This window comes from Manihot esculenta, chromosome 2 (genome assembly GCF_001659605.2).
Source record: "Manihot esculenta cultivar AM560-2 chromosome 2, M.esculenta_v8, whole genome shotgun sequence".
NCBI lineage: Eukaryota > Viridiplantae > Streptophyta > Magnoliopsida > Malpighiales > Euphorbiaceae > Manihot > Manihot esculenta.
In genome coordinates this window covers 13,647,594-13,716,249 of record NC_035162.2, presented here as the reverse complement: position 1 = coordinate 13,716,249, position 68,656 = coordinate 13,647,594, and the positions used below count along the sequence as shown (strand labels likewise).

Genomic DNA, 68,656 nt, shown 5'->3' with positions numbered 1-68,656 from the left:
AAAGTTCCTCCAGAGCCGAAAGTCAGGTAGGTTCGGCGGCACCTTCGGCGGCCGAAACTCCCAGACAGAGACGAAACTCATGCATGTTCGGCGGCACCTTCGGCGGCCGAAAGTCCCAGACAGAGACGAAAGTCTCCTTTCGGGGGCAACTTCGGCAGCCGAAAGGCCTGCCTCACCAGCCATGTTCGGCGGCCGAAAGTGCCTTCGGCTGCCGAACCTGGTTTCTGCCAAAGGGCAGAAACTTGGCTCCTTTGTGCATTTTTGCCTCCAAACTCACCAATCATGCATAAACTAGTTCTAAAACATGCATACAAGCTCCTAGGGGCCTCAAACAAACATATACCCCAACTACAACACTTCAAACATACTCAAACATGCCACATTGCTCAAAAATCCCATAAAACCTAACATAGCTCAACTAACTTAAACATGCATTTCTACCCCATAAAACTTCATAAAACTTATTTAAAACATACATGGGGCTTAAGATCGGCCCTTACCTCTTGAAGATCGAGAGAGAGACGACCTAAACTCGGAGATCCAAGCAAAAGAGCTCCTGAGTTCCTAAAGCTCCAAAACTTGTTTCAAAAGTTCAAAATCTTCAATGCAAGCTTAAAACTCAAGAAAATGGTGGGGATTTGAAGGAAAAACACTAGATCTGGGGGGAGGGAGGTCGGAAGCTAGCTGTGGCCGAAAATGGGAGAAAGCTCGCCCATTTCGGCTAAGTGACCCTTTTATAGGTGGCTGGCCAGGCCACGTTCGGGGGCCGAATGTGCCTCCGCATGCATGCCATGTTCGGCAGCCGAACTTGGGTTTCGGCGGCCGAACCTGGGCTTCCCTCACTCATGCTTTCGGGGGCCTAACGTGCCTCCAAAACGCATGCATGTTCGGCGGCCGAACTTGACTTTCGGCGGCCGAACCTGGGTTTTCCTCCAAAGACTTCTCATGCAAAAACTCATTTAGTTTTCATACTTAAAACCATGAAATACCTTAAAACATTTTATGAAAACATGTTTCTACCCTACTAGAGGCTTCCGACATCTGAGATTCCACCGGACGGTAGGAATTCCGATACCGGAGTCTAGCCGGGTATTACATTCTCCCCCCCTTAAGAACATTCGTCCCCGAATGTACCTCAACTAGCACACATAGCATGGCATAACACATAACATACATACATAGCACATAAACACAAAGAGATCTAACCTTAAAAGAGATGAGGGTACTGCTGGAGCATAGACTCCCGTGTCTCCCAAGTGCATTCTTCCAAGTTGTGGTGGTTCCACAGGACTTTCACCATCGGGATTTCCTTGTTTCTTAACTTTCTGATCTGGGTGTCTATGATCCGCACTGGCTGTTCAACATAGGTGAGATCCTCTTGGACCTCCACATCAGGCTCACTAAGAACCTTGCTCGGATCTGACACAAACTTCCTCAACATTGAAACATGGAAAACCGGATGGATTCTTTCCATTGAAGCAGGTAAATCCAGCTTGTACGACACATTCCCAATCTTTTGCAAGATTTCGAAGGGTCCGATGTATCGTGGGGCTAGTTTACCTTTCTTCCCGAAGCGAACCACTCCTTTCATTGGAGACACCTTGAGCAATACCAGATCCCCCTCCTGAAACTCTAACTGTCTCCTGCGGATGTCTGCATAGCTTTTCTGTCTGCTTGCAGCAGTCTTGATTCTCTCTCTGATTATGGGTACCACCCTGCTGGTGATCTCTACTAGCTCAGGCCCTGCCAAGGCCTTTTCTCCAATTTCCTCCCAGCAAACAGGTGATCTGCACTTCCTTCCGTACAAAGCTTCATATGGAGCCATCCCGATGCTAGCATGATGGCTGTTATTGTAGGCAAACTCTACCAAAGGCAGATGCTGCCTCCAAGAACCGCCAAAGTCCAGCACACACATTCTATAATTAACCCTCTCTTACAGTATAAAAGTGAATGATTACAGAGACTAATATACACTATTATCTTATACAACTACTTTTGAGTTTTAAGCATTATAATTATTTTGCATTTCTCTTCAACTTACTGTCTTGAGCGTTAAAGTGATTGCCGTAAGTATTAACCACCTCACTTTCTCTTTCTTGCAAGATTGGCCAATTACAACACAATTTTATTTGGTGGACCAATTACAGCATAACTTTATTTTTCGGTTACATTAATATTATCTTTGTTGTCCCTTGAAGCAACCCAAGAGGGGGGGTGAATTGGGTTTATAAAAAATTTAAAGGGAAAAGCACAAATTAGGAGGCAATAAAGAAGAAGATAATCAACACAAGAATTTATAGAGGTTCAGCTATCCTAAGCCTACGTCCTCTCCTCAAGGTCCACCTTGAGAGTTCAACTCCACCATCAACTCTTCTTTGGGTGAAGAATAAAACCCTTACAATCTTAGAGCAAGCCTTTGCTCTTTACAAATCTCTTTTTCACTCAAGAGCAATTCTTTGCTCAATGCCACACTCACAACAACAGAATCTCTCAACAACCTTTACTCACTCTGAAAAGCCAACCAATTACAACTCAAAACAAGCTTTCAAGAAATCAATGCTTTGGCTCAAGGTTTTGAGAGAGAGAGAATGAAAAATGCTGTGATCTCAATAAATATTTGCTTAGATGGTTGTTGTAACCTCTTCACATCAAAAACTCATTGTATTTATAGTTCAGTCATAAATATGGCCGTTGGGGATGCATTAAATGCAAATAGAGCCGTTCATGTTCAGAAATAACGGTTATATCGTTCTCAGAAAAAATTCAGGTTCGGCGGCCTAAGCTAAAGTTCGGCGGCCGAACCTCTTGAGGTGAAGAACATCTTCCTTTGAAAAAGGACTTTCGGCGGCCTAAAGTCTAAGTTCGGCGGCCGAACATGTGGGACTTTCGTCTCTGTCCCTCTCTTTCGGAAGCCGAACTTTAGGCTTCGGAGGCTGACTTAAAAGCACACTTTCGGCGGCCGAAAGTAATGTTCGGCGGCCGAACATAGGTGACTTTAGCCTCTGTCCTTTACTTTCGGACGCCAAACATTTTGCTTAGGGAGCAAACCACTTTCGGCGGCCGAAAGCCAATGTTCGGCGGCCGAACATACAGGACTTTCATCTCTGTTCCTCACTTTCAGAAGCCGAAGGATGCATTTTAGGGGGCAAGCTGAAAACACACTTTCGGCGGCCGAAAGTCAATGTTCAGCGGCCGAACATGTGAGACTTTCGTCTCTGTCCCTGACTTTCGGAAGCCGAAGGTTGGCTTTAGGGGGCAAAAAAATATTTCATTAAATTCTTTGAAAAATCATAACTTAGGCTATAAAAATCCATTTTTCAATCCGTTTGAATTTTTGTAACCCATATTTTTAGATCTTTGATTTTGATAAAAAATGATTTCAAAATCATTACTTTTAGAAAATATCATTTTAGTCCCTAAAAGACAATTTCTTAAAATTTGGCCATATCTAAAAAACTTTTAGAGATGAAAGCAACCTTGAGCCATCACAATTAATTAATTGAAATTCACAATGAATAGAATTAAACAAAGTATAAATAAAAATACTTTCTTATCCCTTTCTTGTGGTATGCTTCCAAAATAGGCACTTTTCTCTTTTGAGATAGAAGCAATTTCATTCTTGTTGGTAAGGGACCTACAAGCTCAACACAAACACCTTTGAAGATAATTAGTAGTATACCAATTGTTTATTAATCATCAAAACAAGGATTAGAACATTTAGGTTCAACAATCTCCCCCTTTTTGATGATGACAAATAATTGGTAAACAATAAAATAATAATCATAAGTGTAGTGTGTGCATTTTAAAAATTTCTCCCCCTTAATGTGCTCCCCCTGTCAAAAATAATTTATGCCATATTTAAAATGAGAGAAGGCACATAAGGGAGGTTTTGACTCAATGCAATGAGATGCAATGGATCCTATATGAATGAATGAGTGCTAACAAGGAATGCATCTCAAGAAGAGCTATAATTAAGCACAATAATCATGAGTCAAATAGATCCATAAAACCAAAAGAATAGATCCATAAAACCAAAAGAATAGATCCATAAAACCAAAAGAGTTAAACTAATATAGCCAATATCCAAAACATCAAATATATACATATATGATACCATTATACCATTCTCCCCCTTTTGACATCATCAAAAACAAAAAATATTGCAATACCAAAAGAGAGAGAAAAAAAAAGTAACTAAATAAACAAAAAATCACTGAGGAGGCTGAGGAGGTGGCACTCCAGATGACTGCTGAAGAAGGTGCAAAATCTGGCTCTGCTGCTCGATCAGGCTCTGCTGCTGGTCTGTAAGTTGTGCTAACTGCTGCTCCATCTGAGTCTGGCGATCAGATATCTGAGTCTGGTGATCAGACATCTGAGCAACCTTCAGCTCCAGACGACCCATGGCATCATACAGATCAGATGCAGTCCGTGAAGATGTACCCTGCTCGGTGGACCGCCCGGTACTAGCATCGCCTCGGGGAGCTCGCTCTGTCTCAAGATCAGCAGGAGAAGCATCATCTGACTCCTCATCAGAACCATCATGTGCCTGTGCTGCTGCATGTGCTGCTCTGCGGGCTGCAAAATCTCTCCTAGAATTATAAAATTCATTGCCTCTCCTAGTCAGACCCATGTGGTGGAGGGTAGCCTCAGTATAGGGGGTGTACTCACTAGACAAAGGTAAGGCCGACTCGGTACCTGGGTCAACCCCTAGGGCTCGAAGAAGAAGAGTGAGATGACGGCCAAAGGGGAGACAACCTCGACTCAGCCTAAGGGAGTCTGCTATAGAGTGAATCATAATATGTGGCAGGTTAAGGGCTCGACCCTCTAGCAGACAAGATACTACAAACATGTCAGAGTAGGAGAGTGCAGTCCTATGACCAGATCTAGGGAGAATCTCATAGGTGACTATGTGGTGAACAACTTTAGGGAGAGTGTTGAGGTCACAGGCCTTAAGCCTAGAGGGCTCCTCACGATCTACGTCTCCTGAAATAATCCTAGTCTGGTGAAGGGAAGAGACCTCACCAGTGATCCACTTATGAGTGGTAGAGACAACAGCCCCAGAGTTGGAGACACCTAGATGCCGAGCAATGATGTCAGGAGTGAGGAAAACTCTCTGACCATTTACAAAACTGACCAGGTGGGGGGGTGTGTGACGGGTAAAGGTGTGTAGGTTTGCATAGAACTCCCTAACAATCCTAGGATGGGTGTCTGATGGAGTGATAAGAAGGTGCTCTCAACCCTGGACTCTGAAGGGCTGAAGGAATCCCTGAGAGCGAAAGAGCTGAACACTATTAGCATGAACTGTTCTCCCAGGATGAACAAACCTGAGAGAAAAAGGCTCAAAAGCTGGATCCTCCTCTCTAACTACAGGAAACTCAAAGGGGGGAGAGGCAGGAGGGTCTGGGGAGGGGGACCTAGGAGCCTCAGACTGTCTACTGGATTGACCTCTAAAATATGGATGTCTACGAGCAGTGGTTTTTCTACCCATTTTTACACAGACAAACTACAGCTAAAGAGGCAATGATATAAACAAACAGACAATGAAATACCAACCCATAAGCAATTACATTATCACAAAACTCAACCCATAAAGCACAGAACCACAAACCAGTCAAATAACTGTTATTGCACCATACACATATTCAAGATAAAAAATAAACCTGAGTTTGATTTGCATCATAATTTTTTTAAACAAATAAAGCTAAACCAGCCAAATAAAGTAACCTAGCTAATCAACATGTATTAACCCAGCTAATCAGTTATTGCACCAAGCCCATATTCAAAACCAATAAGTACCACAAACTCACATAACAACTAAACATTCATCATTGCACCATATGTAATATAAAGAGAGCGAACAAAACAAAAAAAAAAAAAAGGCAGTTTTTACATATACCCAGCTATCCAGTTATTGCATCATGCCCATTTCAAAAACAGAGCAAAAAAAAAAAATCTGAGTGCTTCATAATATGCAACAACACAAACAAATCAACCCAGCTACCAAAAAGCATTATAAAGGGAGCCAAAAAAAATTTTTATACATAAACATAGCGGTCAATAAAATAACCCAGCTAACAAAGAGCAACAATAAAAAAAAATCCAGCAGATTTTACATACCCATATCAACAAAATCCAATAAAAAAAATAATCTTAATCATATTAGGAGCTGAAAACAGGATAAAATCAACAGAAAATAAATAAAAAACGTATAAAAAAAGAGAGAAAACAGAAAACTTACCCAAATGAAAAAAGCTCGAAATGGGTTCTATGTGGAGAAAAGAAACTGTTTTTGTGCTTTTAAGGGAAGAGAAGGAAGAAAAATGGAGGTTTTGGGGGGAAAAGAGGCTCAAAAATGCAGATTTTTGAGAGGGAGACGAAGGGAGCTTCGGGGAGAGAGAGAAAGCTTCGGGGAGAGAGAATGTTGCGCGAGGAAGACGATGAGCTGTCGCGGGGGGTTTTTAAGGGACGCGCATTTTCGGCGGCCGAACTAATCTTCGGCGGCCGAAGCTGGGCAAGTTTAGGAGGCCGAATTTAAACTTCGGCGGCCGAACTTCACAATGTTCGGCGGCCGAATAGAATGTTAGGCGGCCGAAAATGATAAAAGAAAAAAAAGACAGAAAGTTTCCCGCTTTTCATATTGCCCTTGAAATTGAAGGTTAGGGGGCCGAAAGTGCCTCCGAACCTGGAATTTTTGGGCTTCCCCCTACCTTTTTTTTTTAAAAAAAAAAGAATTAAAATTAAATCAAACAATTTTGACATGCTTTCAAAAGGACACTTAAAGAAAAATATACACTCAACAAGCAACACCATCTAGCATTCCCAATTCCCTTTTAATGAAGTTAAATCTTTCTTCATTTAAAGGTTTAGTGAAAATATCAGCTAGTTGGTTGTTTGAATCCACAAATTCAAGAACAACATCACCATTTAACACATGATCACGAATGAAATGATGTCTAATGTCAATATGCTTAGTTCTAGAATATTGAATGGGGTTCTTGGTTAGATTGATTGCACTTGTATTATCACATTTAATAGGAATGTGATCAAAAGACACTTCAAAGTCTCTTAATTGTTGCTTAATCCAAAGGATTTGACTACAACAAAGACCCGCCGCCACATATTCGGCTTCGGCGGTTGAAAGTGCAACCGAATTTTGTTTCTTGCTACACCAAGAAACAAGAGATTGTCCTAGAAGTTGACAAGTACCCGAGGTACTTTTCCTATCAAGAATACTTCCGGCAAAGTCGGCATCCGAGTAGGAACATAAACTAAAGGATGTACTTCTAGGATACCATAACCCCAAATGCAATGAACCATTTAAATATCTAAGAATGCGTTTAACGGCATGCAAATGAGACTCTTTAGGACATGATTGAAAACGTGCACATAAGCATACGGAAAACATGATATCCGGTCTAGATGCGGTGAGATATAAAAGGCTTCTGATCATACCTCTATAGAGCTTTTCATCAATTGGCTTACCCTTTTCATCCTTGTCAAGCTTGGTGTTTGTGCTCATTGGAGTTCTACTTGGCTTGCTATTCTCCATTCCAAACCTTTTGATTAGCTTCTTTGTGTATTTGGCTTGGTTGATGAAGATGCCATCCTTAGCTTGTTTGATTTGAAGCCCAAGGAAGAATTTGAGTTCTCCCATCATGCTCATCTCAAACTCACTTTTCATAACTTTTGAGAACTCTTCACACAAACACACATTAGTAGCACCAAATATAATATCATCAACATATATTTGTACTACAAGGATGTCATTTTCATGATTTTTTACAAAGAGTGTTGTATCCACTTTGCCTTTTGAAAAACCATTTTGCAAAAGAAAATTGCTTAGTCTTTCATACCAAGCTCTTGGAGCTTGTTTTAAACCATATAAAGCTTTAGACAACTTAAAAACAAGATTTGGAAGGTCGTGATTTTCAAACCCCGGAGGTTGCTCAACATAAACCTCCTCCTCAATAAAACCATTTAAAAAAGCACTTTTCACATCCATTTGAAAGAGATTAAAATTCATGTATGATGCATATGTAAGCAAGATTCTAATGGCTTCTAATCTAGCTACGGGGGCAAATGTTTCATCATAGTCTATGCCCTCCTCTTGGTTATAGCCTTTAGCTACCAACCTAGCTTTGTTTCTAATGATATTGCCATCTTCATCAAGCTTATTTCTAAACACCCATTTGGTGCCTATGGTGGGGTGATGTTTTGGTCTAGAAACTAAGGTCCAAACCTTGTTTCTTTCAAATTGGTTGAGTTCTTCTTGCATAGCAAGAACCCAACTCTCATCACTAATAGCCTCATCTATAGATTTAGGTTCTATATGAGATATGAATGCAATATTATTACATACATGTTTAATAGAAGATCTAGTAGTTACCCCTTGTGATGTATCACCAATTATTTGATCCTTGGGATGATCCTTCTTGTAGGTCCAATCCTTTGGCAGGTCATGTTGGACTCCTTGACTTTGTGTAATTTGTATTTGTTGCTCTTGAAGTCCAACTTCATCTTCCTTTGCCTCTATTGAATCCTCCTTGGGTTGACTTTGATCTCCATGAGGTTGAGGATCTTCAAAGGTCAACTCATCAAGGTTACCTACAAGATCATCATCACAAGATACCTCCTTTCTAGGAGCAAAGGGATTAGATTCATCAAAAACAACATGCATTGACTCTTCAACTATCAAGGTTCTTTTATTGAATACTATATATGATTTACTAGAGATAGAGTATCCTAAGAAGATACCTTCATCGGTTTTGGAGTCAAATTTGCCTAGATTATCCTTGTTGTTTAATATGAAGCATTTATAACCAAAAACTCTAAAATAACTAACTCTAGGTTTCCTTCCATTCCAAAGCTCATAAGGAGTCTTATTTAAGAGAGGTCTAATTAAAACTCTATTGGAAACATAACAAGCCGTATTTATGGCTTCCGCCCAAAAATAAGTAGGTAAATTATACTCTCTTAACATAGTCCTCCCCATATCTAAAAGAGTTCTATTTTTTCTTTCAACAACACCATTTTGTTGGGGAGTCCTAGGAGATGAAAAATTATGAGTGATCCCTAACTTATTACAAAAGACTTCAAATTTTTCATTTTCAAATTCTCTACCATGATCACTCCTTATTGAAGAAATTTGAAAACCCTTTTCATTTTGAACTTTCTTTGTAAAACTTTTAAAAGCATCAAAACAATCATCCTTATGAGCAAGGAACACAACCCAAGTATACCTAGAGTAGTCATCAACTATAACAAAACCATAATGCATGCCACCAAGACTAGCTACTCTAGTTGGACCAAATAAATCCATATGCAAGAGTTGCAAAGGTCTAGAAGAGATTACCTTATTAATAGCTTTAAAGGAACTCTTAACTTGCTTACCCATTTGACATGCATCACATACTTTGTCCTTTTCATATTTGATCTTTGGAAGGCCATCAACTAGCTCATCTTTGCTTAAATTTTTGAGGAGATCCATGCTAGCATGAGAGAGCCTTCTATGCCAAATCCAAGAGTTATCACTAATAGACACAAAGCACTTCATATCTTGGTTAGTCATAGCTTGTAAGTCAATAAGATAAATATTTTCAACTCTTTCACCTACAAACAATATTTTGTTAGCCGACATTCTAGAAACAAAACATGATTTTGGTTCAAAGATAACTCTACAACCTTTATCACATAATTGACTTACACTTAATAAATTATGCTTCAAACCATCAACTAATAGAACTTTATCAAGAATAGGAGAGTTTTCCTTACCGACTTTACCTATGCCAACAATTTTACCTTTTCCATTGTCTCCAAAAGTTACTTGTCCACTTCCGTCTTTCTTTTCAAGAGAGATGAAGTGGCTTGAATTTTCGGTCATATGCCTTGAACATCCACTATCTAGATACCATTTGCTTTCAATTTTTGAGGATTTCAAGCACACCTAGAAAAAGGAATTCAAACACTTTTAGGCACCCAAATGTACTTGGGTCCTTGGGGGTTAGTCATTCCACTATCCAATCTCCATATGCTACCATATCCAAGATGCAATTTTCTAATAGTGCACTTATAATTAGTATGACCAAACTTGCCACAATAGTGACAATGACCATTGAACCTTCTTATTCTTGGTCCATAGGTAAGTGAGTGTGTTTGAGTTCTCATGTGGCCATTTATCCTTTGTTTATTAAAAGCATGTGAGCAAGAGATATGATTAGAGTGGTGATTTTGTGAACTAGAAGTGTGTGTTCTATAATGATCATTTCTCTTATATGCAAATTGCTTAGGTGTGTGTCTTATATGAGTGTTGTAACTAGTGGATTGGTGTACATGTGCATTTCTCATAGACATATTACTAGTAGAGGCTTTAGGCACATTTGCATTTGAGCTAGAAACTTTAGGTTCATGTGAGTTAGTAGGTTTAACAAAAACGGTTTTAGAAAAGTTTGCTTGAGTTGATTTATCATAGCCAAGGCCATACTTGATGCTAGGAGACCTTTGAGAGTCTAAAATTTCATCAAGTTTGTCTTTGCCTTTTAAAAATTTTGAAAGAGAATTTTTCAACTCAAGGACTTCATTTTTCAACTTTTTATTTTCTAATGAGAGCTCATCTAAGGATTTTTGTAAAGGATCATTTAAGGGTAAAGGTTCCTTAGGTGAGTTCTCACTTTCCTTTTTCAAGCTAGCTAACTCACATTTCAAAAACTTGTTTTTCTTATGACTCTTTTCAAGCTCATCATTCATCAATTTTAAAGCACCTACAAGTTCATCATATGAAAACTCAACAACATCATCACATAAAGTAGAGTCATCAAGTATAGTTACCTCATCGGAGCTTTCCTCTAGAGCCATGAAGCACATGTTGGCAATTTCATCACCAACTTCCTCCTCTTCGGTATCACTTGACTCATCCCATGTTGCTTTGAAGGCCTTCTTCTTGAACTTCTTGATAGGCTTCTTTAACTTGGGACAATCCACTTTGTAGTGACCCAGCTTATTACACTCATAGCAAATGACAACTTCCTTTTTGCTTGATTCACCCTTTTCCTTTCTAAAATTCTTCCTTGGGATGAACTTTTTATTTTGAAGAAGCAACTTCCTTATTCTCCTAATTACCAAGGCTAGTTCTTCCTCACTTATCTCTTCTTCTTCCTCACTAGTATCTTCGGAGGCTACCCTTAGAGCAATGTTCTTTTTTATCTTGCTAGGTTCCTCCACTTGCTCTCTCTTTAGAGTCATCTCATAGTCAATGAGATTTCCCAAGAGTTCATCCAATTGCACTTTGCTCAAGTCTTTGGCATCCTTTAAAGAAGTTACCTTTGGTAGCCATTCTTTAGGTAGACATCTAAGGATTTTCTTCACCAACTCTTCATTTGTGAATGTCTTCCCAAGAGATTTCATCCCTCCAATGATCTCAATGAATCTATCATACATTTGACTAATAGTTTCATCGGATTTCATCTTGAACAACTCATATTGATAGATGAGGGATTCCATCTTGTTTTCCTTGACTTGATTGGTGCCTTCATGAGTGACAACCAAAGCATCCCAAATTTTCTTGGCGGTGGATTTCATGCATACTTTGTTGTACTCACTTCTACTAAGAGCACAAAACAAGATGTAAATGGCTTTGTCATTGAGGGCTACTCTTCTCTTCTCTAGCTCACTCCATTCACTCTTAGGTTTTTGCTCTTGGTTTCCATCTATCACTCTTGTGGGAAAGAAGGGGCCATTCTCCACAATGTCCCACAAATCAACTCTGTAACGACCTGAAAATCGGACCGCTACCGGCGCTAGGATCCGGGTCGACTTAAGGCCGCCGGGACCCGTAGCAAGCCTGACATGTAACCTGTAAACCTGTTTAATCCCATATATGATCCACAATCATACATAAAAATTTTAAAACTTTTCTTTCATTCATTTCTCATACACCAACTCAACCTGAACATACATGTACATAGACATGATCATAATCATGATCCCTCTGTGGGATCTCATCAATGCCCCAACGGGCGATATAACATGAGATGAGTTGGTTTAAACATAAACATTATAAAACATTTCTATAGATCACGCATCAAAGGGATTACAATACTCATAGGGTCAAGCACATCTATAACCTCAAAATATATATATCATTACATAACATACTGTAATCTCTTACATTACATCATAATACATTTGTCATGTCCACAATCTAACTATTACATAGATAAGACATACTTCAAACTCTGGCCAACCTCCTGGTCTACCCTGTACCTGCACATCTGGGGTTAGGGGAGAGGGGTGAGCTACAAAGCCCAGTGAGCAGAATAGTGAAATCATATATTAAAATTTCATGCCATTATGTAATGCAACACAACACAACTAATCACATCTCGGATGGTATTGTCACCAATAGTCCTCTACATGGTCCAACTGTGCCGGGACGTAGAATGGGTACAACCGGTCTTTCCCTTAACATAACATATCATACAGTCCAACTGTGCCAGGGACGTAGAATGGGTACAACCTGGACTTTCTCTTACATCGTGCCAGGGACGTAGAATGGGTACAACCTGGACTTCCATATCATATCATGCTGTAGCATCATCATATCATATGAGGACTAAAGGATCATCCAATAACCAATCCACATCAACATCATAAATGCAATGCAACATATTCGTGAATACTAATGCAACAACCTACTATAACTCATGGCATTCGTGATGCATGGATCATGCTCAAGATTCATATTTCATTTAATTTAAAACTTAAAGTTTATTCCACTCACCTCTGGCTAGCCCTGACAACTCTGTAGCAGCTGGCTCACTGCTGGGGTCCTCGGTTCCTCGGGTCCGAACCTACACAGGTGGACTCCAATGAGGGACCAAACATACATAAACATAACTCTAATATACTCCCCAAAAACCCCCTAAAACATCATGAAAACATCACATAAAAAAAACATGCAAGAAATGTCTGAACAGGGCACTTTCGGCGGCAGGTTCGGCGGCCGAAAGTCCCTCCAGAGCCGAAAGTCAGGCAGGTTCGGCGGCACCTTCGACGGCCGAAACTCCCAGACAGAGACGAAACTCATGCATGTTCGGCGGCACCTTCGGCGGCCGAAAGTCCCAGACAGAGACGAAAGTCTCCTTTCGGGGGCAACTTCGGCAGCCGAAAGGCCTGCCTCCACAAGGGGGTTCGGCGGCCGAAAGTCCCTTCGGCGGCCGAACCTGAGTTTCTCCCGAATGACAGAAACTCAGCTCCCCTAAGCACACTTCGCCTCCCAAGCTCAAATCATGCCTAAACTAGTTCTAAAACATGCATACATACCATACATTACACCTAGGGGTCTCAAACTAGCATATACCCCAACTACAACACTTCAAACACACAACATCAACACACATTGCTCAAAAATCCCATAAAACCTAACATAGCTCAACTAACTTAAACATGCATTTCTACCCCATAAAACTTCATAAAACTTGTTTAAAACATATAAGGAGCTTAAGATCGGCCCTTACCTCTTGAAGATCGAGAGGAAGACGACCTAAACTTGGAGATCCACGAAAATGAGCTCCTGAGTTCCCAAAGCTCCAAAACTTGTTTCAAAAGTTCAAAATCTTCAATGCAAGCTTAAAACTCAAGAAAAATGGTGGGGATTTGAAGGAAAAACACTAGATCTGGGGAGAGGGAGGTCGGAAGCTAGCTATGGCCGAAAATGGGAGAAAGCTCCCACATTTCGGCTAAGTGACCCTTTTATAGTGGCTGGCCAGGCCACGTTCGGGGGCCGAATGTGCCTCCGCATGCATGCCATGTTCGGCGGCCGAACTTGACTTTCGGCGGCCGAACCTGGTCTGCCCTCACTCATGCTTTCGGGGGCCTAACGTGCCTCCAAAACGCATGCATGTTCGGCGGCCGAACTTGACTTTCGGCGGCCGAACCTGGGTTCTCCTCCAAAGACTTTTCATGCAAAACTCATTAAATTTTCATACTTAAAACCATGAAATACCTTAAAACATTTTATGAAAACATGATTCTACCCTACTAGAGGCTTCCGACATCCGAGATTCCACCGGACGGTAGGAATTCCGATACCGGAGTCTAGCCGGGTATTACAAACTCCTTCCGATTTAAGGAAATAATACATTCTATTTTTCCAATATAGAAAGTCATTTCCATCAAAGAAAGGTGGTCTCACAACCGATTGACCTTCTTGAGAATTGAGGGTTGCCATTCGATCTTTACTCCAAGATAGTTATATCTTCAAGATGGGGAGACTTAGCTCTGATACCACTTGTTGTCCCTTGAAGCAACCCAAGAGGGGGGGTGAATTGGGTTTATAAAAAATTTAAAGGGAAAAGCACAAATTAGAAGGCAATAAAGAAGAAGATAATCAACACAAGAATTTATAGAGGTTCAGCTATCCCAAGCCTACGTCCTCTCCTCAAGGTCCACCTTGAGAGTTCAACTCCACTATCAACTCTTCTTTGGGTGAAGAATAAAACCCTTACAATCTTAGAGCAAGCCTTTGCTCTTTACAAATCTCTTTTTCACTCAAGAGCAATTCTTTGCTCAATGCCACACTCACAACAACAGAATCTCTCAACAACCTTTACTCACTCTAAAAAGCCAACCAATTACAACTCAAAACAAACTTTCAAGAAATCAATGCTTTGGCTCAAGGTTTTGAGAGAGAGAGAATGAAAAATGCTGTGATCTCAATAAATATTTGCTTAGATAGTTGTTGTAACCTCTTCACATCAAAAACTCATTGTATTTATAGTTCAGTCATAAATATGGCCGTTGGGGATGCATTAAATGCAAATAGAGCCGTTCATGTTTAGAAATAACGGTTATATCGTTCTCAGAAAAAATTCAGGTTCGGCGGCCTAAGCTAAAGTTCGCGGCCGAACCTCTTGAGGTGAAGAACATCTTCCTTTGAAAAAGGACTTTCGGCGGCCTAAAGTCTAAGTTCGGCGGCCGAATGTGGGACTTTCGTCTCTGTCCCTCTCTTTCGGAAGCCAAACTTTAGGCTTCGGAGGCTGACTTAAAAGCACACTTTCGGCGGCCGAAAGTAATGTTCGGCGGCCGAACATAGGTGACTTTAGCCTCTGTCCTTCACTTTCGGAAGCCAAACATTTTGCTTAGGGAGCAAACCACCTTCGGCGGCCGAAAGCCAATGTTCGGCGGCCGAACATGTGAGACTTTCGTCTCTGTCCCTGACTTTCGGAAGCCGAAGGTTGGCTTTAGGGGGCAAAAAAATATTTCATTAAATTCTTTGAAAAATCATAACTTAGGCTATAAAAATCCATTTTTCAATCCGTTTGAATTTTTGTAACCCATATTTTTAGATCTTTGATTTTGATAAAAAATGATTTCAAAATCATTACTTTTGGAAAATATCATTTTAGTCCCTAAAAGACAATTTCTTAAAATTTGGCCATATCTAAAAAACTTTTAGAGATGAAAGCAACCTTGAGCCATCACAATTAATTAATTGAAATTCACAATGAATAGAATTAAACAAAGTATAAATAAAAATACTTTCTTATCCCTTTCTTGTGGTCTGCTTCCAAAATAGGCACTTTTCTCTTTTGAGATAGAAGCAATTTCATTCTTGTTGGTAAGGGACCTACAAGCTCAACACAAACACCTTTGAAGATAATTAGTAGCATACCAATTGTTTATTAATCATCAAAATAAGGATTAGAACATTTAGGTTCAACAATCTTATTGCCAAGGTGTATGTATAATAGACGCATACAAAAAATTTCCTTAATTAACTCATGCCGTGGCCCATGGACTGTCGCTGTGCTCTCGGATGCGGAATGTGATGCGGGAGGATGGAGTCTTCTCCTTCCATAAGCCCAATTATCCCATCGGTAACAGAACGACCGGCGCGCTCGTCTCGAACCCCCGGCATGCTGAGCCCCCAACTTTCGTTCTTGATTAATGAAAACATCCTTGGCAAATATACTGAAGAATATAGGGACAGACTTATATTGAATAAAGTGATTTGCTGCACAACTCAATGATTCTGGTATTTATAACATTAAAAATAAAATAAAATCTTAAATTAGATAAAATAATGATCTTATTTTAAAAATTAAAATACAAGAATTTAAAAAAATATATATATAAAATCTTGCAGATATTCTGAAAGACCAAATAAACTTGTTTGAATTAAGTTTCAACATTCACTCCCTTAATTCAAACATGGTTTCATTATTTCATCTCACAAATTTATGGAATGAAGCATTTCTCTCCGACAAACAATTTTATGTGTTGGAGTACTTTTCTAAATAATAAGTATTAGAATTTCTCTCTAACTAACAATTTTGGTGTATTCTTATGTTGTTGAGATACTTCTTACCACTTATCTCCAAATTATCAATATTTTAATATTATTTTTTTTATTGGAGCACTCCTCCACACACTTAAAAAGAAAACTCTTCTTCTTATGCAACATTTACTTCTACATTTTTAACCTTGTAATCTTTTTTTAAATGCTCAAATTTTTTATAATTAAAATATTTTGATTTACTTTTATGCCAATAAATTTTTTTTTTTTATGATTGAACTTTTTGTAAATACCATATTAGCTAGATAAGATAATGGCTTTATTTTAAAATTTGAAATAAAAAAATTTTGAAAAAAAAATCTAAAACCTTGAAGACATTTGAAAGCCAAATCAACCTGTTCGGATTAAGTTCCAACTATTTCTTTATTCTCTGCTCTATATCTCTTTCTTTCTTTTTTTTTTTTGTTCTCATTATCATTAGTTAAGAAACAGACAAAATCATCTAACTTTGCTTTGAAATTCCTCAAGCCTGACAGTAGCATTCAATCCAAAAATGATATAATTAAGGCTCGTTAAAATTAACTTATATTTAAAAAATATTTTTTTATAAAATAATTTATTTTTAATATTTAATTTTAATTTAAAAAATAAAATTATTTATAAAAGTCTTAAAAAGATTTAGTGATACGTAAAATATTATGGGTGATAAAAATGAACAGAATTTAGTGACTTCGAGTTCTTCATCTATGAGAAAGGAGGTTTCATGAAGGATATTTAAGAAAAATATTAATTTTTTTTAGAACAAATATTATGAAAACTAAGAGATGCAAATATTAATTGTGGTAAAATAAAAAAATAAAAAATCTAACAAAGATCTTTCATACAAAATCCCACTAGCAATATTGGATGTGGGGTTTTACGAGATGGAACATGCATGTTTTGACTTTTGATAAAAGAAAAGAAAAGAAAATTTATGATTTTTACTGTGGCTGGTGGTTGTTTGAATTTTCAATGTACATAACAACATTTTCTCTTTGGTCATTAGAGCTTATCCTTTTGAGCAGAACTGTGAAGTAAAGCATCTAATAATAAATCATTTACTATAGGGTTGAATTTGAAAATTGGAAGCTTCATATATAAGAAAATACAGAAAGATTTCTTCATTTCAAAGTTGTACAAAATTGTTTGATTGTGAAAGGATATGCAAGTTGCCTCCAATTCAATGATGTGCAAGTTGTCTTGAATTTGGTTCACACATCTCAAATTTATACAATTACATAAACCCCACAAAAAAAATTTATATGGTTCGACTATAAAATATATATTAACAGAGAAATCAGATAAAATTTTACTATAACGAAAAGAATAAAATTTATACGTAATTATCTGAGTTAGATGTTTTTAAAATTTCTTTCGATCTATAGAAAAAAGAAAGCAATATTTATATTATTAACTCCTACCTCTACCAAACTTCAAAAATATTTCTCCAGGTTATAACTTGAAACTTTCTAATTGGTTCACAATTCGGTTCGGGTAGATGGAAAACATATCTAAATCAAAGTCACATAAATAATAAATAAATAAGTGAGACTTTCCTTTTGATTTTACAAGCTTTCCTTTTCATAATTTCTCCAGTTAGCCGAATTCCAGTGGTATTGGATCCTGAAAACTTTTGATTAGTTAATCCCTAGGGACAATTCTCTCCAATGTTAAAATCAAAAACAGGTGCTCAAAAAACAACTGTAAATTTGGTCCAAATGTTGTCTATGGACTAGGAAGCATAACTTGTGACAACAGTCCTGTCATAAATCTTGACAGTTCAACTTTGCTTTCGTTACCTGCATCAGGATGAAAAAACCGCAAATTTTCCCCATGTTGGTTAGAATGAAAATGAATTAGAAGCATGAACATGATAGTTTCAATTCATTTCAACCTTAAGATTGAACTATATAGAATCCCGGAGTGCATGGCAAAGAGTCTCAATCATATCTGATACATCCAGCCGCCATGGCTGGCCCAGCTACCCCATCTGTCAATTCTCTGTAAGTGTCCTTCATTTAAGTTGCTGTTGCTTCATGATCATGAGTGAAGATCTGAAAGTTTCCTTCATTTAAGCCTCTACCGATCTCCTTCCAATTCTATTCATTTCCTCTCTTCTGTGTGGCAATGCCATATTGGTGGACAAGGACAAGAAACTCTCCAAGAGTCCAACGAGATAATAAACAACACAACCATGAGAAGAAGAAAGAACAGGAAGATAAATATAGAAAGAAGCCAAAGAGTTTTGACGAAACTATACTTTTCACTAACAACTCTTCAAGGAGCAGCATGGACTTGAAAGCATCTTCACTTTCCATCAGTGGGTCTTCGGAGTTTTCAGGTTTTGATTCTGATATTGGAATTGAGGTTGCAGAGAAGAAAGCTTACCCTTTGCCAAAACCTGCATGTTCTCCTGAGCAATTGATAAATTTCGATAAAAGACTTGACTCTGAAGCGGCTTTGCTTTCAAACTCCAGTTTGTCTTTATCTTTTTCCTCTTCTATCTCTTCTAACGATGAAGGTGTTGATGCTACTGTTGATGATCATGGAGATTTTGGTTCTTTCAGGTCAGTTTCTTCATTATACCTCATCTGTTTCTGCTACGAATTGGCAATTTCTGGGTCATATTTATAAGGTTCGTAGATTTTTGGCCAAAAACAGAGTTCACCTTTTGGTTCTTCTTGGTAAATCAATAGATTGTTTGGATTATGTTCATCAATGTTCAATCGTGCCCAGTTTAAGAAAAATTTTCACAGAAAGATGTTTATTATGGTAATTGCAGGGCAGTCGAAGAGACCAATCACAACTCATGGTTAAGGACATCGTCTCCTGGATTAAAAGCTTCCACTGCACAGACGTCATCTCCAACTCCATTGCTGTTGGAGTCCCCATCGGAAAAGCAAGACAACCGGAGGCATCCTTGTCATCCACTACCCCTTCCTCCTGCTTCTCCTAATAAATCTTCACAGGATATGCAGTCAAATTGGAAGAAGGGAAAGCTTATAGGGAGAGGGACATTTGGCCATGTTTATGCTGGATTTAACAGGTAAACTTTACTGCTAATTTGCAATCGTTTACTGGAAAGGAACAAGGAAGAAGGATGTTGTGTGTTCATAGCGATCTAATGCTGTAATTTCTGTCTAAAGTGAAAATGGACAAATGTGTGCAATAAAGGAAGTGAGGATTATTTCTGATGATCAGAATTCAACTGAATGTCTCAAGCAACTGAATCAGGTTTCCCCTCTCTCTCTCACACACTCGCACACTGAATTTTAAGCATCAGTGAACTGGAGAATTGACTATTTCCTTTGCTTTCTTACTGAATAGGAAATTGCATTGCTTAGTGAACTGTGTCATCCAAACATTGTTCAATACTATGGAAGCAAAATGGTAAGGGCTCCCTTGCTGTTTCAAAAACCACCAAGATAACGTTAGGTTTATGCATAGCTTGAATTTAAACCAGCAACTTATTGCAGGTAGACAATAAACTCTCAGTTTACTTGGAGTATGTTTCTGGGGGTTCAATCCAAAGATTGCTAAACGAATATGGTCCATTTGCGGAACCCGTTATTCGAAGTTACACGAAGCAGATTCTTTCTGGTTTAGCATATTTACACAAAAGAAATACAGTGCACAGGTATTTGACTGGGACAGCAATTTTTAATTCTTCATCAGGAATCAATCTTCCTCCATCTACTTCAATTGACTGGAGATATTCTATTTTTAACTTGCAGGGATATTAAAGGAGCAAACATACTAGTAGATCCTAATGGTGAAATTAAGCTTGCTGACTTTGGCATGGCAAAACATGCAAGTTTCTGTAACTTCATATGATCAATTCCCTTTTTCAAATGGCTGAAAATTCTGTTTACAATTTCTGATATTCTCTATCTTAAAATCCAGATGAAATCGAATTCTTCAATACTTTCGTTTAAGGGGAGTCCTTATTGGATGGCACCAGAGGTACCCATCCATCATGTTCATACTTTGTTTCTCATTCAGGATTATTATTAGTACTTCTGCATTCCAGAAAGTTTTTATATCTTGACAATGGTCGACTTGTCTGCAACACTTGCAGGTTATAATGAACAATAGAAGCTATAATCTGGCTGTTGACATATGGAGCTTAGGGTGCACCATTCTTGAGATGGCAACATCAAAACCCCCATGGAGCCAGTATGAAGGGGTATGATATTGCATACATGTTCTGCTGTTGATACGTTGGCTTTCACCGAGAAATGATAGAAACTTTTAGGTACTGTCTTATATTTTCCTGTTTTAACCAGGTGGCTGCAATATTTAAGATAGCAAATAGCGCTGAGAATCCTGAGGTTCCCACTTACTTGTCAGAAGATGCCCAGAATTTTGTAAAAATTTGCTTGCATAGAGATCCATCTGCACGTCCCACTGCCATGCAACTGTTAAATCATCCCTTCATCCAAAATCAGAGAAATTGCTAATTCTATTCATGAAGCCTTCTCTGTTCATGGAAGACTTCCTACGGTATTGTTAGAGATTATCAGATCTCTTCTAAAGTTCTTTTTCTTCATAGTTAATTCAAAGTATTATCATATCTGCAGGGATGAAGTATCAATCCTGCAACAGCTGCCTTCTCTCTTCCTGTTACTCCTCTTGAATGTCCAGCAGGAAACATGGTATCAAGCTCGCTCACCAACTGGACAATTCTGTCAAGACTACAGAGGATAAAACCAGTGTGAACCTTGCCAATGAACTAGAATGCTGAGAGGTTTCACCTAAGCACTTCATGTATTGAACTTGGCATGAATGCCCCACTGGATTTGTAACTCATGATGAGATAACTGCCTTGTTGGTGGCCACAGCTCTAAGTTCAACAGGGTAAACAATGTTTTTCCACCTAAAATTTTGAATAAGCTTGACAAGGTTTGACAAAGGGGAATGAAAGAATTCCGACATGGACAAACTGTTATGAATAGACAGATGGAGAAAGACCTCGTGTTTGAATGCTTTTTGCATGACAGATTGTACGAAAAATAAAAAATGTACATAATTTTCATGTATATTGCTGTATAGATGGAGAAAGTTCTTGGGCTCTGGCAGCTGCAGAGCACCCTGGATCATCAAAGAGAGTATCACATATTCTCAGAAGCAATCAACAAATACCGAAGTAGCAGTTTAGATATCACTAGGGCATAACAATCAGATTAACATCCCAGCCCCCAAGGAGCTCCGACCATTGTCAAATTCCGAACCGTTGCCCCTTAAACCCTAATCGGACCATATGGGACGAGTAGATTTTTTCAATTTGATAAAAATTAAAACAATTTAACCTTTTTTTTATATAGATATGGACCCAATTACAGTCGAATCCGATTCAAGGTTCGAAGAAGAGACTGAGACTGGTCCGTAAGGGTCCCAATTCTAGGCCTATTCAGAACCGTGGACCAGTATCCAGTGTCAGATCTGAATCTGACCGGTCTGGGCCTGGTCCTGAATCGGACCAGTATTAAATCTGCCCTCAAGCACTACATCAAGTTCTGAGAAAATTCAACTACAGCCATAATCACCTCAATTTATGATCTTCATTGAAGAGGTTCGGCGCTTCGTTGGTGTAACGTCTCGACATGACGCCGCGTTATCAATTTTTCCTCCTCTTTTTTCCCAAACCCCGTTTACTGTATTTTGTTGCTAGAAATCGCCTGATCAACTACAAACACACGCAAGGACATAAAGGGGGAGGGTTTAAAGGGTACGGAAGGAGGAAGGCGAGGTGGGGATTTCAATTTTCAATCAGAACCATCCCCCCCTACTTTCCCCGTGGAGTGCAAAAAAAAATGCATTAGGCAAAGCCAACTGAAAAAAATAATAATTATTATAGAACTCAGATGTGCTTTCTGTAGACCAACTACATAACAAGATCCCTGTTTGCAACTTCCACAAGCTAGTTGATTACGGCATAGAACATGGACAAAAATGTATAAGGCGATGCCAATCTACACACGATGATCAAATTTACCTCAGTCCCACCTCAAAATGAGTAATCTTTTAAATCTGCTCTAGAGTCATCCAAGTCCACATCTGCTAAGCATTCTTCCTTAGTGAGAGGTGGGAGTTGCTTGCTCTTGCGCTTCAGGTTATGCCTGTGCCACTCACTCTTAAAGTGATCCCTGTACTGTTTGGCATCCCCAACAAATACATTGCATGTGTTGCACTTGTGTTGCTTTACCTCCTCCTCAGTATTCTTTTCAGTAGAGACTGCCTGCTTTTGCAATTTCTCGCTCAGTTGGGCCACAGAATCAGTAGACTCCTTTGGTAGGCTTGGCTGCACATCTTCATGGTCATCATAATCATCTACACTGGTGTCCCCTTCAAAGTGCACAGACATTGCAAGAATTTCCAGCCTGCCCTGCAGATTCCTCACCATGACATCACACTCCCGAAAGAAACCTGGATCTAATTCACAAATCTGCACAATGTTTAAATGTAAGTGGAGCCCAGAAGAAAAGCAGACTCATGGTACATCTGAGATGACATCAACCACCGAGACTATGTAACCCTTGAGAAAAGGGGGAAAAGAGGGAAAAAGGTTTAGAATGTGAAAAATGTCCATTTTGAGCATGGTATGAAAAACAAATGCCTTGTAATCTAGAAGAAAAAGAATAGAACAAAGAGTGCTGGCCAACTCAAATTTAGTTAGACACTATTGCTTTTGGTACATCAAGCAATTAATAGTCAAATAAAAAAGCAACAATGTATAACAATTACAGACTTTGGAGGTTTTGGCAATTTTCATACTTCTACCCTGTCCACATCAAATTGCGCTAGGAAATGAAAAAAATACGTGTACAGATGTTCTTTCTATTATTATTACTACTATTATTATTTTTTGAGATAAGGGTGAGAACTCAAAATGTATTCTCTCCATCCTAAGAAAGATAGTTTTAATCCCAAAACACAGCATGAATCTCAATCCAACCTTTATCAGCTTCACGACATGCAACAGAAACCAGCCAAAGAAGTATAAACAGCAAACTCCCTTGAAAGCTAACTTAATCAGAAGTTTATTACTAATATGATCAATATATTTAAGAGGAGAAAGGAAAAATCATGAATTACTCAGAATAATCCTTATTGTATGTACATTCATTCCAAACACAACTTGCATGTTTAAGATATCTAAAAATGCATGGCTTCATACTTACACATTTGAATGAGCATATCAGCGTTTGGGGATAAGGAAAAATATATAGATCACATGATAAGTGAAAGCAGAACGTATAATAGAGACACAAAGCAGACTGAAACTTACAACTGAGATCTGACTTCCAGATTCATCCTTTGAAACAATGTTAGCATTCCAGGCATTTAACTTTTCCAGAAGAGTAAAGAGATTTGGTTCGGCAATAATAAGTCGCAATCTCATTGGAGACCGCTTCACTGGGAAGTGCTTTTGAAGCTCACGAATAACTTCTAATGCCTGCACAAGATACACAGCTCAGTTTTGGATTTTCCTTTCCTCATCAAACATAAGATAAGAACGGGTTCAGGATTTACAACAAAGTTAAACCCCAGCAACAATAGATTAATAACATAGCATCAAATAATAACTTAATACATGCAAAATCATAAAATAAACACGTTAGTAAAATAGGTGCATTCCAAATCTACTAAACTACAGTGAAAATTTTGGTAGCAGTTTGGAAATGGAGGGTGCCAACAATATGAAACTTTATTACAGAAGGTTATCAATTCACAAATATTTAAGATGGCTAATTTAAAAAAAATTGAAAGTTCATAAAACTTTTAGTGGGTTAGGCTACGACCTGCTTCTTGGAGCTGCTATGTGGATCAACAGCAAAGTGAATTTCATGCATGAGTCGCTCAATCATACTAATAGTGTAAGGGCGTTGAGTTTCAGAATTGATTGTTTTCTGCATAACAATGGTTGCTATATCCCGAAACTGACTTGATAACTGAGACTCCCTCTCCTTGCCAGCAACTTGAAGCTCCCCTTTCTCCAATATCTACCCATCATCACCACCGGGTGATTAAAAGAGGCATTTCAATCATAGATGAAAAATTGTAAAATGGATTGGCTGAAAATGGACTACCTCAAGACATATTTTGGTCTGATCATCAGTTTTAAAGGCTAACATTAAATCCTTGGACTTGGCAAGAATTCCTTTGGAAACATTTGAATAAACAGTATGTGACTGCAAAACTTCATCCAAATCTTTCTCTCTGTTTCCAGACAAAATTGGCAAGGTAAAAGGCTGTTTGCAATTTTAATAATAAAGGAAGAAAGATATAAAAAGCACTCACACGCCAGACCGCCAAGAGAGGACCTTGTTCTTGTAGCAAGCAATCTCGAACCGAATACCATGCTTCTTTAATCGAACCACCGCCACGTTCGTTAGCCTCTTTTGCCCGATTGGCTGCTGCAGGACTTTTGACATCTCTATTCGTTGTCTTTCTTTTGGTTGATTGGTTGGTTGGTGGATTCTCCGATCTTCTCTTTCTTTAGCTTCACTGCACCGCTGCACCGCCTCACCGGAGAGTCCTCTCTCCCCTTTTTTGCCTGGTATTGCGGACCGGTTCCAGTATGTTAGCCAATTTTAATGGCGTTAGGGCTGGGTCACTCTCTGCTAGGCCCAGCCGATCTCAAACCCGCTCAAAGGCCATCCTAATTTGACCCTTACACGCATAATACGCTCCGTTTGCAGGCTGTTGTTTGAGAAGGAAAAGAAAATTTTTATAACCTAATAAAATATATTTGAGTAATTATAATCAGAACGAATTCAAATTTAAAAAATAATATCCGTTACGAGTTTGAATCGAACTCGAATTTTATATATAGAGTAATAACTACTCGTACCTGTTAATATAAATAATTAATTTAATATAAAAAATATATTTTATAATAATATTTATAAATTTTTATATTATTTTTTATTTAAAAATTAAAATTTAAATATTTTTTAAAAATATTGAATTTTTTAAATAAAAATTATTAATAAAAAATATTTTTTATATAAATTATTAATTAACATATATAAGATGAAACGAAATCTGGTTTTATTGAAATAATAATAATCGAATTTAAGATAAATTCGACTGGTTTAGATTAATTTTTAATAGGGTTTGAAGCGGATTCGAAATAATAATAATCGAATTTAAGATGAATTCGATTGATTTAAATTAATTTTTAATAGAGTTTAAAACGGATTCAGAAGTTCAAGTATTTTAATTTTTACAGATACCTATCAGTCTACCTCCCTACTCTCGATAAAAGGAGAAATGAGAATGAGTAATACAGATTTATCTAAGAAGTATAAGAGATGTTATTAGTATTATGCCTGACATTTTCTTAAGGATTTCTCTTACTAAAATGGTGTTCTTCCCAGGACTGGAGAACAGAATCAAGGAGTTGATAATGTTAAGTAATCTATCAGGCTTAATTTGCACAATACTAGGAAGTGTTTACTTTTGTCTAATAACAACATACATTAGCATGCATCTTGATCCCGCAAAAAAACACAAGTACACAGATTAAACAAAAGTTGGAGTTCTGCTAAATGCTGCTGCTGTAACCATATGTTTCTCCTCACCTCCATGCTGAACAAACAATCAAGCTTTTGTCTTCCCACCCGAAAAGCAATGCACCCATTTCTTCCTTCAGCGTGTATCTATCACAGTACTGCTTTATGAGCTTCCGAATTGTTTCCACCACGTTAGGACTTATTGAACATGAAGTGAAGCCAGCCATCATCATTCTCGCTCTCCATTTGCCTGCAACTTCATATCGTTCAATCCTTTCATCTCCCTCGCATGCTACTATGTTTACTATGTCCCGTGCTAGGCACTGCTTTTCGACATTCATCCTATCCTGACTTTCCCTTTGGAGGGTTGCATCAAGAGAGTCGAACACTGCAGAGTAGTAATTGTAAGCTTCGACAAATCTTGGAAAAAAGGGGGCAGTATTTGTGTTCACATCTTGTTCAACTACAGTAACAAGCTTTGGATTTAGGCTCTTCACCATTCGAAGAAGCTGGTCTCTCTCATTTACTGTTGATACACTCTCATCAGGCATGTGGTGGAGTTGGAAAGCAAAATTAACTACAAGGGCCTCTCCAGGCTTGCAGTTCAACATTGATGGACTAACAAGTGAAATCTTAGATGCAACTGCATGAAATTCAAATGGCACCTTAAATGCTTCAGCTAGCTTCTCAAGCCTTTGACCAATGATTTTCAGGCCGCCAATAGGACGTTGTACTGACTCAGGATAATCAACCCCAGTTAACCTCAAGTATGGTGGCCTACCTGGCTGATTGGCAAGTGTTTGTATCAGTGTTATGTACTGGTTCCCTTGGTTTATGTCGAAATCTATAATATGAACTCTCTTTTCACCTTCAAATGCCTCAATTATGGCCCCATTTGCTGACATAAATCCAAATTTGAAACAAGGGCAAACCTCAAAGAGGATTTGCATAGCTGCAAGCCTATCAGAAGATGGGGGCTCCTTGCATTTCAGAGCTTTATAGAGATATTTGCCAGAGGAAGCCATACGAGCTGCTAGACCTTCTACCATGTAGGCTGCAATCCTCTGAGGAGGATCTCCTTGAATTGAAACCATCTGGCGGAGATCATTTATTAAAGCATCAGCTACCCCAAATTTTCCTTCTGCAATTGCATTAGCACAGTTCAAAAGCAATCTTTTGGGAGCCAGAGGAGATAATTGTGACACTTTGTTACTGCTAATGCTACTTAAGTTAGAATCTGATGACGAAGACTCCTTTGGTGAGTCATAGAGCGTCACATTCTGGATTGGTTCAGATAATTCGCCGATTTCCATGCCTTGACTATTTCCAAACATATCATCATCTCCATTATCATCTAGTAGTGCTCTTTCAAGTTCCTGAAGCTTTGACCTCATCTCATCTGCTTCAAAGTCCACTGTATCTGGGCTTTGAATTTCCAAGAAATCTGATTCAGAAGGGAACTGATAGGCACCACAATATCTCACTGATGCAGATGTGTTGGATAGATCTTGAGAGGTCACGGAGGATCCTGAACCACTTCTTGGTTGGAAAGAAGGCACATCTTGTAGGTGAAATGAATTCCCAGAAATACTAGAGCTAGATGGCTGTATCAGTTCTTCTGTTGGGGAGTCATTATAGCACTTCTCACAAGTCTCACTAGAGTAGGAATCATGCATATACATGGTCTTTTGCTCATCAGAGCCAAATATTTGGTTGGACAAGCCAGAGTTCTCATTGCTCCCATTCAACGAGTAAGGCTTATGATTTTGGTAGGGCGTGGCAGAAAGCTCGGCAGGTCTAACTAACGACATGATTTCTCTGAATGAACTCAGCCTTGGAGAGTGATATGATCATATATTGCAAGGCCTGTATCAGTCATACAGATTTATTTGACAGGAAAGTGATCAATATTTTCAAACATGAAAACCAAAAAACAGCATATACTTAACTCTCTTTAATTGAAAATTAAAAAAAACAAAAGAAAAAAAAGCAGTTGGACTTCGTAATCTGGTGTCGAAATCCCTCTACTTTTTTGTAGGATGCCTATATTCATAGAAAGCAATACAAGAGAGATATCCAAGATATAGACAGAATTGAGAATGTGACTTTCCAGAAATTTACATACAAGAAAGATATGAGAGTTATCTGGGTTGCCTTATGGAAGAAAACCATTTTATATGCACACATCCAGATCAATTCTTGAAAATGTTCGGAAGGGAAGAAATCAAATTTTAAAAGCTCTCTGATAAGCCAGAAAATTTGGATGCTTAATTCAAGGAATATTGCAATTCCAGTGCTTCAGCCAAGTGATGGGATCACTGAATTTCATGTATTTAATCAAGGCCTATCATCTTGACCATAGGCCTAATCCTTTGAATTGATTTAATTGTTGGCTAGAAATTCCTTACAGGCAAGACTTCATATTGAAGAGAAACAAAGTTCTACTAAAAGCTTATGGAGATCACATTCACTGAAATGTTAATTTTGTTCCATCAGTTTAGAAATAAATTCTGTAACTCCATGAAGGAACAAGCATGAACTATTATATCATAAAAAGAAATCCCAATTCATGCTAAAGTCACACAGTTATTCCAAACATATTCTGCTTGTTCATATATTCATAAGAAGAAGAAGAAGAAGCAGCAGCAGCTTGAAACAGATTCTGCTCTTCAACCATGTAATGAGTATGCAATTTAACAAGGATATCTTCAACACACTTCCCCTTTTGATTCAGTTAATTTTTAGTGCAGAGAAAGATCAGAACTTTATACACAATTCAATAAAAACAAGCAGCACAAGGATAACAGCTTGAAATCAGAAAACACATGACAGAGATCCCAAAAATGAACTTATTGAGGTTGCAGTTCAACATAAACAAAAGTATATTCTTAAAAGAGACATCCATGAAAAATCTAGACAAAAACAATAAACTAGAAATGGTATAAACAAAAACAAAGACAGCCAAGTTAATAAGCACATGAATTAGGAGAAGGACCTGAAGATTATCAACGGATTATCCAACAATTTCAGGAGATAATCAGATAGGCATAAACCTCATGATTAGCTTTGAAGTAAAGGGAGAAAAACAGGCTTTTGAGCCTTTGACTATAAAGGGAACAGTACCTAAAGAGAAGCCACAGGCAACATGCCTCTTTAATCTATCTTCAAAATAAAATAAATAAAATAAGTAAAATTAAAAATTGGATTATGAGGTTAGGTTAATTCAAGTACAACAAATCATATAAAAAATCAAAATAATGAAACCAGAAAAAACCAACCTTTGAAAATATTTAAACAAACGACTAAAATAAATGACACAGACCCAGATAAGAGAAACAAATCATTAAAAAAAGGGCAATTGTCAAAATTTTAGCTACCCAAATTTCAAGAATCTGGGAAAAAGAAAAAGAAGAAACTCCCTCATCAGACCACATGCAAAGAAAACATAACATTGTGGAATCCGAAAAAGAAAATGGGAGAGGTATTGAGAAACTGACCCAACATTTTCTTTGAGGAGAAGAGAAATTGGTTGCTGTTCTTCTGTTATTAGTTCTTGCTTTCTTTCAATTCAAAATCTCTGCAGCTTCTTTTACTTTATCTTTGGGCTAAACTGTTGTCTTCTGCTTTTTCTGCATGCTTATACCAACCGCGTCTGACTAAGTTCATATCCTCTATGGCACGGCCCAATGCACCCGTGTGGTTTCCATTTCCATCACTTAATCCTGACCCTTCGTTTCTGGTTCTTACTGTACATGTTTTTGTAAGTTTTGACTTGTTAATCAGATAATTATTGACTTCTCTGTCATAATTAAAACGATTTTGTAAATTTTTCTTTTACTAAATATACTATATTTTGATTTAAAAAAATCTTTAACTAAATAATAATAATAAATTAAATAATAATAATAAATAAATTTATATATTTTATTAATTATATAAATAATTTTAAGTGTCGATCAAACCCTAGCCCTCCCTCAAATTATGTCAACTATCCCTAACAGTGCCTTAAATTACGGATGAGATGATTTTATATTGAATTCACGGCTGATGATGAAAGCCTGATAGATATGTATTTTATAGCCACGTCAGCCGTGAGGTCATCTAGCTGGCCTCTCATGCAAGTGGTCGTCTATGGAAATATTAAACGTCATGTCGTTTTCATTTTGTGTTGTAAGCTAACTTCTGGTTTGGTTGCGTTCATCACCATTATCCTGAAAATAAAAGACTTCCATCTCACAAGAGGTGTACTTTTAAATACCATCCACGTAGACGACTAGAAAAAAGGGAAAAAAAAAAGGAATACTTAATTTAAAATTGAATTAAAAAATTACTATTTTAATGGGTGTCGGTTGTTGTTGATGTACACTAATTTTTTTAGATTTAAAAGAAATTCAATAAAAATAATTGATAAATAATATATAATATCAACAAACTAATTTATTTTAGAACAGTAACCTTTTTATAAGAAAAGACTGTTTCTGAAGAATGGGAACAATTAATTAATTAATTTAATGTTGGAAAATTGAAAATAAGAATCGAAAGAGAATAGCCAATTGATTTTTCTTGGGAAATAAAGGGAAAATCAAAACTCAATAGAACAAATAATGGGTTGGCTCATTCAAAGCCCAACTCATGGCAACCAAAGCTGCTAGCCATTCAAACAAACCCACAAGTACAAAAGAACAGAAGCAATGATCCAATCAAGACCTAAACAACTTAAGGAGGCAAATCATAATTTAGCAATACAATCTTGAAATCGAGGCCTTAGGGGTTTTGGCTTGCCACCTTTATGTTTTTTTTTTTTTTTTTCAATATAATTGATTTTGATTGAAATTCGAATATACCTCTGTAAATAATTTTAATATCAATAAATTAAAATTTATTGACGCAACCTTTATGTTTTTATATTTCACAATCTAAATATTATTGAAATTAAAAATGCCATTAAAATTAGAGGATGATAATGGTAAAATGCTTGAGAAAGTCGTATCTCACAGCCTTTAATGAAAAATTTATTTTTTTATTTTTTTAAATTTAAATTTTAACATAATAACTTTCTAAGTGATAAAATTGAAATTTAAAAATTTTAATAAACTTGGATAAAACATTAAAAATGTTGGATAAATGTGAATTGGTAGGTAAAATGTCACACTTGTAGTGTATGATACCCGTCTTAAATAAACTTGCTCACATATAGAATTTAAACAAAGGAAGATAACTACATCTGCCAAGCACCACAATACTCATCTGAATGGCGGCTAATACTACAAACCTTCACCTACTTTGATTTTGAATGCTAAAATGCTGACATTTCTTTTTTCTTGCAGTCTCTTACAATTAAGCTCTCTCAATTTTCCAATTGCTTATTTTGGCTTCATTAAATGTAAAATAAATAATAAATAATAATTTTAAAATAATATGAAAATTAAAAAGATCGATAAAAATTATAAAACGAAGAAAATATTAAATTTATAGATTTCTACCTCTGGATAAAGCAGACCATGCACAGGTTTGCAGTTTGAAGAAAGTTGATAGGAAGAGTCCATAACTAATTTCCTATATTATCAAAATTTAACTATAATTAATTAAGGTAAATATATGTATATTAAGCAAAATAAATCAGTAAAAAAATTTAAACTGGTGATGATCTTGTGATCAATTGAAGAAGGAATTAGCAAAGGAGAGGTAGCTAAAGTGTTATAATCAAAGAGCACTAAAAATACTTAATCATGATAAATTTATAACAGAGAGTGGAGATGTCGTTGTTTTGCTGCCGCCTGAAACCTGAGACCATATCATTTTTCTATAATTCAAAAGAAAAACCTACTAACCGTTTAATTCTTCAGCATATTTTAATTAGTGAGGGTAAAATGCAAGAAATCTCTTTATACAACGAATTCTTATAAGTAATGCCAAGTTAAAGAAGAGTAAGCAACCAAGCATTGTGAAAGCTAGGTTTTATAACACAGGAGCAAAGAACAGGGATAGAGAGAGACACAAGAAATGGAAAGAGTCAAAGTAGCTTGCTGAGGTTTCTCGAGACTTCTTTTTGATGTTAAAATATAAGGGTGTGACCATCTGCGAGAGATATAATAAAACTTGAAAGAGTATTTTATCTTTTAATAAATCTGTTCGTCGTAAATTTAAATTAATTAAATATTATATACGAAAAAATATATATATTTTTTGGAGTGTGGTTGAGGAAAGATAAGGTATTGTGGGGTTGCTTACATGAGTTTCCTTGGGAAGGTGAGGGAGAAAAAAAAGGTACATGATGGTTTTCATACAAGGACATTTGAAGAAAAAATGGATGTTTGGGTGTGTAAGTAACTGAAATGCTTTGCATTTACCATTTGAAAGCTATCCCAAACCCTTCTATTTATGCTTCCTTAGCTTGAATTCACATACAAACAAAACAAAACAAATCAAATCCCAAATCTAATGGAGATGGAGAGATTTTAACGGTTTATTCTATGTCAAGTTTATATAATTAAATTCAGTCAAAATTAAGAAATTGGTTTATGAATATATAAATATACAATTTAAAGTAATTTATATACGTATTTATTTAGTTAGTTTTAAATGAATTTGAAGCAATATAGTGCTAGAAAACACTTCAATAAAAATAAGTTTTTAATAATTTTTTTAACATCATTTTATACATAGTATAAATATAATAAATAAAGTCAAATTAACCTACAATGTAATAAATATTATGTATAATATTTTTCTTTTAAATAATAATCTTAAATTGAAAATGAAATACCAAATATATTTTTAAAATTTATGCGAATATAAACTTTGCTGACATTAATTTAATTATTAACATAATTAGTAATTTTCTGACATCAATTTAATTATTAAGATAATTAGTAATATTTTACATTTGCCGTAGAATGTGAAAAAAAAAAGATATTACACGAAAATTATCTAAAATAAATTATGAGTTATTATAAAATAGAGTCACGTAATAAAAATATATATAGTCTCATCCATGAAAATAAATACTAAAATATCGTGGTATTCAGTTTTTTATCAAAAAACGCTATCTTCTAAATAAATTGAGTCTTAACATAAGATTATCGTTAGCAGATAGATTCTATTATACTTGTAATTATGCGATTTTCAGTCAATTAATCGAAGAAGTTTTTTATTAATTAGTCGACATTAGTCGGATTTTTAGTAAATTCTATAATTAACTCTATATTTTTATTAACTAATTTTCAACAAATTCTATAGTTAACTCTATATTTTTATTAACTAATTTTCAATAAATTCTATAATTAACTCTATATTTTTATTATATAAAAATTAACAATCACAAATATTAAGATACACAATTCATATATAACTATTCTTGAATTCTAAACAGTTTTTTATATTCGATCTTTTCTTTATTTTATAAATTTAATTATTAAAATCACTGTTGTAGGCGTCCACCAATTTATATTAAATTCATAATAATATATACCTATGTTTCAATCAAATTTTAAAAAATATATAAATATTTATATAGTTTGATTTTCTTTTTCGTGGGCAATTAATCATAGTCAAAAAGCATGATGAGCTTGAAGGTCATTCTTAAAATTTGAGATGTCACCTGGATCAGCAGGAGGTCACTATCACATCCAAGCTTGTTTACTTTATAAAGTTATCCTCCTTAATTAATTTTGACACTTCATCTCAATCTCTGGTACCTCTTTGATGACCATTTTATAGCTACAACTATAAAATTTTGAATTCCATCTTTCTTTTTTTTGTTAAAAAAAAATTTTAATTTAAAGAAGTTATATATATCAATCACTTTCCCCATAACCCTAAGTTTGCATGAACAAAAAGCAATGTTAACTTAAACATATACCAATAATAATAATAATAATATATGATTTTAATTTGTAATTTGTGCTTTTGTTGTCATAATAATTAGATAGACAGTTCTCCATCTCACATTGAATTGTTATCATTGATTAATTGACCTAAATTTTACCTTAATTTTGATATTTTAAATATTCATACTTATTGCTTATTCTTATTTTCTCTTAATTTGAAATAAATTACTTGTAAATAAAAAAAAAATCAATTGACTTGGATTCTCAGATGGTAATAGAAATAAATTTAAAAAATAGGGTTGAGATTGAATAAATCAAATTAAGCAATGTACTTGAACAACTAATTTCTGTTATATAAGGTTTTAAATAAAATAAGAATAAGAAATGAGAAAAGAGAGCAACATCCACCAATTCTAGTAAGATACTGATTTTATACCCACCAATTCTTGATGTAGAGATTACTTGATATAAGGTAATGATGTTAATAGAAGGTTTAATTTAGGCACATTTAGATGGGCTTTCAAGTGTTTAATTTCGTGGGGTATAAAATCTCAATCGGTTAAGAAACAATTAATTAATTAATTAATTAATTAATTAATTAATTAATAATGATTAGTGCATATAATTTTTCAACCTTTGTATTTGACTTGCCATCTGCATGGAACAAAGTATGGCGAAAGCCACACGGTTTACCCATACTTTTCCTGATGCTGTTCCTCTACTTACAAGCCCATTTCATCATTAACCCTTCAAAATCTAGTTAGAGTTCTTATTTCCTTCCCATTAACATAATCCACAATTACTCGAAAGAATGTTTTGTAAAATCTGTGATATAATAAAAGTTTGATTCTAAAAACACATTAGATTAAATTGAGTTACGACTGTTTTTAGCCGGATTATGTAAATTATATATATATATTTTCTTTTATACTGTGCTTATGTGATTGTGTGTGAACGATTACTATCATGTTATAGGAAAACTGATTATGGCTTATAAGATTAAGATCAACTGTCATTATGTCAATTTCGTGCAACTACCATTTCTTATAATACCCTTTTCCATGCTTTTCAAACGAAACACAAATCCTAGTTTTAATGATTTATTGATTTGTTCAAAGATTTGGGTAAAGCTAGCTAGCTAGCTATCCTGTATATGATCATCGTTGAACGTTGATTGAGTTAGCTCAGTTTATTCCCTCTTGTATTTTAATAATTGCAGACAAGAGTTATTATTAAGTTTATTGCTGTTAAGTACTCAGACGTACCCATTCTTTCATACACACATATATACACAAATACATACACGTTAGCTATTAAAAATAATTAAGAAGAAGTGTTATTAATTATAACCCAATTCTTAAAATTGCTAATTCTCTGCTAACTGAATTGATACTACTACACTTTAGAGTTTAAGAAATGGTATTTATCAATTAAATTATAAAAAAAAATAATTACCAAAATATATTATTAATCATGTACTAATTATTTGAAATATCAAAAATAAAATTACTGATAAAAAGCCATAGTTATATTTTTATTTTTTTATGATAAAGATAAAAATTTAGTAGCGTTTTTATTATACATGATAATATATTTTAATAAAAAATTATTTTATATTTACTAAAATTATAATTTTAATAAAAATAATTAAACTATTTTTTTATACTTAACATTTAATATATTTTAAAATAATAACAGCTACATTTAAAATATATAAAATAATTATTTATTATTACTGTTTGAATTTATTTATATAGTATTAAGATAATAATTTACCGTTGGTGTCTTGAATTTATTTTGATGACAGTGTAAAGGGAGATCTTGATATATAACAAAATATTATTACCATATTAGGGCATGCCAAATTTGAAATTGCCAACTTGCTCTGACGAAAATTAATGCAGACTTATGACATATATAATCATGATCCACCATTCAAAACTGCTACGGCCAAAGAGAATCAAGAAATGAGTAGAAAAATAAACAAATTAACTCGGATTAATCAATTATGTTAAAAAATGGTATGATGTTTTAAAATTATTTACTTCTTGTTCTTCCATTAATTATCTAATTTTGTCTCTCATGATTAACAATTTTTCTTTTTAACTAAGTGCATGCAATTGATTGAATACTCGTTTGGTCAGCCACAAGTGGGTATGATCATCAATCAAGTGTATGCAGCTGCATGATCAAGACATGTAAAATATATATGTAAACCTTTTATTGGTCTAAGAGAAATTGATCAATTTGATCATGATTAAGATGGATTGCTTTGCTGCACCAAAAATCTTGTGTATCCTCAAGTAATTGGGTGTTTAATTAACTTCCTAATCAAAGGTATTAGGAAACCAGTCTTTGCAATAGGAGAGCTGTCAGTCAAAAAAAAAAAAAAACAGTACATCTTCATTAGTGAGTTTTTCTTTTTTTTTTTCTTTAATTTATTTAACGTAGTACCATGGCTTAAAATGGCGAGATAGAGATGGAGAAAGCTAGCTAGAGGAGAAGAGATAGAACAAAAAAGAAAAAGAAATAGATGAGAATAAGGTCATGGGCCAATAGCATCACAAGAAACAGTCATTGGTTCTACAGAAACACAAGGGCTGGGGGTGCCTAAAGGCTAATTGTGTCGTGTAAAACCAACAAAAGTGACTTGCCATCCATAGCTAAACCAACCCCACTTTCTTATTCTTTCTGTTGATTTCTCGTTCCTATATATCTTCTTCTTGACTTCTATCTTGATGATCAATAATTCAAAGCTGCTAAGGGCTGCCAGCAGCAATCTTGTTGGCCTTCGATAATGGATGAACCAGTGGCTTCCAATTCTTGTGATGATACTAAAACTGGTACAACTTGTCCTAGAGGTCACTGGAGACCTGCTGAGGATGATAAACTCAGGCAACTTGTTGAACAATATGGTGCACAGAACTGGAATTCTATTGCTGAGAAGCTCCAAGGAAGATCAGGTATGTGTAAATTTCTCAGTTCTCTCCATGAAAATTAATGGGTATCTGATAATTTTGTCAAAATCAAAGCCTTCGTTTGAGGGTTTTCTTTCTTCTGTCCCCTACTTATACTATACTTTGGCAGAAGAAAATTATCTTCTCTCTCATGAGATTCTTTTGGATCGTAACATATATAATTTTCTAAGCTAATTATTTATATATTTCGATATTCTCTTCTCGCTCTTTCTGTCAAATTAACTTGCAGTTCTTTGCAGGGAAGAGTTGCAGATTGAGGTGGTTTAATCAACTCGACCCTAGAATCAACAGGAAACCATTTACAGAAGAAGAAGAGGAGAGACTACTGGCGGCTCATCGTATTCATGGAAACAAGTGGGCTCTAATAGCCAGACTATTTCCAGGTCGAACTGACAATGCTGTGAAGAACCACTGGCATGTAATAATGGCAAGAAAACAAAGGGAACGATCCAAACTAAGTGGAAAGAGAAGTTATCAAGAAGGCCTCAGTGATTCCAGCTCCACCCCTGATGATCTTCATCCAAGAAAATCAAGATCTCAAGACCTATTTAGCTCAAGAATTGGATTTGAAAACGGCACTAGAGTGTTAAATTTTCGAAACCTCAGTGCAGACAGGATATTCTCAGTCGTCTCTTCTTCACCTTCATGGACTTTTGCCCCAGCAGCCATAACAGTTTCCAACACTTCACCTTCAGCAGTTGAACATTTATCATCAAGAAAAGAAGGAAGAGATTGCTTCAATAATTCTAGTTTCTACACCACCGAGAGCTTCAATATTTCAGATCACACATCTATTTACAGATGCTATCCAAAATCTTCCATGCACAGGAGTTCAACTGTGTTTGGGCTTCCAAATTACAGAAGGGTTGTTCCAAGTCCTTTTGGGTACTTAAAACTCGAAGATGAACATGAAAACAATATTGGCATGATCAAGAACGAGCAGGTGAATTTTTGGGATAATTCATCCATGTTCAAGAATAATATGAAAGTGAGTAAGCAAGCAGAACAAGGAGATCAAGAATCTATCAGACACGAGGAGGTTCAATTCATAGATTTTCTTGGTGTGGGTATATCTTCTTGATCACCAAAGAAAAAAGCTTTTTTTGTTTTTTTTTTCCTTTTTCTATTTATAATTATATATATATTTGTCATATAAATGGTAGTTTTAGCTTCACTCTTTGATCATCTTGTGAAAATTGTTCAAGGCATGCAAATGAAGTAGCAGTAGTTCAGCTGTCATATTAACCAAACATATGATTTGGACAGTCATGTGAGTTTCAAGAGACATTCTTATATAATTCCCTAGCTAGGTTCAGATCTGAAGCATGCAATATATTTTCCTTGTAACAATGCATTGAAGTGCAAGAAAACTTACTGCAATTTTCCTAGAAACTGAAGCTACATCAGAAAAGAATATGCTTAAACTGATTCTAAATTAAACTAGAAATCCCATTTCTTGAATTACTTTTAGCCGATGTTTGGTAAAGCTTAATGCAATGTAATCAATTTTTAAAAAAATTTTACAATAAAATATATAAAGATAATTCAATTAAGTGATCTTATTATACCATTCAGTTAGAGGATATATAGGAAAAACTTTGTAATCTCACCTATGCATAACTGTAATAAATCTGATGGATGATTCTTAACAACCTCAATAGGGACTTTTGGTCATCATTGCACATTTGATTCTAGCATACATATCCCAATTTTTCTTTTCTCTTTCTTTTTACGTTAAAAATTTAATTGTGTATGAATGGATTTCCAACGTGAAATCTCATATTTTCCAATATTTCCAACGTGAGATTTCCAATGTAAATATCTACAGAGGTTGCGTCAGCCTTTTATAGCCAGCCAGCCATAATACTTGAAGGCCAAAGGGACATTTGTTTAATTAATTGACTAAAAATCATTCTCAACTGGAAATTAAATGAAGATAGATAACGTCCAATTTGATTTGGCTGGATCACAATTTTTCAAAATTTGATAGTATTATTTTTTATTATAAATCTTATATTAGAGATAATTTTTATTTCTATTAATTTTGTTCATAAATCTATTAATGGTGTAACTCATACACTTACTCGAGTTAGTTATAATATTTCGAACTTGGTTGAAATTTTTTTCTCGCCTCTTAATTGTATTTCTGAGTTGATCGTTCTTAAAATTTAATAAAGTTACAATATTTTTATTAAAAAAAAAACATATCACTTTTCATAAATTTATATTTGAATCTTAAAAAAATATAAATAAATTTGCTATATATATATACCTACATTTGAAAATCTTTAATAAATTAAACCTTTTTTTATAATAAATTAAAATTTTGGAAAACAAATACATCTCAGTTTATAAGGCTTTTTTTTTCATTTTGTTTTATAATTATTTGTCACTAATAAATAATATCTAATTTATATTATTATTATTATTATTATTATTATTCGTTAAATTTCCAATCAAATTCAAATTGATATTTCATAATTTTAACAAGTTTAGAGTTTTAAATTTTTTTAAAGATTAACATTTGAAGACAATTATAATTAAAAAAAATCCTTATTTTAAAATTTTTATATTTTTCATTTTTAATAATATAGAAAATATTTTATAAAATAATTATAAATAGGGTGAATTATAAAAAAAATAATTAAACGATGCCGTTACCAATGGAACAATTTCTATATTTTTCTTAAAAAAAATTAGTTAAAATATTTATAACTTTTATTAAATATTTTAATTATATAATTCATAATTCTTATTTATATTAAAAAATATAATATTTTATTAATTTTTTAATTATATTCATTTTAAATCCATTAAATTTTATTAAATATTAAGAGATATTTTAAAAAATATTTTTAAAAATAAATTAAATAATTAAAAAAAAATATTAATTTTGAAATAAAAAATAAATGCAAATTATAAAATAATAATATTTAAAAAAACTTTAAAAATATTTTAATAGATTTTTTAAAATAATATTGAAATTTAAAATTAAAGATTGATTTAGTTAATATTTAGTACTCTCGGTGTATTTTATAGCTTCCCGTTCAAAATAAGCTAAAACCCCCGTACTTAGCACCACACGCGCACATTCCTCATTCTCTCTCTCTCAAAATGTCTTCGATGGTTGTAACCGCACTACACTGCCGGAGCCCTTCTGCATTCCGGTCAAACTCAGACCAAAGGCACATCAAGTCTGCGTACCCAACGGTGAAAATGCAGACGCGCATACACCGTCTGATTGAAGAACAAGGGATAGTGCTGATGCCAGGGTGTTATGACGCTCTATCCGCCGCCATTGTTCAAAAAACGGGTTTCAGCGCTGGTTTCATCTCTGGCTATGCTCTTTCCGCTTCGCTTCTCGGAAAACCCGACTTTGGTTTACTCACGTAAGCTCCATCTCCACCACCTCCTCCTCTGCCTCTGTCTGTTAACTTCATTTGTTCCTCCTCTTCTTTCAAGTGTATGCTAATTAATTGCTTGGTTCTTCTTCTGGATTCCTTTTGCTGATTATAGCCCGCCAGAAATGGCGGCTACTGCACGTACAGTGTGTGCTGCGGCTCCGCTCATACCCATAATTGCGGATGCTGGTAAGGCTACTCTTTTTTCTCCCTCTAGTAATCAGAAGGGTTGATTTTCATATATATGCTTTTCTATATATCAACTGTGATTAAGGACTTTCTTATTGATTGGAACCTTAATATCAGCAATACAAACATGTTTTATTGTTCACTTTGAGATTCAGCTATTTTTTCTGTTCTTGTGCCAGATACTGGCGGTGGTAATGCTCTCAATGTTCAGCGGACCATCAAGGACTTGATTGCAGCTGGTGCTGCTGGATGCTTTCTGGAGGTACTACTTCAGATTTATTTATGAATTTTGATATTAAAAACAACTCTAATGGTAACTAATAGCCATGCTTAGTGGCAAAAAATTTTCATTTGATATCTATAAAAGAAAAAAAAAATCATTCCTTTGGTTATATGATCTTGAAGAATTTTATTTTCTTTGCAGGATCAAGCATGGCCAAAGAAATGCGGTAAGACTCATCCCCTTCTGGTTCGTGTTTGATTTTAATGGGAAGCAGTAAAGAATGAGTTCTAGTCAATGTGTGGCTATAGGATGCTAATTGTTTCTCTTAATTTGTGCAACTGCAGGGCATATGCGTGGCAAACAGGTATTTGTTGACATTCTCTTTGTACTTTAGGTTAGACAAATAATGATTATGACCTTATGGATGGAAAAACGTCAAACAGATCCTGGCTTTAAAATGTCTTAATGTCTGATGATTAGATAAGCTGTTTTTGCTGAACTTAAAAATTAAAATTTACACCTCCCCCAAACTTTCCTTTTCAGGTTATAGCTGCAGAGGAGCACGCTACAAAGATAGCTTCTGCTAGGGATGCTATTGGGGATTCTGACTTCTTCCTTGTTGCTAGGACTGATGCTCGTGCAACATCTGCAAAAAATGGTCTCTATGATGCAATTTCAAGGGCTAATTTGTATATGGAGGTATAAATTATCATCGCATTTTGCTTTCCTTTTTGGCAGGATGTAGCACCCTTTATCGATGTGCTCATGAGGAATTCAGTTTGGGTTACCTTTATATGGTTGGTCTTCGTTGGATAGCAGATCAGCAAGTCATCTGTTCATAATGCTACTGTTTCAAACTTCTGAAATCTCTTCCCATCATGGACTATTTGAGTTTACATGATAAAACTATTATTACTTCCCTTTTTCCCTGTTATTTTGGTATGTTGCGCTGCTGCCTCTGTTATCTTCCTGCAAAAGTTTCTTTTTTGGGTTGTATATAAGCAATTAAGCATTCATGTATACATGGATTACTTGCATTTATTAGTCGTTTTGGAAAATTGCTGTAGCTTCTATTCCAATGGTGAATTGGCCTTCGTTATCATGTCTTAAGTCATTAGGACTAAGGCCTTTTAATATATTCCAGACACTTTTAGTAAGGCAATCAACATCAACTAATTCAAGCAATGGAGCTATTTGAAGTGATTTTGCATTACCCTTCTATATGTGGATGCTTCTTTTTGCAAATTTCTTAGTATCTGAGTCCTATGAGTGAACATTTCTTCCTTTTTCAAATTTGAACAATTCCTATCCATAAAAAATGTCCTTTGACTTTGCATGTTGTTTGTATAAAGGAGACAATCTGATCTGAGCTTTTAAATTTTCCTTTTTATTTCATATATGTATCGGCTGTACTTAGATGATGGAAGTAGATTGCTTTTTGACCTTATCAGTTTCATTCTACTGCAACTTTATTTACCACAAAATAGCTAAGAATTCAGAATTGCATAAAAAGTATTGGTTTTAAATATTGGCTGTTACGTATCCGTTACATTACTTAACAGCCATTATTTACAAGCATTGATGGTACCATTGCTAATATCCTCTTTACATAATGGCCAAAAGAATTGTAATGGGTAAAAGCCATAACATGACGGTGATGGCAGTTATCAGCTGTTAACAGGTAAGTGGTGATGGCTGTTACCCGCATGGATAGATAGAAATTCTTTTTATTGTGGTGCAAAGAGGCATTTTATTTTGTTTTTAGTTGCTGTACTTCTACATTTATTTCTCTCAAAATTTTCATCTTTACCATTCTTCTTTTCTTGAGCTAAGATTATCAATGGTGAAGGTTTATTTAAAGTGAACGAGAGCAGTTAATCTACACTTCTACGGTTCTACCTCACTACTCTCCCAATCCATTCATAATCCTATTATGAAGAACCATACTCCATATGCCCATTCAGGATCCTGGTTATTTTAGTTTTAATTTGATTAAGGATAATAATATCTAAGAATGATGATTTTTTATGTTATCATTTGATATATATATGTTTATTATATAATTATGCATCTCAGTTTTAATTATATCTTTTCATTTCATAAACTTTGCAAAATTTTCAAAAGGGTTTGCCTAGTGATAGGTTATGACTGTAAAGTTAAAGATATTGTAAGCTTGTGTCCATCATCCGCTACCGTAATTGCAATTTAAAATCCATGATAAAAGGGCAGAGGAGAAGAATCACGAAAGCAATTATACTTGCAAGTGCTTTGGAATAGTTGGTGACCTGGATTACCATTTGAATTTAATCTTAGTTCTTGCTACAAGTCTACCTCAAATATCAATTGCAGTTGAATGGGAATCCAGCAAGGGGGAAGGTTTTATAGGTTGATAAATTTTTAAGTTCTTGTTGAATTCATATACAAGTATACATCTATTTGGTGATTGTTTTGGATCCATTATAGCTTTGCCGCATGTATCCGAAGTCTTAGAGGGTGGGTCTTGACTTGATGGAAAGGTTTCTCCTTTATGGTTGGAAGGTCACAGGTTCTAGTCATGTAAACAGTCTCTTAAAAGAAAATAGGGAGATGCTGCATACAACAAGTGACCTTTCTTAACCTGGTGGTGTGCTTTTCATTGGCAGGAGCCCTTTGGTGCTGCGCCTTTTCTTTTCAAGTCCTAAGATACGAGGTTAATTATTAAATTTTCCTGGGGTGTTAGCTTGATTTGAAAAATTCTAGATTATGGGATTTAAATCTGTGCTTAGTACTAATCTAATCTGCTTGTCAGCATATACATATATTCAATGAATGAGATATTTTTCTTAAGTTAATGTTTGGTTTTTTATTTGATTATGCAGGCAGGAGCTGATGCTTGCTTTGTGGAAGCTCCAAGGGATGACGATGAGCTCAAGGAGATTGGACGCAAGACGAAAGGGTATAGGATTTGTAATATGATTGAAGGTGGAGTCAGTCCGTTGCACACACCAGAAGAGCTGAAGGCAATGGGATTTCATTTGATTGTGCATCCACTCACTTCCCTGTATGCCTCAGCTCGTGCACTGGTTGATGTTCTCAAAACTCTGAAGGAGAATGGAACTACAAGAGATCACCTCCATAAAATGGCTACTTTTGAGGAATTTAATCAACTGGTCAATTTGGAATCTTGGTTTGAGCTTGAAGCACGGTATTCAAATTTCAAGAAATTGCATTGAAGAGATGATCAGAAAAAGAGAAACTCTTGATCCTTGTTTCCATAAACGTTGTTCATGCTGAGTCCCGGACTTGAGAGTTGAAGGTAATTTCAACCTTTCTGGCTTCCGTGTAACATTTTTACCGGACAGACTGTTATCAGAGTTCATATGTAGGCATTATGTAACAATAAGTCACTTCCTGTATTATATAATTATTGTTTTCTTTTTTTTTTTGATATTTGAAAAATTCCTGAGCTTTTTGCTTCCCTGAGAGCAATGGGAATGAAACGTTTGGACATGCAAGAATTAGTTTTTATTTTAAGAAAAAATTACTATTTAGTGTCTGTAGTGTATAGAAATTTATTAGTTAGTCTTTTTATTTTAAAAAATATATTAAAATATTTTTAATGTTATAAAAAGTCTATTAGTTAGTCCTATTAATTTTGCTGTTAAGTATTTTATTATTTTGTTTTTATAATTTTGAAAATTTTATTAGTTAATTTTTCATATTTTAAAAAAATTTACTAATTAATTTTTTCGTGTCAAAAATATTTTAGACTTTTTTTGTAATATTTAATGGTTAAAACTAATAGAAAGATTAATTAGTAAATTTTTTAAAATGTATTTTTTAAAGTCGATAGACAAATTTTTTATCCATACTATATAAACTAACTAAATAGTAATTTTCTTAAAAGTAAAAATTAATTCCCACATGACCAAATGAAAATAATATTTTTTTTTCAAAAAACAGTAGTTTTTAGATTTTAAAAATTTTATTATTATCACCAAAACTTATATATATATATTTATAAATTTTTTAATATTGCAATCAAATATTAAAAAATAAATTATTTTTATAAACTATTTTCTATAAAAAAAATACATTTAAATAATTTTTCATAAATGAAGAAAAATTAAAGGTGATTATAGATTTTTAATTTATTTATTTGACAAAATAACCTTACTAAGAATGTCTGATGTAACTCCTTATAATTTCTTATCTAAATTAATTTAGAAATTTCAAATCTAAAATTAAAATTTATGAGTTAAATTTCTTAATTTTTTAAGCTAGATTTCTCTATATAGCTAATTAATTTTTAAATTTAGGTACAATTGAGCTTAAATTAAAGAATCAAAATTAAATATTTCTATAAATAAAGAACTAAAATTAAATATTTAGCCTAAATTATAGAGTATTAAAATAGCGAAAAAGTATGGAATGTGAATATTGTAGGATGTGGGGGGGCAAATGGAAATAGTGATGGAGTGGAGGTAGTTGATAGTAATTTTATAGAGAGAGGAAAATTCGAAGCAGAGGGCAAACGCGTTGACCGGGCTCGATTTGGACGAGGCGTGGAAATAGACTCTCGTCTTTAGAATATTCAGCTTCGACGTGAACGACCCGATGTTTTTTATTTATTTATTTAAAGTCGTCTGCCGTCCTTTAGAAGCAAAAGGTCCCACTCTTTGTTATATTTCCCAAAAACTCCTTCACATTCTACTTAATTAATTATTTTTTTAATCAACTTTTTTATTTAAAGTGAAAAAAATTCAATCCATATAATAAATGAGGTTTTCTAAAATATTATTTTAAATAAATTTCTTGAAAATTTGAATTTAAGTTTGGAGTTAAACCATCATTCAATATTTTTTAAAAATTTTACTATAACTTATATATTATAAAAAATTAATTATTTTTTTAATTTTAAAAAATCTATTAAAATATTAATATTCTAAAAAATCTATTAATTAATTTTTTTATTAATCTTAATTATTAAATTTTTAATTTTTATTTTAATATTATATATATATTTTTTAAAATTAAAAATTTAATTAACGAATTTCTCTATAATATAAGGATTGCACAGTAATTTTGCTTTTTCTTTTTTTGGAAAGGACGATAGCATTTGACTGTGGAAATTGATTGGAATAACAGGGGCAGTTTCGTGGCAAAAAAGTCCAATCTTTGGTGCCTATAATCCTTCACCAAAACCATTCATCTTCATTTCCTTCTCTTCCCCCCCAACCCTCTCCTCCTTTCCAAGGAAAATTATTCGAGAAAATCCTGATCATCTACACATGGATAGAGAACAAGAAGAGATGCAATTTCTCGGAATCTTTGGCATCTACAAAGAATCCTACAAAATTATCTTCACATGGAGAAAAATCTTCAGCCAGATAACTCTTGCCTTGATTCTTCCTCTATCTTTCATCTTCCTAGCTCACATCCAGATTTCCGATCTCATCTTCTCCAATATCATCCATGACGAATTCCAATTAGATCAAACAAGGGTCGGCTCTGCAAGATACAATAAACTAAACGATCTCATCTCCTCGGAATGGACATATTTCTGGCTCTTCAAGATTGCATACTTCACTTTCTTTCTTATTTTCTCCCTTCTATCAACCGCAGCAGTTGTTTATACCGTCGCTTGTATTTACACCGGCCGAGATGTCACCTTCTCCAAGGTTATAAGCGTTGTCCCCAAGGTTTGGAAGAGGCTTATGATCACGTTTCTGTGTATTTTTGCTGCTATTTTTGCCTACAACGTAGTTGCCTTCCTGATCTTTATTGCATGGATAATCATGGTTTCCGACAGTAGTTTTGCGGTCGCGTCGTTATTTGTTTTCTTGATTTTATACTTCGTGGGTATAGTTTACATGAGCATAATATGGCAGTTGGCTAGTGTTGTGTCTGTGTTAGAGGAAGCTTGTGGGGTTAAGGCCATGGTGAAGAGCAGAGCTTTGATCAAAGGGAAGATTTGGGTTGCAGCAATTATATTTTTCAAACTCAATCTGTCTCTGTTCATAATTCAGATAGCATTTGAGAGGCTGGTGGTTCATGGGCAATCCTTAGGAATGGTTAATAGGGTTTCTTATGGGATCATCTGTTTCTTGTTGATGTTTAAGTTGTTTTTGTTTGGACTTGTTATTCAGACAGTGATTTACTTCGTCTGCAAATCTTATCACCATGAGAATATCGACAAATCTGCACTGTCTGATCACCTTGAAGTTTATCTGGGAGAATATGTTCCTTTGAAGGCTAAGGATATCCAGCTTGAACATTTTGAACTTTGAGCAAAGTTCACATATATAGCAATAATAAGCTTCTAATACCTTTTTTTTTGTTTTTTCTGTTTCCAGTATACTACTCCTGTAATAGTTTATTAATCTGCAGAAGGCAAAAATCAAATTGATCTGATGGGTGCCTTTGATTTTTCTTTTCCCTTCTGGAATTATCTTCTTCTTGTGGTTTAAATTTGTATGGAATTTTCCTGGAAAAGCATTGAATTTGGTGGGGTAGGTAGAGCTGACTTATTCCAGAAGAAATTAGAAACAAGCTTTTGTCATCTGAGGGGAATATTTCCAGGAAAATTTCATTAGTAGACTTAACCTGAAACTACAAAGCATATTTTATTAATTAAAATAGTAAACAAGTGCTCTGTTTTGTTTTTTTAGTGTGTATGCTCGATGCAAATTCAGATTAAACAGACTTAAATTAAATTAAGATAAGTTGCAAACTCTTATGACAGCAGGAATTCAGAAGACAACAATAAACTCAGCTGCTTTGGAAAGAAATCTTGAATGGCATTATCAAGACAAATACATAGAAGCAGAGCTAAGCAACTCCAAGGCATTAGTAATAGCCATAGGGCTCCACTATAGGTTACTTCAATCCAGAATAAAATCGAAATTTTTATTTTAAATAATGAAATAGAATTAAATATAAAGATAGAGATAAATTAAAATCTTTTAAAAAATAATTAAAAAAAAAAAACTAGAGTAACCTGCTGCACTCTTAAAAATCTGTATAACAACTAAACAGAACAGAGCACCCACTCCGTTGTGACCAACACCCGGGCAAGCTTTTCAAGCCCATTATTTAGAGGGTGTTTGCCTTAATTTATAAAAATCAGTTTAATATTAAATAATTATATATTTGATTAAAATGTTTAGATAATTTATTTTTTCAATTTCTAAATATTAATATTTTAATCTTTATCTAATTATACTAAGAATTAGTCATTCCATGGGAATGATTATAGAATTATATTAATAAATTATTATACAAATAATTATTTTTTTTACAATAAAAAATGTTGTATGTTAAGAAAAATGAATTTTTTTTATTCTAAATACAAAAAATAATATAAAAATTGAATCAAATTTTTAATTAAAAAAATATTTTAATTAACGCCTAATTTATGTAGTTTAGTGAATAAAATTTAATTTTTAATTTATATTAAATTTGTATTTTGGATATACTTTATTTAGCAATCTATGCTTCAAAAATAAGATATTTGAGTATAACTAATTAGGGTAAATATTTGAATTTTTTTTAAAATAAAAATTAAAAATTAGAGAAGTAAAATCTGAAATTGGGTTGAAAAATTTTTTTTTCTAAAAACATGTGAAAGTTTGATAAATAAGTTGCAACCCACTAATCAAATTGAATCAATTTAAAATTTTAATTTAATTTAATTTTTTTATTTAATTCAATTTTAATTTTTAAAAATTTGATTATTTCAATTTAATTTAATTTTGATCATTTGATAAAATTAAAAATATTTATTTTTTTAATAATTTTATATGAATGAATATATGCCTTTTAAGGTTTTTTTTTGAATATTTATTTTTTGTTATATTACTGAATGCTAAATAGGCAGTAAACATAATAGAAGTAAGTTCACCGGTTGAACCGTAATTCTTAAATTGATTTGAATATCTTCAAATTATAAATCTATTTCTGATTGTATTACGTATACATGATTTAAACTGTAGTTACCTTAAAGAAAAATTTAATTTTATTTGCACTCACATATTTAATTTGATATGTATATCTGAATGAATTTAAAAGATTTCAATTTTACTCTTTCAATTTATTAAATTTATTAAATTATTCAGTTATTTATTATTATTATTATTAATCAATATTAATAAATTTTTGGTGATGATTCAACAGCAACAGACTGACATCCCTAGCTATGTTCTTGGCGTCCGTGGAAATCCCATGCAGTCCTCTCCTAGCAAATCCAGCAGCGTAAAGTCCATTTTCTCCTCTCCAGTGATTTGGAAATTCTCCCCTGGGCATTCCATCTTCGTTAAAGAGATCTTCACCACCCTGACAAAAATCAATTTTATTTAATATTTTATCAAACAATTATTAAAAAAACAAAAAAGAAATTAACACTATACCTTAAGCCAATTTCTGACGGTGCTTTTGTAGCCAGTGGCAAAAACTATAGCATCAAACTGATCAATGGTTCCATTTTCAAACTTGATTTTGTTAGCTTTGATGCTTGTTATTGCAGGAAGAACATTGATCTCTCCTCTTTTAATCTTATCCATTGTCCCAACATCAATGGTCGGAGATTGACCCAATCTTGCTTTAATCTGAAACGGACCTTCTGTTGGCCTTTCAAGCCCGTAATTTGAAAGGTTTCCATACCTAAACTTGCTAAGAGTCACAACTATGGTGTCTACTAATTTGCAGGGAAGATACTCCAACATGAACATCCCCAGAAACACCATCTCCTTTGTCAGAATATGGACCTGCATGAACATAATAATAAGAATATTATTTTGTACGCACAAGTGTTCCTATTAAATATTTAATATATTGATGAGTATCGAATTTCAATCTCATTTAAAATAAATATATTATTTTATACGCACCGGATCAATTTATTAGAACGAAAATTATTTTTAATAAATATTTAATATATCGATGAGTATCGAATTTAATCTATTTAAAAGAGTATCAAATTATTATTCCAATACTTATTAATAGTTTGATAGAAAACGGTATTATTAATTATTAATAAAAAGTTTGAAAAAAGAGTACCGGGCTGCGAGAAACAATGAAAGTATGAGCATCATAATTTGATAGATCAAAAGCGATTTCCATTCCAGAATTTCCAGAACCCACGACCAAAACTTCTTTGCCTTTAAACCTTTTACCATTAACAAACTGGCTTGAATGAATGAACTCTCCAGAAAAGCTATCAAGCCCAGGAAAATTAGGGATAAAGCCTTGGCTATTTTCACCGGTAGCAACCACTAGAAACTTGGCTAGGAAAACTTCATGCACGTCCAGTTCAAGATTTTTAGCTGGAACACACCAGTTTCCACCTTCCTTATCATCAAAATAAGCAGACTCAACGTTCCTACGGAATCGAGGTTCAATCTTAAAGTGAGAAACATAGTCGTTTAAGTAGCTAATGAAATCACTTCTGGGGATGAATGTCGGATACTCAGATGGGTAGGGCATGTGAGGAAGCTCGCAATATCTCTTAGCGAGGTGCAATTTCAGGCGATCATAAGCCCTATTCCTCCACAAAGACGCATAACAATCCTCTCTTTCTAAGACAATGTTGGGGATTGAAAGAAGATTTAAGCAAGCAGATGTTGCGAGACCAGAAGGGCCTGCACCAATTATCAATACTGTCACGGTCTCCATTCGTAAAACTAAACACACAACACACTGAAAACTTATATTCTTCTTTAGAGAAAACACTTGTGATTTTTCTAGGTTTATGGAACTGTGATTTGGGAGTTGTGAGGTTTTGCGTTATAAAAAAAGATTAAGATTACAACCCAGATCTTTATTTCCAGTTTTATTAGAGACTGATTAATTGCATTCATATCAAGCAATAGGAATAGGAATGCAAACGGTAGGATATCAGCGAAAATTAAATTACCCGAATCTGAATTCATTTATATTAGTAATATCCAAATTCGTTTAATCTTATATATTTTAATTAATAATTTATATAAAAAATATTTTTCATTAATAATTTTCATTTAAAAAATTTAATATTTCTATAAAGAATATTTTTTTTGAATCAACTCTATAAAGAATATTTAAATTTGAATTTTTAAATAAAAATATATAAAAAAATTTATAAATATTATTATAAAATATATTTTTTATATTAAATTAATTATTTATATAAACGGGTTCGGATCGTGATTACCCTATACATAAAATCCGAATTCGATCTGAATTCGCAACGGATATTATTTTTAAAATTCAAACTCATCCTAAACGTAATTATAACTATCTAAATCCGTTCTATTAAGGTTTGGTCGGATCGAGTACCCAAAAATACTCGATCCGTTGCTATCCCTATCAAGAAAATGTTGTGTGTGGTTACAATTAATTGCAGTGAGGTTCATCCCATCAAAAATCTCTTACATAGGAAATATTGTGTGTGATTAGATTTTCTTGTATCAATAAATAAAAAGAAAACCTAAAATTTTGATCACAAGATATAATTCATACAAAATTTTAAATTTGTACTGTAATTGATAAGGGAGAAATGGGTATAATTAAAAAATAAAACCTAAAATTTTTGCTTTTTTTAATATTTAGATTATATGATTTCTTATTTATCACATAGCAATGAAAAGATTTCTTGCCTTGTTTATACCAAAATATGAGGCCAATTTTCATTCTCAACAAACAAATTGAAGGAGAAATTAAAGTAAAAAATAATTTTTTTTGGTACCAAATCTGCAGGGCAGTATGATATTTTTGATATTTTGAATGTTTCTAAGTCTGAAATCCAAAAACCATTGGCATCTAAATGAATTTCATGGATGCTAAGGATACATGTAGCCACATTCCATTCATCTAGGATATAAAAATTTTGAAAAATGGAAATTAATTTTCTACAGTAATTTTTTTTATTTTATTTTATAAGATCCAGTGTATTTAGTAAAATTGATACACGATAATTCATTAATTCAAATATATTAATTCTCTACAATATCTTATAGATTTGTATTATTTAAATATATTAATTAATGTAATCTACTGGATTTTATGAATATAAATGGAAAAATAATATTCAAAGGATGATGCACAGTTTTTCCAATAATAATAAAAATATGCATTGTATAATGCTAATGAAAATAGTAAAATTATAATTATTAGTGGTCTTATTTTTTTGAAAATTTATTAATTTTTTTTATTTTAAAATCACTCAATTAAAATATTTATATATTTTGTAAGATTAAATTTTTTAATTTTTTTATAAAAAAATATTAATTAATTTATTTTAATTTTAATTATAAAAATTAAAAATATAAATATTTAAAATTATAAAAATTAAATAATTCATATTTAAAAATTCAATAGCTTGATAATAATTTATTCAATTGATAAGAAGTTGACTGATAATTAAGATGTTAGATATTTTTGGATATTCAATTTAAAAAAGTTTTAATAAAATGAATGTGGATATTTATAAGGATTTAAAATAAATTTAAATTTAAAAAATAATATTCAATTGAGAAGAAGTTGACTGATAATTAAGATGTAAGATATTTTTGAATATTCAATTTGAAAAAATTTTAATAAAATCAATGTGGATATTTATAAGGATTTAAAATAAATTTAAATTAAAAAATAATATTCGATCGAATTCAGATTTTGTTTACAGTTATTTACTATTTGAATAAGTTAGTATAAATAATTAGTTTAATATAAAAATATTTATAAAAAATTTTATATATTTTTATTTAAAATTAAAATTAAAATTTGTTTAAAAAATATTAAAATTTTTAAATAAAATTATTAATAAATTTAATTTTAAATATAGTATTTTTAAAATTTTTACAAAGACTGCCTAGTATCAGCGTAGCATCCGAATTATCCTCTTAATAATAGTCTTGCAGGCAAGGAGAAGTAGAAATAATAAGAAATACAGGAGGCAAAGCGGCAGCAGCAGCAAACGCAAGAATTAATCGCTTCCCGTAGCCGTAAAAGTACAGATTCCTCCGCCGCTACTTCCACCCTTTACCCTTTTTACCGATTTTCTTTTTGATTGTTCTCCTGATCAACAATCTGACGGACTCCGCTTCTCTCCTCTCCCTCGAGCCTGCCTCCCCCCGAGGGGATGCCGATTCTGAGGCTTCCCAACTTACATTACAACCAGCAGCTTCACAACTGCCGGCACCGGCACCGGCACCTCCACCTCCACCGTCAATATCAGCCGAACCAGCAGTGTTGCCTCAGTCGCAATCATTATCATCGCTCTCGGACGCTATGATTTCGAATAGGGATCCTAATGCTCTTTTCAGCGGCGGCGGTATTAGGTTCCAAAATTCTATGCTTTTTCTCATGATCAAATTCACTCTTGATTAATTTTTATGGCTACTCTTTTTATTTCAGTAGTTACTACTGTTGTCTACTCTTGTTTGTCTCGGTTTTTTTAGGCGCTTAGTTTCGTCATATGAGCTGTGTTAGGATATTCAAATTGTTGACTTCGCTGGACTGAATTGCTTTACGGTTGAATCTATGATAATTTATGAAAATTTTTGCTTTTTATGGGGATAGCAGGTGTAGCATAGATGTTGATTCTTCAGATTCACGAGATAAGTAGTTGTTGGGTGTTTTTCTAGTGGCCGTTCTTTGTCCTACACACCAATTTATTATCAAAAAAAGATTGACGTGCAACTTTGATTTGACGTGCAACTTTGATTTGACGTGCAACTTTGATTCACTTTAAGTTATTTCCTTGTTCCTTTTAATATTTCTATTAGGTGACTAGCAGGTTACAAGCTAGTTAGCTAATTCTGTTATTGCCGGTCTACAAATTTCTAGTAATTGTTGAAAATATAATTGTTAATGTTGGATAATGTTTGAAATTTACTTTTAGGTAAGCTAGTTGAAGACGAATCAGGAATCGAGAGAGTTGAACTCCAAAAAGTTGGAGGCTATGTTTGGTTCAAATAAATTCCAGATTCTATATTTTTTTTTTGAACTTTGAAAAAAGTTTTAACTATCAAAACTAAATTCCATTAAAAGAAGGGGGATTTCAAATGAAATTCACAAAATTGAGACTTTTTTATATTGAAATATCTCTGTCTTCTCTCTCTCTCTCTCACAAACACACACTCTCCTACCCCTCTCGTGCTGTTTTCACTACATTCTCTCTTCTTCCCTCCCTTCCACTCCCGCTTCTCTCCCTTGCCTCCCTTCCATCCCCCCCCCCCCCTCTCTCCTCCCTTTCTCTCCCACACACAACAACTAAAATATACTTATTGAAATCAAATATTAACCATAATTTGTACATATTGAAATTAAATATTAACTATGCTTTGCGCGTAATTAAAATAAGCTTATTCCTTGCCAAAGGAACTTATTATATTAAGAAGATTTAAAAATAAGAATAACTTAATTCTAAATTATATAGTATTTAATAAGAATAAACATTGTAGATGATATTTTAACAATTAAGGATTCTTTTTTGTTATAAAGGATATTTTGGTGTATAAGGATATATGAAATCCAATTATAAAATTATACCAAATACAAATTATATGTAGAATTCAATGGGATTTTGCATTTTGTACCAAACAAAACATGCCAAATGAATTTCAACTACAATTCATTCTAAATGAATTCCTCATTTTTGGTTGAACTAATGGGATGTGAACGTAAAGGTGCAGGATGGACTTAACCCCTTCTAGTTGATCCTATGGAAAGTAACATCATATTGGCAAGAAGCATTCTGAAATGTTGTGTCTTATTATTTTCTCTCTTAAGTCTTAACCTATTTGGGCATTTTTCAAATTTAGGGCACTATTGGAGTCCAATGCATAGATTGTTCTTACTTTCATCCAAGCTTGGTTGTATCTATAACTTCCAGCTAACTCTTGATTTACTGATTTTAACCAGAAAGGTGGAGGATTTTCAATAAGGTAGTTGGGTTAATTCTTATGAGAGTCACTTGAGATGCTCATGTCAATGGATTGAGGAATTTATCCTAAGGTTTAACATTTGTGGATTGTGGCTTTTGGGGCTATGCATTTTTCAAGGAATTGTTGAGAAAGATGGTTATGTGGAAAAAACAATAACTCATAATCCCTGAAATGAGAGTGCATATATGGAAGGTGGACGTGCATGTAACCTTTATGGCAGGATCAGTGCAAATGGTTTGACAATGTTTGACATAGACATGTGGATGAGCTACTGATATAAATGGAGCCTATTCAATTAATAGGGGAGAGAAAGAGAAACTTAGAGGTATTCCAAAACTAGTGTGGTATGCAGCCCTAGAGTTAAATGAAGGAAAATATTCAATAATAGAGCTTAACTAGTTTGGTACTAAGACCTAATTGAGTTTGTTTGGTACTAAGACTTAGTTGAATTTAGTTGAAAATGTTTTTGATAGTTAATTAGTGATAAATCAATTTGCATTCCCATTTTGTTCTAAAACCAAAAGAACTTTACCTTGGGGTTTATCATGAATCTAGAAATTGCTGCAAGTTATATTGTTGCCTAATTTTTTTAAAAATTCTTTTAGCTTTCTCTCTGGAGGCCAGAATGCAAAATTCAGTTATGGATATTCAAGTTTTAAGGGCAAAAGGGCTTCTATGGAGGATTTCTATGAGACCAGGATATCTGAAGTCGAAGGTGAAATGGTTGCCTTCTTTGGTGTTTTTGATGGTATGGCCCTTGTTTTCATTGCTAAATTAGCACAGTATTGTCTTTGCACTGTTTGCTAATCTGGGTCCTTTTCATGTAAACTATCTTGCTTTCCATTTTTATGTTTCCCAAATATATCTTTCTATGTGTCCCTTTAGTTGTATCCTCAATTCCTTTACAATGTACAGCATGAGTTTTAGCTGTAATGAAATGATACTGCTTTGGACTTGAGCTTTTCAAGGGGCCACTCCTTCAATAATGGGAGGCGGCACCCTTTTCATAATGACACTTATTGCCATCTCCTTTGTTGTTAATAATTGGCAAGTACCTATTATATTTCTAACTTAAGTGCTCTAATGGATATATTGGCTTATTTAAGGTCATGGAGGTGCTAGAACTGCTGAATATCTGAAAAACAACCTTTTTAGGAATTTGAGTACCCATCCGGACTTTATTAAAGACACAAAAACAGCTATTGGTATGAAGTTTTGTTACTACTCCCATCTTCTTGATATGGAATACCTGTTTTCTTTTGTCCTATTTTTCATAGGAACAAGTGCTTAATTGCAGTTGAAGCATTTAGGCAAACGGATGCTGATTACCTCAATGAAGAAAAAGGCCAGCAAAGAGATGCTGGGTCAACTGCATCAACTGCTGTGCTCTTAGGGAATCAGCTCCTTGTTGCAAATGTTGGTGATTCTAGAGTGGTAGCCAGTAGAGCTGGTTCAGGTTGCCTTTCTTCTCTTTTTTGTGGTCATTTTTTAAAAAAAAAAATTACTTTAATGGTAATGTGCTCTAATCATTGTTCTTTAGTAATTCTAAATGAAAAGGGAGAATGGTAATATTTAATATAATAATCTCGCAATCTCATATTTATATTTAATTAAATGTTACTCAATGAAATTTATCAGATATTTTTCTTAATTATGGCTTGTTTTATTGTTTTCTTTTTGGTAGCTATTCCATTGTCTATTGATCACAAACCAGATAGATCTGATGAGCGCCAAAGGATTGAAGATGCTGGAGGTTTTATCATATGGGCAGGTGAAATTGAATCTTCCTGGGATATATGTGTTTGACAGTGTATTTTTGTTTTCTTTTATTATTTTTATTATTATGAGAATCAATCCTACCACTTCTGGTCTGGGACTGCATACATTGCATTTCTCATCCAGAATGAATATAATATTACTGGCTGTATGTAATATTTATTGAGAATTTGTTGTTATGCCACTCAAGATATGTAATTTGACAAGTCAGTTTGTGGCTAAGGTTTTTAACTAAGATAAGTGAACTTAACTGACTATTCATCTGTATGTTCCGTTGTGTTCTTAAACTGTGAATTCTCATTTTACTACATGCACATTTTGGTTTTGAGCTCAAAAAGTTTTTCGTACTTTCGGATTCCACTCAAAGATGTTTTTGTCGCTTTTTTCTTGGGCCGTTTATGGAGTACATTTATTCTTGAGGAAGGAAACATTGGACCTTTTCATAGTGTTTAGATGAAGGAAAACTATTCAAATGGTTAATATTATTTTGTTTAACATTATGAAGTCATAATGGCATTTCTACTCTGGCTAACTGTTTTACTTGTGAACATAAATGGTTAATATTATTTTGTTTAACATTATGAAGTCATAATGGCATTTCTATTCTGGCTAACTGTTTTACTTGTGAACATAATTTCATATGCTAAATGTTTGATCGTGTACTGAGTTTACGACTTTCTGAATGTATTTGTCTAATGTACTTGGAAATTGATAGGAACATGGCGGGTTGGTGGTGTTCTTGCTGTTTCTCGTGCATTTGGTGACAAATTACTTAAGCCTTATGTTGTTGCTGAGCCAGAAATTCAGGTAATTTATGATGTTTTAGGTTCACAGAGTGGTGTTTCAATATATGGGCATTGTTTGGCCCAATTAATGAAATCCTGGACTGGCATATGTAAATCCCTGGGATGAATTATCAGGCAAACTCTTCGGTGAATATTAAAACTAGTGGCCAATATTTGGGGTTGGGCCCCTAGGGGGAAGGGGTTGTTTGGTCGCATATGTGCGCCAATGTTTTATCGTTGTCATTTAATTGTGTTGTGGAACTAGGGAGATAACCTTCATTTTATCATCATTTCATGCCTTTCCTTTTGCGTATTTGTGTTCTAAGGGGTACTGGCTTCTCATTCCCACTAAGGAAAGTCAGTTCACTTGGTGTTTTTACTGCCTCACCTAGTATTAATAAAGAGTGTTGCATTGTTACTGAAAATTGTTTCCCTTCCAATGGTTAGGAAGAAGAAATTGATGGTGTTGATTTTATAATTATTGCAAGCGATGGGCTGTGGAATGTCTTGTCAAATGCGGTCAGTGTTGTCTACTGTTTTAAAATATCTTAACTTTTTGTTTGAATGATTTGATTTTCTTTTAAAAAAATGCAGAATTTTGTATCTTTCCCTTCCAAATTAGTGATATTTTGTTATTAATTTCGTGCTAAAGTTGAAAAGTATTACTGCCCAACTATTGTATGTAGTGTTACTAATTTCATACACACATCAACAGACTTTGGTATAACATTTCTTGAATTAGGGTTGTGCATTGTAACAGTTAGATAGTGTGCTGTGTCGAAAGGTTTATTTGCTTCTCTAAACATGCCACATATCGCTAAGATTCAAGTAGCATATGTGAAATTCGTGAATTCAGGGAGTCAGATGCATAATTTAGTATTTAAACCATTGTTGCACTTACCAAAATATAAAATCAGATGGTTTGGAAACAATTGTTGCATAGTTAGTTACGTGCTAGTTATATCTGCTTCCAGGATGCAGTTGCTTTAGTGCAGGACATAACAGATGCAGAAGCAGCATCAAGAAAACTAATACAAGAAGCTTATGCAAGGGGAAGCTCTGATAACATTACTTGCATTGTAGTTCGATTCGACAATTCATGAGCGAGCAAATTAATGTAATGATTTATCTACGCTGTCATCCTTGTATCAAAGATTAAACGCTTCTGTAATTGGCATATGTTGCATCATGCAGATTTTAAGATATCATCATCCCAAGCCATAATGGAAGAAGTCTCCAGTGGTGCCGTTGGATAGACTGTGATAGGTGTTACATTTGCAGACTAACAGCTGAATTTCCAAGTTTGGTGTAGATCCATCTATGTGTTTGTTTATGGTTGGCTTCATTTTACCTTGATGTAAAAGATTGTGTTGTTCTTGTGGCCTCCATTCATCAAGAGATTAGCCATGTCGGGGACTGTCGAACTTGACTGGTCTTTCAGAAACAAAAACATGGTAAATTACAGATTATACATTTTGTATGACTTGCAGTTTAATCTTAGCCCAGATATATATATATGTATAGTTTTTAAATCTTGTTAAATGTTTGAGAGTGATTATGGATGCTGTAGTTAATGGAACCCATACTTCACCTTGTCATTAGAAATTTAAAATAAACAAATAAATGGCATTCACGTAATAAGTTATTAATAATATTAATAATAACATATTATGGGGAATTTACACAATAATTTTAATCCTACATAAATTTAATAATATAAAAAAATATGAAATCTAACATTAAGTGATATTTCCGATTGTAACTAATCAATATTTTAATTAAAAGATAAATAATATATAAGCATATAATAGTTTTTTTTTTAAAACTTATCATACAAGTTCACAAGTTAAATAAATTTTAATAAAAATATAAATAAACTTTCTATTTATTAATTTTCAATTTTACTAATGTCATTTACATGTTAGTAAATATACATATATTAATACTTGCACGAGTAAGATCGAAATATCTAATATCAATTCTTTCTTTGCAAACAAATGAACAGTTGGTTCTATGGTGTAGTGGTTAGCACTCTGGACTTTGAATCCAGCGACCTGGGTTCGACTCCCGGTAGGACCTTCTTTTTTTTCATAGGTAGGCTAACCCAGCCCACTGGACGCTTTGCAAGGTGGCAATCCAACGACACAGATAAGCACAGCGACATCATTAATCGCCACCTTATTTGACAGTTAAAATACTGTTTTGCTCCCGCGAAAAAGAAGCCTTCTCCCATTTCTTTATTGCTGTGAAGAACTGGAAAGGCAACACAAACAAGTGGGGTTCTTTCTCTCACTTTTCCTACTCTTTCTTTTTTGATTCATTTCACATTCATAGCTAACATTTCTGAGCTGTGACTCTCACCTTTGGAAACCGTGATCTCACCTGCATCCATCAGTTTCACTTTCATCATCTGGGGAAATTCAAGAATGGTGAAGGAGACCGAGTACTATGATGTTCTTGGTGTCAGTCCTTCTGCTTCAGAGGAGCTGATTCGTAAAGCTTATTATCTTAAGGTTTTATTAGTTCTTTTTTCTTCTTTTCATTTGAAGTTCTGGCGTTAAGTTCATTTTGTTTTCAAGTCTTTTATCATGGCCAAGATGTGAAAGAAGGAAATCTTATACTTCACAGGCCAGGCAAGTTCATCCAGATAAAAATCCCAGTGACCCTCAGGCTGCAGAAAGATTTCAGGCAAGTTTGCTCTTTACAGTACTTGTTCTTGCAATTTGCAGTAAGGTCCCATTTCATATATTTTTTTACGTTCTTGTGTAATTATAAAGAACGAACACGTTCTTGTGGAGGGTTCGTGAAGAGAGCCAACCATCATACTATGCAAACTGAATAGGTTCGATCTATGGTCACTGGGCTCCTAAAAGAATTTACTAAATTTATCAAGTTGTTCCAAAGGATCAAAATGGCCAATTATTAATGGAATTCCTTACAGACATTCGGAAAAATATTCATTTGGAGGAGAGCTTCCAAATACACAGTAAGCTAAACCAGTACCAAAAATAATCAACTTGCAATGAACAGGGAAAGTGTTCATGGATCTAAATGCATGTGATTCTACGTGGGTCTCACATTTATTTTACACCATGGATGGATCTGATTTAGGCAAGAATTTCCTGTCTTGTGAAAACATAAAAGATCTGCTTTCTTTTATCCATGTACATTTTTAACAGAACTATACAAAGAATGCCAAATTTCACAGGTTCTAGGTGAAGCTTATCAAGTCTTGAGTGATCCTACCCAAAGAGATGCTTATGATAGGAATGGGAAGTACTGCATATCAAGGTCAGCCTTCTGCTTCTGCATTTGTCTTGTGAACTTAGTAATTTATTAGCTGTTAACTCTTTTTTTTTAAAAAGAAAAAGAAAATTGGCCGGAGATTGTTTCCAATCTGGGTCTAGTCTCAGTACTCACTTGAATTATGTTGTATTAGCTGCTTTTGCCTAAAATTTGCAGAATGATACAATTTTCCTGATTGAGATTTTTACTTCAGAGTATCTGTGTTGCCTAGAAGACTATTATCTATACTAAAAAATAATATGATGGCTATCAATCAGGGAGACAATGATTGATCCTACAGCTGTCTTTGCTCTTCTGTTCGGAAGCGAATTATTTGAGGACTACATAGGACATCTATCTGTGGCATCAATGGCTTCTTCAGAATTAGCTACTGAAATTGATAATCCTGAGAAACTACATGATAAATTGAAGGTGAGGAGTTCTTTAAATTCACATATTACAAACTATGTGTTCATGGTTTGAAATTATTGCTTGAAGGATGTTCAAAAAGAAAGAGAAGAAAAGCTTGCAAGATTTCTCAAAGATTTTCTCAACCAATATGTTCAAGGTGACAAGATAGGATTCCTAAAGCGTGTCGAATCTGAAGCTAAACGGCTCTCTGGTGCAGGTCTCTGCCTGCTTCCACTTTGGCATAGCCTCATGACTTTTATCAATGATTTTGATTGTTCATTACAGATGGATAACTTCATAGCATAATTTAACATTGTACACAGCTTTTGGAGTAGATATATTACAAACTATTGGCTATATATATTCAAGACAAGCAGCACAAGAGCTTGGAAAGAAAGCAATTTATCTGGGGGTACCATTCTTGGCTGAGTGGGTTCGCAACAAAGGCCACTTCTGGAAGTCTCAGATTACAGCTGCAAAAGGTCCAATGACTTCTTCTCTTGGGGTTTGGAAAGAAAAAATTTTGTTAGACAAGGATAAATTTCTCCACCTCAGCAACCTGCCGCCTATTTGACAAGCGACAGATTCTGCTACCGGTGCGACAAGTTGTTGAAGTGAACAAATTCACCCCTGTTTGACAAAAAATCTTCTTTCCTCCCCTATTTGACATCTTTTTTTCTCGACAAACGCCCTCTTTTCTTTCGCATCCCTTCTTCTTCTTCTCTAGCAATCACTCCTATATCAGTAATGTAAGCGCACGCGCATTCTTTTCGATACCCGACGACTAACCCCATATGCAAAACAAATTCAGGTGCTTTTCAGTTGCTGCAACTTCAAGAGGATATTCGCAATCAATCTAAAATGGATGGAAGTAGCCATGAAAATGATGTTGAATCACATCTACTCTCAAATAAAGAGATGCTGATGAACTCATTATGGAAACTGAATGTAGTGGATATTGAAGTTACCCTTGTACATGTTTGTCAAATGGTGAGTGTCTCTCAATTTGTTTATGTCCTTTGTTTTTTAGATGGAAGTTGTTAATGAATTTTGCCTTTATCAGGATAGAATACTAGGATAACAATGTTAAAAAGGATTTCTGTTTCATGATTTTAAACTTGTATGCAGGTCCTGAGGGAAAACAATGTTAAAAAGGAAGAACTTAAAGCTCGTGCCTCAGCATTGAAAATTCTAGGAAAAATCTTTCAGGTGCAGTACTTCTCTATGCAAATGAACTCCACACAATATGCAACTCCCGTTTGTAGTTAAAGATTTTTCCCTTTTTTTTCCCCCTTTTGGTTCATTTTCAGCAGGAAAAGCAAATACAAAACAGCACAGCATCAAAAGGAAAAATTGCTGCTGAACTTGATGAAGATGAGGATGATGAAGGGAGCAGTTCTAATAGCAGCAGTGAAGAGGATTCGCCAAGACGAATATCGTACCGAACTCCTTTACTTACTCAGGCAAGTCTCTGTACTACATATTTAAACCCAAATGTATCATAAGTATGCATTTCCATTCGCATCTTCTACAAAGATTTTTTCTATAGTTTCCCAAATTAGGCCAGAAGCATTGCATGCGGATGCTTGTCATTTTAACTTATTTTTGTACTGCCAGGGCATTGGTAGACTCTTCAGGTGCCTGTGTAATCCAGCATTTTATGTGGACGATGAAGAGATTGTGTACAAAAGCAAGTAATACATAGCGTGTACATAACAAAGGTCTCACGCTACGAGACTCGTGAGGAGCAAGAGAAAGTTGGCCAAGGCAAGCATCTCGTTGATGGGGAAATTTTTGTTATTGATGGACAGATTGGCGCAACCTATAAATTATTCTGTTAACTTTTGCCATTTCAAGATAAGAAACCATTCACAATCACGTTATTTGGTATCTGCTACATCAAAATGGCTTGTGTATAAATTTAGAAAACCAATTTGTTCATTTCATTCAAGATTGTTGCCTTCATGCCCAAAGGGGTTTAACTTCTGTGGGTCTTTCATCTTTCTGATAAAGCCGAAAACAGGACAAAGGTTTCCGCCTGCAGAGGTGAAAGATGGACCATGTCTGAAACTCATTCCACCCGGTTACCCTTGATTTCGAAATTAAAAAAATAATAAAAAAATAAAAGATCGGGACATATAAGAGACGGGTACTTCAGAAACACTTCAGAAACACCTCGAGTAAAGGGTGAAGTTTTACAGATGGTTGCATGGAAGGGAAAATATAAATTTTTTTTCTTTTCCTAGCATCAAAGGTAGGACCATCCAACACAAAGCATTGTGCAGCAAACTTGGCTTCCAAATAGGCCGGAATATTTGGGTACCTCAGAAAGCAAGAGCTGGCTCCATAAGTACACACTATACAAACCATACATTCAACAACAAAAGTGCCGCTCACTTGCAGCGAAACAGTCCGGTTTTAAACACAACCGCGTATGTACAGGGGCATAGTTCGTAAGTAGGCTTCTAACAAACTTGATACCTTGAACTCAAAGACGGCTCAATGGGATTAGGATTGAACTCGAAACTTCAAACTTAATAACGAGCTCAATGAGCTGGATTAGGAATAGAACTCATTGTTCGGTGTGCTTGGACGGCACAGGCACAGTGCACAGAGGTCAAGTTCAAACAGCCACTCATGACTAGGGAATGTCTCCATGAGCAGGTGTGAAGTGCAGGAAATGAGTCGCATAGCGCTTGCACAGCAGGAGGGGTGAGTGCTGTGCACTGACTGATGTTGAGACTCCGCAATCCTTCCTCATTGCACCTATCCTTCATGGATTGCCACATTGGAGGTTTGTTCTTCACTCGGCTATGAACCAGTGAATACATTGCCCTGTCTGTGATATTTCGACAGTAGTACAGGCCAAGGGATCTCAGATGGAGACATCTATATGCCAAAGCAATCACGCTATCATCTACAAAAGAAAATTATAGAAAAAGTCAGTGCCCATCAGAGAGAATGCTAAAATAGTCTTCTGGAGAAAGCAACAATCATCAGCCTAAAGCCTTTAGTCTAAAGTAGCAAACTGTAGTGTCAGAATCCAATGGCAAACTCCGTTGATTTTATTTTTTAATTGCTATCACCATGTTAATAATCTTTTATCAATTAAAATTTCAACTAGAAGGGCCATTGTCCAGTTCAATGGTAAAAGTGTTAAGCCAGTGAAAATAAGCTTGACGGCCACTCCACACATTTTCTGAAAGACATAATTATATATTTCCTCAAAAAAAAAAAGAAAAAAGGATTTCGAACACCAAGCCTTATCCTAAATATCCTATTGTTAATTCACAAACCCCAACACTTCAGAAAATCCAATACCAGGAAGCCTATTTGTTTCCAGCAAAGAAACTACACAGTACACCCTTAGAGAAATCAAACAAGACAGCAAAAAACTGAGATCTAAGGACTGGTCAGTGCATGTACCCATACCATAAAAATGTGGTCGACAAATAACATTCAACTTTCTGAATCCCAAAACTAAGGGATGATATTTGACAGAGGCAGCAACTCCTTTGTATGTACACAAGTAGAAACACACACACACACAAAAAAAAAAAAAAAGGTGTTGATGTCTTCAACAGAAAGCTGTAATTTAGTGAAGTTTGACCATTAAACCAACATTCATGAATAAAAAAACATATATGAAGATCATGTTTCTGTAATTGTCAAAAAGCCTCCACAAACATGAAATACATATACCTGTTATACAGACGCATCCACATAAATCAAGAGTCCTGAGATCAGGGCAACCATATGCTAGACTCATTACTCCAAGATCACCCACATTCTCACACCATCCCAGATTCAGAGATTGCAGCTGACTACAGTTCCGTCCAATAGCCTGCAGATGATTCATACAAGCTTACAGAACACTTCCAGTAAGATATATATTCAAAGAAGAGAGAGAGAGAGAGATAGAGAGAGAGAGAGAAGGGTAAATTATTGGACCTGCAAAGCATGGTCAGTTGCAGCCTTTACACATCCACAAAGATTCAAAATTTTTAATTTCTGGCAAAAGTTAGTCAGATATTCAAGAGCACCATCACTAAATGCAGTGCACCCACTGATGTTAAGTTTGGTAAGTTTAGGACAACCATGAGCTAATGCATACAGGGAATGATCACTAAGCTTAAAGCTTTTGCTTAGATCCAGGTTCTGCAGATCATGGCAGTAATTGGCAATAGCCCCAATGGCATTATCCTCCAGTTGTGGTTTATCTTGGCGCAGAACCAAAGTTTCCAGTTTTGTGAATTTAGGAGCAAGGGATAGGACCAAGTTGTTCATGTTGTTTTTGCACCTGAAAAAAAAAAAGAGTATACCGAAAATTATTAAGATGATATTAGGGAACTTCGAACTGGGGAAGGCAGAAGGTGGAAATCATTTTTCTAACATCTCTCTCACCCAAAGAAAGCTGTTTTACATTTAGAGCCACTTGTAACGAAAATGATTTAAGAAAAATTAAAAAAAGGGTTAACTATCAAAATAAGGCCTCTTATGCGACTTTTTTCCTCCTCCCCCCCCTCCCCCCACAGAAAGTACATGAGAGGTAGAAGCAGGTGTTTGATCCTCTCACTGACAACACAAAGTAGCTATTTGGCCACTGCCCTTGAAGAAAGCCTAATTATAACCAGAGAAACATGAATAATTTCCAAGGAAAAAGCAAAGATGTCAAAAAGGCTCAACATTATATTTCAGAAATACCTTAAGAACCCATGAAGACATCTCTAACGGCTTGACAGAGCTCACCTTCCTCTCTATAGGAGTTATGAGGACATTCAAGCAAACCTATAACTGCCTGCTTGTTTCTACAGACTCATTCAATGAACACAAACAATCAAACAACCATATAGTCTGAAACTGAATTTTGCACACGCCACGGGCATCTAATCTATTACCATTTGCAATCAATTTCCCCAAATTAGTTTCAAATTCAAGTCGTAACACATATTACCTCAGAATCCAGGAGAGTTGCTTTGGTATTGGTCATAAGGACTTCAAAGGAATAAGCGTATAACACAAATCACAATGAATGACTGAAGCAATCGCAACAAAATGGCATGATTAGCCTGATCTTTTGTGCTTGAAAAAGGTGTACTTCCACATAACTCTAAATACTTTCTTACCATGGGATGCATGTTACCAAAGAACCATAAAAATTTTATAATAGGACACCAAAAGAAAATAGAACTACTCTTAGGAATTGATATGGTGCTTAAAGATGTATCAAGGCTGCAATAATGGATATTGGAAGAAAAGGGATGTATGAATTGAATATGGCATAAAACTAATAGAACCTCAAGAAATTCAAGCGTATAAAATTTTGATCCAATAATAACCAGTATAAAAACTTAGGAAATACCATGAAGAACAAATTCTGGGCATCTAAGAAGCAGTCCATAAAGAACACGAGCACACAAGAATGTTTTAGAAATCCTGAAACAAGTATATAAATTCAGAATCCTAATTCACCAACACGACTAAGAATTCATAGATGACATAAGCCACGAATTAGAAGTAAATCTGCTAAGAGAGGACGAGAGATCAATACCAGGAGAGAGAGAGATGGGTGAGGCCCAAGCAGAGAGCATCCCTCCACCCACTGCAAACCCCAGAAGCCATTATCACGGTCCGATCATCAACAAGAGAAACAATTCGCAGCAAGAGCTCAATAGGGATATCTTTCCACTCGGTGATAACCACTCCCTCCATTTTCACTCCTCCCTCACTAATCCCACCACCAATCCCACTATTTCCACCAGCAACCGTCATCAGCCTCTCAAAGCACTGATTCAAGTTCTCGCTCCTCAATTCTGCTTCACCCACCATTTCACTCTTAATTCTGAAACCGCTACCACCGGGAATTATTAAAAGAGAATTTCTTGTTTCTGTCAGAGGGGGATAGAGAAAGAAAGCGTTAGACACAGAACAAGTACCGAAAAGCAATCGAATTTCGTAAAGCGACAAGATAACTAAGAAGAAAACAACACAAACCCATGTGGCAAATCAGCATGATAAGTTACTTTCTCCAGAGGTGTAACAGATGAATGAAGGATAGTAATAATCACAATCAACAAGCAGGACAAAGCTCTATGAATATAAAAAAATAATAATAATAATAACCATTTAACCATAAAAAAAAAAAATCCGAAAATAGAAAGAAGCAAACAAACAGAAATAAACAAAGAGCCATTTTCATCATCAAAAACGAGATACAGAATGAACATTTAAAAAACAACAACAGGAAAAACCTGAGTCAGAGCATAATTGCAGAAGAAGGAGGGAAGGAAGGAAGGAAAAAAGACAAGAGTGATGAAGTGCAGCGAACGAGTTACCTGAGTCGTGACTCGTGTGAGAGAGTATGGAGAAGAGGGAAAGAGGGGTTCGTTTATCAAGACGTAAAGCTGTTTTAGAAAGAAAGGGAGAAACGTACGGGGAAGAGAAGTAGAGACGTGCGTGGAGCCACGTGTTGGGTGATTTGATTTGGACAAAAACGAAGTAGGTCCCACTTAAAGTGGTCTCTTCTCTTTGATGTTTTTTCATAACTCCTTTTTTTTCTGTTTTTTTTTAAGTTAATGTATCAATAATGCAACTTTCACAAGCTACTAGAAAATTGATTGACGTTTTCATTTAGAATTTTTTTTTACAAAAAAAAAAGAGCGAGAAAGAAAGTGGAAGACGTTTTCATGAAGCTAGAGAATTTTTTTTTTTTTTTTTTTTGGGTGGGGGTTGTGTGTAGAAAGTTCTTTTGTCCAAAATCGAAGCCGCACACTAAAATCAAACTGGAAAAGAAAATGCTGTCCAAATAAGCGCCGATTAACGTAAAAAGCATCAAAATGTTAAGACCATAATATTCCCTTCTCTTTTTCATATTTGGAATTTTTTTTTAAAATCTTGAATTTTCTTTTAATAGATGCTTTTTTTTTTCAATTAATATTGTTATATATAACAAATGCGTTTATAGAAAAATAATAATTTTCTCTTATTGTATTTTAAAATTATAAAAATTTTATTTTTTAATTAATTAATTAAAATTTACTGATTCAATTAATTCATTTTTCTCAATACACCCCTAATATTATTAATCAATTACTCATTTATTCTTGAAAATTAATAAATTTTATATTTTTAATTCATATTAAAAGTGATTTCTATAGTCACCTTATTTACAACAAAGCATGATTACTTTATTTTTTTTTTTAAAAAAAAAAATCAACCTTTCCATAACAATTGTATGTTATACTTCAAAATTTCTGTTAGTTGTATTTATTTTTCTATAAATTAATTATATTATAGAAAATAATATATCATATTAATGGAAAATTTATAATATTTTAAAAGAATATGTAAACACAATTTGAATGATTTTTTTAAAAATAAACTCTATAAAATTGTATTTTTCATTTTTAAAAATTTATAAAATTAATAAAAATATGAAAGTTTCAAAAAATATATAAAAAAAAGTAACGGTTCCTTTTTAGACAATTTTAAATTTGTTATAATTAAATTCAATATTTTTTAAATTTTTAATATTTGACTAAATATATCTTATGATTATATGTATAATTTTTTTTCATTATTAAATATATTTAAAAATGATTGTTTATATTATTATTATTATTATTATTATTATTATTATTATTATTATTAAAATAACAATTTGTGTGAATTTTATTTTGACTAAAATTACTGTTGATTATTTTTTTTGATATGTTCTATAGGTTTATTATTTAGTATTATTTTCAAAATTATCGTAAAAAAATATTTTATTAAATATATTAATTATATAATATTATAAAATAATTTAAAATAATATTTGACATGAATTAATTTAAAAATATAATAAATAATTTTTTCAATTTTTTAAATTTATTTTTTAAAATTATTTTTAATTCTCACGATATAATGTTAATCGATCATTTCTTTTCTAAAATATATTAATATTTAGAATAAATTTTAAAATATATAAATTAAATTAGAATTTAATTATCTAGTGTAATTAGGTTAAATAGCTAAAAATATTGTAATTC

General features: G+C 34.1%; 10 protein-coding genes and 1 non-coding gene across 17 annotated transcripts; 7 read left to right on the top strand and 4 right to left on the bottom strand.

Moving 5' to 3' along the window:
• The first annotated feature begins 18,023 nt into the window (after positions 1–18,023).
• LOC110609539 (mitogen-activated protein kinase kinase kinase 3) lies at positions 18,024–21,242 on the top strand. The gene is made up of 10 exons (XM_021749177.2): positions 18,024–18,897; positions 19,113–19,376; positions 19,477–19,564; positions 19,658–19,720; positions 19,807–19,967; positions 20,065–20,140; positions 20,234–20,293; positions 20,409–20,516; positions 20,617–20,833; positions 20,911–21,242. The coding sequence occupies exons 1-9, from the start codon at positions 18,458–18,460 to the stop codon at positions 20,788–20,790; spliced, it is 1,434 nt and encodes a 477-aa protein (XP_021604869.1). The 5' UTR covers positions 18,024–18,457; the 3' UTR covers positions 20,791–20,833; positions 20,911–21,242.
• Positions 21,243–22,163: 921 nt separating this feature from the next.
• Positions 22,164–24,982, bottom strand: LOC110609540 (ribosome maturation protein SBDS). Its single transcript, XM_021749178.2, has 5 exons — positions 24,632–24,982; positions 24,421–24,550; positions 24,133–24,333; positions 23,619–23,786; positions 22,164–22,775 (listed from the first exon to the last, which is right to left on the bottom strand). The coding sequence occupies exons 1-5, from the start codon at positions 24,763–24,765 to the stop codon at positions 22,338–22,340; spliced, it is 1,071 nt and encodes a 356-aa protein (XP_021604870.1). The 5' UTR covers positions 24,766–24,982; the 3' UTR covers positions 22,164–22,337.
• A 754-nt stretch (positions 24,983–25,736) lies between these two features.
• LOC110609355 (scarecrow-like protein 1) lies at positions 25,737–29,500 on the bottom strand. 2 transcript variants are annotated; one of them, XM_021748876.2, is made up of 2 exons: positions 29,346–29,500; positions 25,737–27,714 (listed from the first exon to the last, which is right to left on the bottom strand). In XM_021748876.2, the coding sequence occupies exon 2, from the start codon at positions 27,657–27,659 to the stop codon at positions 25,914–25,916; it is 1,746 nt and encodes a 581-aa protein (XP_021604568.1). In that variant the 5' UTR covers positions 27,660–27,714; positions 29,346–29,500; the 3' UTR covers positions 25,737–25,913. The 2 variants fall into 2 exon arrangements, with proteins under 2 accessions (XP_021604568.1, XP_021604569.1); XM_021748877.2 differs by lacking the exon at positions 29,346–29,500 and adding an exon at positions 28,844–29,333.
• Positions 29,501–36,328: 6,828 nt separating this feature from the next.
• On the top strand, positions 36,329–37,894 carry LOC110609995 (transcription factor MYB64). Its single transcript, XM_021749850.2, has 2 exons — positions 36,329–36,640; positions 36,895–37,894. Exons 1-2 carry the CDS (start codon positions 36,475–36,477, stop codon positions 37,734–37,736), a joined length of 1,008 nt encoding a protein of 335 aa, XP_021605542.1. The 5' UTR covers positions 36,329–36,474; the 3' UTR covers positions 37,737–37,894.
• A 1,812-nt stretch (positions 37,895–39,706) lies between these two features.
• On the top strand, positions 39,707–43,998 carry LOC110607755 (carboxyvinyl-carboxyphosphonate phosphorylmutase, chloroplastic). Its single transcript, XM_021746913.2, has 7 exons — positions 39,707–40,044; positions 40,172–40,245; positions 40,425–40,507; positions 40,670–40,694; positions 40,813–40,832; positions 41,012–41,167; positions 43,327–43,998. Exons 1-7 carry the CDS (start codon positions 39,770–39,772, stop codon positions 43,678–43,680), a joined length of 987 nt encoding a protein of 328 aa, XP_021602605.1. The 5' UTR covers positions 39,707–39,769; the 3' UTR covers positions 43,681–43,998.
• Positions 43,999–45,644: 1,646 nt separating this feature from the next.
• On the top strand, positions 45,645–46,859 carry LOC110610059. The gene has a single exon (XM_021749930.2). It carries the CDS (start codon positions 45,739–45,741, stop codon positions 46,735–46,737), a length of 999 nt encoding a protein of 332 aa, XP_021605622.1. The 5' UTR covers positions 45,645–45,738; the 3' UTR covers positions 46,738–46,859.
• A 1,724-nt stretch (positions 46,860–48,583) lies between these two features.
• Positions 48,584–50,119, bottom strand: LOC110608837 (probable indole-3-pyruvate monooxygenase YUCCA11). Its single transcript, XM_021748125.1, has 3 exons — positions 49,505–50,119; positions 48,856–49,212; positions 48,584–48,781 (listed from the first exon to the last, which is right to left on the bottom strand). Exons 1-3 carry the CDS (start codon positions 50,117–50,119, stop codon positions 48,584–48,586), a joined length of 1,170 nt encoding a protein of 389 aa, XP_021603817.1.
• A 2,214-nt stretch (positions 50,120–52,333) lies between these two features.
• LOC110609418 (probable protein phosphatase 2C 11) lies at positions 52,334–58,425 on the top strand. 2 transcript variants are annotated; one of them, XM_021748978.2, is made up of 9 exons: positions 52,337–52,761; positions 54,975–55,117; positions 55,476–55,574; positions 55,667–55,825; positions 56,054–56,140; positions 56,861–56,952; positions 57,378–57,449; positions 57,905–58,047; positions 58,125–58,425. In XM_021748978.2, the coding sequence occupies exons 1-8, from the start codon at positions 52,712–52,714 to the stop codon at positions 58,031–58,033; spliced, it is 831 nt and encodes a 276-aa protein (XP_021604670.1). In that variant the 5' UTR covers positions 52,337–52,711; the 3' UTR covers positions 58,034–58,047; positions 58,125–58,425. The 2 variants fall into 2 exon arrangements, with proteins under 2 accessions (XP_021604671.1, XP_021604670.1); XM_021748979.2 differs by lacking the exon at positions 57,378–57,449 and having other exon boundaries at positions 52,334–52,761.
• A 512-nt stretch (positions 58,426–58,937) lies between these two features.
• TRNAQ-UUG lies at positions 58,938–59,009 on the top strand. The gene has a single exon. It is a non-coding gene; the product is annotated as a tRNA-Gln (tRNA).
• Positions 58,942–62,610, top strand: LOC110609225 (chaperone protein dnaJ 10). 3 transcript variants are annotated; one of them, XM_021748661.2, is made up of 11 exons: positions 58,942–59,204; positions 59,326–59,443; positions 59,559–59,618; positions 60,139–60,221; positions 60,494–60,647; positions 60,714–60,843; positions 60,950–61,108; positions 61,438–61,616; positions 61,755–61,835; positions 61,937–62,089; positions 62,244–62,610. In XM_021748661.2, exons 2-11 carry the CDS (start codon positions 59,357–59,359, stop codon positions 62,322–62,324), a joined length of 1,167 nt encoding a protein of 388 aa, XP_021604353.1. In that variant the 5' UTR covers positions 58,942–59,204; positions 59,326–59,356; the 3' UTR covers positions 62,325–62,610. The 3 variants fall into 3 exon arrangements, with proteins under 3 accessions (XP_021604353.1, XP_021604354.1, XP_021604352.1); XM_021748662.2 differs by having other exon boundaries at positions 59,125–59,443; positions 61,940–62,089; XM_021748660.2 differs by having other exon boundaries at positions 59,128–59,443.
• A 180-nt stretch (positions 62,611–62,790) lies between these two features.
• Positions 62,791–67,114, bottom strand: LOC110609224 (F-box protein SKP2A). Of its 3 annotated transcripts, none has more exons than XM_021748659.2 (5): positions 66,962–67,114; positions 66,178–66,514; positions 64,578–64,926; positions 64,329–64,470; positions 62,791–63,543 (listed from the first exon to the last, which is right to left on the bottom strand). In XM_021748659.2, the coding sequence occupies exons 2-5, from the start codon at positions 66,453–66,455 to the stop codon at positions 63,173–63,175; spliced, it is 1,140 nt and encodes a 379-aa protein (XP_021604351.1). In that variant the 5' UTR covers positions 66,456–66,514; positions 66,962–67,114; the 3' UTR covers positions 62,791–63,172. The 3 variants fall into 3 exon arrangements, with proteins under 3 accessions (XP_021604351.1, XP_043810236.1, XP_021604350.1); XM_043954301.1 differs by having other exon boundaries at positions 66,878–67,005; XM_021748658.2 differs by lacking the exon at positions 66,962–67,114 and adding an exon at positions 66,621–66,642.
• Positions 67,115–68,656: the final 1,542 nt, after the last annotated feature.

Coding starts and splice junctions, on each gene's coding strand:
- LOC110609539 (XM_021749177.2), top strand. CDS start 18,458: ATGCCATATTGGTGGACAAGGACAAGAAACTCTCCAAGAGTCCAACGA. Junction 19,721..19,806: donor AATACTATGGAAGCAAAATG/GTAAGGGCTCCC, acceptor AACTTATTGCAG/GTAGACAATAAACTCTCAGT. Junction 20,294..20,408: donor CTTATTGGATGGCACCAGAG/GTACCCATCCAT, acceptor CAACACTTGCAG/GTTATAATGAACAATAGAAG.
- LOC110609540 (XM_021749178.2), bottom strand. CDS start 24,765: ATGTCAAAAGTCCTGCAGCAGCCAATCGGGCAAAAGAGGCTAACGAAC. Junction 24,551..24,631: donor CTCTCTTGGCGGTCTGGCGT/GTGAGTGCTTTT, acceptor GTCTGGAAACAG/AGAGAAAGATTTGGATGAAG. Junction 24,334..24,420: donor AGACCAAAATATGTCTTGAG/GTAGTCCATTTT, acceptor GATGATGGGTAG/ATATTGGAGAAAGGGGAGCT.
- LOC110609355 (XM_021748876.2), bottom strand. CDS start 27,659: ATGTCGTTAGTTAGACCTGCCGAGCTTTCTGCCACGCCCTACCAAAAT.
- LOC110609995 (XM_021749850.2), top strand. CDS start 36,475: ATGGATGAACCAGTGGCTTCCAATTCTTGTGATGATACTAAAACTGGT. Junction 36,641..36,894: donor GAAGCTCCAAGGAAGATCAG/GTATGTGTAAAT, acceptor AGTTCTTTGCAG/GGAAGAGTTGCAGATTGAGG.
- LOC110607755 (XM_021746913.2), top strand. CDS start 39,770: ATGTCTTCGATGGTTGTAACCGCACTACACTGCCGGAGCCCTTCTGCA. Junction 40,045..40,171: donor CCCGACTTTGGTTTACTCAC/GTAAGCTCCATC, acceptor TGCTGATTATAG/CCCGCCAGAAATGGCGGCTA. Junction 41,168..43,326: donor GGGCTAATTTGTATATGGAG/GTATAAATTATC, acceptor TTGATTATGCAG/GCAGGAGCTGATGCTTGCTT.
- LOC110610059 (XM_021749930.2), top strand. CDS start 45,739: ATGGATAGAGAACAAGAAGAGATGCAATTTCTCGGAATCTTTGGCATC.
- LOC110608837 (XM_021748125.1), bottom strand. CDS start 50,119: ATGGAGACCGTGACAGTATTGATAATTGGTGCAGGCCCTTCTGGTCTC. Junction 49,213..49,504: donor TCATTGTTTCTCGCAGCCCG/GTACTCTTTTTT, acceptor ATGTTCATGCAG/GTCCATATTCTGACAAAGGA. Junction 48,782..48,855: donor CCGTCAGAAATTGGCTTAAG/GTATAGTGTTAA, acceptor GATTTTTGTCAG/GGTGGTGAAGATCTCTTTAA.
- LOC110609418 (XM_021748978.2), top strand. CDS start 52,712: ATGATTTCGAATAGGGATCCTAATGCTCTTTTCAGCGGCGGCGGTATT. Junction 55,826..56,053: donor AGCCAGTAGAGCTGGTTCAG/GTTGCCTTTCTT, acceptor TCTTTTTGGTAG/CTATTCCATTGTCTATTGAT. Junction 57,450..57,904: donor GGAATGTCTTGTCAAATGCG/GTCAGTGTTGTC, acceptor ATCTGCTTCCAG/GATGCAGTTGCTTTAGTGCA.
- LOC110609225 (XM_021748661.2), top strand. CDS start 59,357: ATGGTGAAGGAGACCGAGTACTATGATGTTCTTGGTGTCAGTCCTTCT. Junction 59,619..60,138: donor AGGCTGCAGAAAGATTTCAG/GCAAGTTTGCTC, acceptor CAAATTTCACAG/GTTCTAGGTGAAGCTTATCA. Junction 61,109..61,437: donor TCAGATTACAGCTGCAAAAG/GTCCAATGACTT, acceptor AAACAAATTCAG/GTGCTTTTCAGTTGCTGCAA.
- LOC110609224 (XM_021748658.2), bottom strand. Junction 64,927..66,177: donor ACCCATCTCTCTCTCTCCTG/GTATTGATCTCT, acceptor TTTTTTTTTCAG/GTGCAAAAACAACATGAACA. Junction 64,471..64,577: donor CAACTGACCATGCTTTGCAG/GTCCAATAATTT, acceptor AATCATCTGCAG/GCTATTGGACGGAACTGTAG.